General features: G+C 41.6%; 1 protein-coding gene across 4 annotated transcripts; it reads right to left on the bottom strand.

Annotated features, from left to right (window-relative positions):
* Positions 1-38,352: 38,352 nt before the first annotated feature.
* On the bottom strand, positions 38,353-68,907 carry OTP51 (endonuclease). 4 transcript variants are annotated; one of them, XR_015189726.1, is made up of 5 exons: positions 67,058-68,907; positions 65,137-66,970; positions 64,913-65,038; positions 39,003-39,108; positions 38,353-38,881 (listed from the first exon to the last, which is right to left on the bottom strand). XR_015189726.1 is itself a non-coding variant. In XM_086524331.1 (4 exons), exons 1-3 carry the CDS (start codon positions 68,840-68,842, stop codon positions 64,917-64,919), a joined length of 3,741 nt encoding a protein of 1,246 aa, XP_086380457.1. In that variant the 5' UTR covers positions 68,843-68,907; the 3' UTR covers positions 38,353-39,108; positions 64,913-64,916. The 4 variants fall into 4 exon arrangements, 2 of the variants coding, with proteins under 2 accessions (XP_086380457.1, XP_086380465.1); XR_015189727.1 differs by having other exon boundaries at positions 38,353-38,570; XM_086524331.1 differs by having other exon boundaries at positions 38,353-39,108.
* Between the last annotated feature and the right edge of the window lie 3,182 nt (positions 68,908-72,089).

The raw sequence follows: 72,089 nt of genomic DNA, 5'->3' as shown, positions 1-72,089 counted from the left end.
AATCTAGGATACTTGCATTTCGGAAGTAATCTAGGGTACCTCCAGTTTGGGGCGTCGAGTTTGAACCCGGGATTTCACACATGAGAAGCACTCACCCTAACCACTACGCCATGCGTGCGTTGTGAAATGTGAGGGCCGTAATTTACTTAAAACATGTAAATTAGGGACGAGCGCCGAAAGTAAATTAGGGTACCCTAGATTACTTTTTATAATAAAGTAATCTAAGGTACCCTAATTTACTTTCGACGTCGCTACTGGGATCTACGGCCCACAATGCCGTCGTTGTAGATCCCACCCTCCCATGCCCGTGCCACTTAGTCCTGAGGAGCCCCAAGAGAACACTTTATAAGAAAGGAAATCCTCACTTCTTTTCACCAACTGCACTAGCATCTATACACCGCAAACTTGTAGAACCAAACCTATGGTAGAAATTCTTTGGAAAATTGAATCTCTTTTTTTGTCCAACTTTATTAAAGCTAGGTACACTTAAAGAAACAATGGTCAAAAGCTCGATGGGATGAGGTCACGAAGAACATTTGGAATCTAGAGAGAGAGAGACAGAGAGAGAGAGAACATCATTGGGGTATGTTCGTACTCAAACTGAGGTACACTCAAGCTTTGGCCACTCAAGCATAGACGAGGAAGGAGCGGATCTTTTGAGATTCGACTCAATAAGTGTATATTAGAGCCAGCTACTAGGTAGTAGTAGTACGACCCAGTATGCTTGGGAGTATTGTTTTTTTTTTAGTGTTTAAGGGAACCCCTAAGGGCAGCATACGTGAATAGCCTAGTGGTTAAGCTTCAACTTTATACTCTCTACGTGTGTTGAGGTCAAATCCTAGCCATTAGGATTGGTTTTAAATTGTGAGTTGAATGGAGATGCTAATTAGAGATGCTAAAGCATCTTGGAAGATTCTATGTAATGGAAACTGAAAGTGAACCCAGTAGGTAGGACCAATAACGTCGGGCGCTATTGCTTAGAGCCATTAGCAGCAAAACCTTTTTTTTTTTTTAAAGCCATTATTAGGGAAGCCTCATGTTTCTAAAAACTAAAACTCGTTTTAAAACATCTAAAAATGAATAAGCGACGGGTGAGTTCAAGAAATGAAAAGCCCATGAAAATTGAAAATCAAAAAACTTTTCATGTCTACAAAAAAAGCTGGTCGAATAAGCATTTCTTCTTCTTTTTTTTTTTTACCTTTCTTTTTCTTCTAAAGTTTCATCCTATTTAAAATTTGGAGAAATTACCAAAATACCCCTCTAATTTGAGGAAATTCCCAAAATACCCCTCAAATTTCAAAAATTCCCAAAATACCCTTGTATCTATTTTGGTTGGAATGTTCAAGATTTTCTAATCTTTATTCGTTTTTGACAATTGAGATTCGCTTTTGAGTGCTCAGCAGGTAATTTGTCACCAGTTACCATCGCAAAAAAGGCAATTATGTCTAAAAATAATGAAGCAATTCATCTCCAAAGCCTACGTAACCAACTCAAATTGTAGTTTTAGCATCTTGTACGATAGACAATCACTCTTCTTCTGAAGACCTACAAAAAAAATTATTTTTCGAGAAATTTAGTCTCACAACCAGGGGTATTTTGGGAATTTTGGAAAATTTGAAGGGCATTTTGGGAATTTATGACAAAATATCGCGGGCATTTTGGGAATTTTTGAAATTTGAGGGGTATTTTGGGAATTTCCTCAAATTAGAGGGGTATTTTGGTAATTTCCCCTTAAAATTTTGTTTCGGTAGGGAGACACGATTATGGGAGCATTTGTTTCAAGGGAATCTACCAAGATGCTAAGGAAGGTTTGTAACTAAATACAAAAGGGAATGACTACAGTGAAGCGTGGTGCACGTGGCATGTTGCAAGCGACGGTGGGAGTGGATGTGTCGAGAGGATGCATCAAGATGAATGCCGCTTGCAAAGCCAAGCAAGCAAGTTTGGTTACACTGTGTAAGGTAGTGAATTTATTGTTTTTAAGCCATTACAAATTGTATACATTAGTAATTAGTATGTACAGTACCGGTACTGGGTAGTGAATAAGGTGACATGGTTTTGGCTCAAGAGGTATCCTCAACAAGGTTTTGGTTAAATTTCGAGGAAAACAAAGCCGTGAAAGGAAGAGGGAGGGAGTCTCGAGGTGGCGGGGAGATGCAGGAGGCACCATCACCTGACACGCAATGGGTCGCAAGTCGACGCAAAGAGCAAGAAGGGGTTGGGGAACAAGAAGGGCACCTAGCATCCGAGGACATAGGAGGCAGCTCCGTAGATGGCATGAGGCAAGAGGGAGCAGTGACCAAGAACTGACATGGAGATGGAGCAACGTGGAGTATCTGTCCTAAAGACGAGGGGGGCAAGGCTGGTTTTTTTTAATGGACACTAGTGTGGCCAGCGGCCTTCGGCCGCCTCTCTCTCTTTCTCTCTCCCCCCTTGCGTGCGCATTGTCCTCACTGTAGCCGGATAAAGGAAATTGCGACACGTGGCACTGGAAAACCAGTCTCCTTAATATATAGTATAGATGGGGTAGTACTACGAGAACAACAGCTAGAAGATGTATTGATTTAGCTCAATCATCTTGTCCTTGCAATCTCTAGGTTGAGGGTTCGATGGCGTAGTTTGTGAAGGCCGACTTCAAAGATGCCATCTTTATTCTCAAGTAGAATTTCATCGAGATGGAATCCCATAAAGATTCCATCTAAATAAATGAGAAAGAGCCAGTAGTAGGGAGCACGATCACACGATCATGTTAAGCGCAACTCTTTCCCATTTGCACTTGATGTGTGTAAAGAGTGGCAGCTTCAATGTGGTTGAAGGGGTTTGCCTCCCCTTCCTTGCCATGGGCCTCTACATGCACGTGAGGCAGGACCTACAAAATTCTGACAAAGGGCTCCGTTCATGAAAGTTCTCATGGTAGTCATGTGTTGCTATGCAGGGAGTGCAACGCTGGCCGTTGTTTCTAGAGTGGCCGGTGATTATGGAATTATGTTATTGGTTTCGATGGCAGCTTATGGGCTCGAGCCTTTTGGCTCTCATCTCCAAGTGATTATCTCGATTAATTTGAGATTCAAAGTCTTATGCCTAGCTATCGGATGCATGTTGGGCACATGTGGGTGAGGTGGTAGCTCGCCTTCAATGGTGGCATCCCCATGCAGGTCGGATTCATTTGCTCCTTCACCTTTATTTTCTCATGTTTGAACTTTGTTTGCTTTGTAAAGGGTGGTTCCATGGAAAGCCGTGGTCTCTATTAGAGTGGCTCCCCTTGTAGCCAGACTTTTAAATATGATGGCTCTGCTTGAGCCCTCAAGCTATGTGCGCATGGTGTCCGTTTGCCCGTCGCCTCCGTCGCACCTACTCATCCTCTCCTGCTCTCTGCCTGCTTCGACGACTGACACTTGCCATTCCCCTTCGAAAGAGAGGGATCTCACTTGGTTCTCATCTTTTTTCAAATTTACCCCAACTGGTACCTCTTACCCTAATGGGCTGTTGAAATTCTTTTTGGATTTAATCTACTATTACCCAAAAAAAAAGAGCGACCAAGAGGAAAAGGAAGAACGTCACTCGATGTTTTTGATGAAATTAAGTGTAAAACTCTTTCGTGCCAAAAAATCATAAGAAATGTATTAGAAATTTAATATTTCAAAAACTTTGACGAAGATCTCAAGTAGGCTTTCAGGGGAGCCATGCCCTGATCCTCTCCTATCGTAGATGGCCTCCTTACCAGCACGCCAAGCTGATCTAGGCCCTACAGCGGAGCTGCACTTGCAGCTTCCCTTGCACTCACAAGCAGTCCAACACCAAACTCAGGAGCATTTCCACAACCACAAGCGTCAGCAAAAATCCGAACCATGAGGCCGTAGAAACAAGGAGGGAGACATATGTTGCATATGGGAGGACCTTGAGACTCCATCACCAATAGCAAGGAGATCAAACCGAAGCTAGAAATGCACAAACAACAAACTCGGAGGCACCAACAGTCCGTCGTGAAACGCGGACACCACGGGCTAAATAGGGGATCCTCGCCCCTTCCTTCTCAAGATCACTATGTCACTGGCACACAACAGATTTGTCACCTCTGCAGTGCCCCACCTCATCAAGCTAAGAGCAATTCAACTAGATGCCATTCTTCCCCCCTAGAGAGCAGCAGGAGGGCATATATCTCCCGTTGGTAAGAAATGAGGAGGGGGATGTCGGATCTAAAAGCTTAAGATAGCCTTGGGCAGGGCTGCGGGGCCTCTATCTTGAGCTACCCCCAGTCCCTTGGGCCACGCCCTTTCCCCAACTCGTCTCCTCATTTTGTAAGACGGATCCATGCCACCCTTAGCTCATCTACTCATGTGCATCTCACAGGCAGTAAAGGACCTACAAAGCGTGAGCCCCCGCAACCCCTGTAGCTAAATCTGAGTGAATTTTTTAAAATTTTTCTCTCAATGCTCACTGACAAAAGAGCACCTCCACATCTAGATTGAATATGTAAAAGTGTAAAAATGTTTAAATTTTAAACGTGTATATTTGATACTATTTAGTTCTTTGCTTATTGTTGCAAAATATTAAATTTGATTTTTGTATACTGAATGCTTATAACCATGTCTATGTGATAGATTCTAGATTATGATGTTGAAGACGATACGCGTTCCCCTTCTCATGGTGTCATAATAATCAATATCTAATTCTCCTATATGATTTTCTCATGTTAAACTGATCATTTAATATGGGGAAGTGCCAGGGGAGAAAAAGCTAGAATATTGGTTAAGCTAGCAGACCGGCCACAATAGGGATCCAAAGGAGCTTGGTAAGTCTGATGGATCCTCCATATGTTATTTTGCCAGGGGAATCAGTGCAATCTGAGCCCACAATTGGTAGATTTACCTTTCCAAGTCTAGCGCATCTTTCCTTGATGACACCACACCTACCATGCCTACCCCAGTGATGGGCATGCCAAGAAACACACCATGGACCTCTTTTGTTAGTAAAGCACCGCTACATGGTAGCTCAATGCCTGCAAACAGTACCTACAAGTGTGTACCAATCATATACACCTATGGATCCTCGTACTCATGTAGCTCCTACCCCTCCCATTGTTTCAACAACCTATGCTCCACAACCACAACATCCAAGCTCTTATTTCAATGGGACCATACCGGCTAGCATTAGCATGTCACATTCGACATCTGATATGCCTAGGGCCACACGTATGAACTTTGGGCACCACAAGGCACAACATCGTACCATAGTTGGAACCCAAGGGCTTCCTATGCGCCAAGCCCAATGCCAATACATACTCCAAATGTAGTCTCTGGAGCACCTTTACCCACGGTGCCTACTCACTTGGGTGACTTGGCAACATTTGCTCAAGCTATCGGTCAATCTATTGCTAAGAATATGCGTAACACACCTGATAGGGAGCCCAGAAGTAAGGCAGTACAAATAGCCAAGCCCACACAAAAATTTAGTGGAGACGGGGATGTGAGAAATCATATCAAAGTGTTTGAACAAATATGTGATTCCCTAGGAGAACACAATGACCTACATAAGAGTAATGCTTTAAGCCTAACCTTAAGTGGGAAGGCTGGGGATTTGTATAGAACCCTAAGTGTGGAAGAAAGAATGATTTACCCTACTCTAGGAGACTATCCTTAAAAGAATACATACCAGAGGGAGTGCTTTGGGGTTTAGCATCTCAGCTCCAGAAAGCCCAACGAGAGGAAGGAGAGTCGGTGAGAGACTTTATTAGTCGTTTGAAGTATTTGAATTCTTGTTGTAATTCAAATGAGTGCTTCAATGATAACCAATTGCTTGATAGATTCATTAGGGGATTACGACATGAGGATATCTACAATGGCGTTGTCATTAGAGGTTGCACCACTTGGGAAGTAGTCCCCACCAATGCGATCCAATTGGAGGATAATTTAATGATTCAAGGAGAAAGAGTGTCTGTTGAGCCTAAATCTACTAGCTCGCAAGCAACAGGGCATCGGTCCATGACCCTAGAGCCTATTGTTAAAGAGCCAAAGATATCTCAGATGACTTTAGCAGATCTCGCCAAGGCCATTCAAGAGAGTCTTAAAGACAATCGTGCTCCGCAAAACAACCATATGTATCCAAGAAGGGAGCAACAATGGTGCTTAGTTTGCTATGGTCCGCATAGTACCAGTGAATGCCCTACATTTAGAGTAAAATTTAATGGGAATTGCAATGCCTGTGGGAGGTATGGTCATCAAGCTAAGGATTGCATAGTATTTAAGCAGGCGATGGCCAATAGACCAACCTTAGCATGGACAGACACACCTCGAGTGCATGCATTGATGCCAACACCACCTATTGAACAAACGTCACAACACATGGTCCCTAGGGCCCAAAATGTTGTTCAAACAACACCCTTACCACCTCCAGTGCTAGGACCGCAACCACCACATCCGAGAATCACTTCTATGAATCAAGTGAGTTGTTAATCGTCTATTGCTTATTTGGAAGGCTGTGAGGAAGATATAGACCCTAATATTGCCTATGGAATTGATACACTTGAAGAAAATCCACAATATCATATGGAGGACTATTGGGGACAAGTCAAACCTATCTATCAAGTAGCTGCACTTGCTGCAAGAGGCCAAAATATCAATTACACTGCCAAGAGACCACCTCTTCAATGCTATGAGTGTGGAGGTCCACATCGTGTATCCGAATGTCCTATTAGGCTACAAAAGAATGATACATTAATGCAAACCAATCAAGCGAGCACGTCTACAATGCTGATACTCATGTGCAATCGATGTGGCATAGATAATTTGATTGCCCAATGTCTGAATAATCCAAATGCACCGAAGATCACGCCATTAAACTTGATTGAGGTTACCAAGGAGACATCACAAAGTACACATGTGGTACCAGATCGATGCTCCAAAAACAAAATTATATTCTTGAGAAAAGAGACACGGCATCAATTGCCCAATCTCAGAAGAATAAGAAAACACAAAGGAAGAGATCGATAAAAGCAGCGAAGTCAAACCCCAGTTCAAAGACCAACATAGGGACTGGTGACGACCCCGTATATATGAACAACGCTAAAGAGGATTCTGATTCAGGTGAAACCATGGAGACCAAAACGACCACTAGGAAAGAAACCAACAAGGAAGATCGTCATGAGCCACAATGGCTAGGACCCAAGAAGAAGATAGGAACTTACCTAAACCCTACAGAGGACATTGAATGAGTCAAGCAATTAAGGAGTTTGGTAGAAGAGACCCAAAGGGATCTAGAGCTAGCACCTAGGCATATCCAAATTATAGACACAGTGTTCCCTACGCAATAACAACCTCACTAAGTCCATAGACCCCAATCTATCGCAGAATGGCTTAATTATATAGGGGCATGTGATAGTTATTGGAAGTTGGTAGATAATTGGGGTGAATACCTTTAAAGTGTTATGTGGTGTAGTCCACAACCCATTTACATCGCACAACTAGAGGCTACAGAGAAGACAAAGTTGTTTCATACCATAAGGAGACGACAAAGTCAAGAGTAAGCTTAACAACAAAAGGAAACGGAAGAGAAATCACGGTCCATAGAACAACAAGACCCCACAGACTTACGCCCTGCATTTGAACATTTCAAATCCTACACCACGGAGGAGCGTAAGGTTGTGTATACAAAGGCTCAAAGAAAACCTATCAATGGAAGTAATGGAGTCTATGACGATCCAGCAATAGTTAAGGAAATAGAGTTAGCAGACCCAAGAGAAGAGTCCAAACCTGTTTTCATTGCCTAAGATCTGATAGAGACTGAGGAGTATGTACTTAAAGAACTTCTCAAAGAATTCAAGGATATCTTTGCTTGAACATATCATGATTTGAAAGGTGTTCCACCTTCCATGGTGCAACACACAATCCCCATGAATAGCATGGCTAAACCAGTCCATCAACGACCCTACCCAATGAATCCTAAGTATGCAAAGACTGTTCAAGAAGCTTGTCAAATGCGGATTCATATACCCTATTGAGCACTCAAAATGGGTGTCTCCAATCGTTATTGTGCCGAAAAAGAATGGGAAACTCAGAGTGTGCGTGGATGTTAAAAAGGTCAATGTTGCCACTAGGAGGGACCATTACCCCATGCCATATTCAGAACATGTGCTTGAAAGAGTTGCAGAGAAAGAGGCTTATAGCTTTTTAGATGGGTACTCTCGATACAATCAAATCACAATTGCACTAGAGGACCAAGCTAAAATGGCTTTTATAACCAAATTCAGAGTGTTCGCATTTCATGTTATGTCTTTTGGCTTAACCAATGCTCCTGCTACCTTCCGTATATTAATAAACACTGCTTTTGGAGAATATTTGAGGGAGTTTTACGAAGCTTTCTTAGATGACCTTTGTGTTTATTCTTCTTGGAAAGAACATCTATCATGTTTATTGAAAGTGTTTGAGAAGTGCAGATTATATCGCATCTCCTTAAACCCTTTCAAATGGCAATTTTGGGTTGAGCATGGAGTCATTTTAGGGCATATAGTGTCTAAAAATGGAATTTCCACAGATGACACCAAAATTAAAGCCATTGTTGATTTGCCACCACCTACAAACTACAAACGAGTTCAAAGGTTCATGGGCCATGTTGGTTATTACTGACGGTTTATTTTAAACTTTGCCGAGATAGCTCGTCCTTTGTACAAGCTTCTTATTGAGTTCCACTAGACCACGGAGTGTGACCATGCTTATGAGAAAAAGACCTTGACTAGTGCTCCTATTCTATGAGTGCCCGATTGGAATGTAATTTTCCATGTGCATATTGATGCATCAAACTTTGCTATTGGGTGTGTTCTAGCTCAACCAGGAGAACATAAACTGGACTACCCCATTAGCTTTGCGAGTCGTCAATTTAATGATGTTGAGAGAAACTACACCACTACAGAGTGGGAAGGTTTTCCACCCAAGGAGCTTCGTAAGGATATAGCTCAAAAACTATTAAAAGAATGTGAACCTTATTCTCTCATTGCAGGAACTCTCTAAAAGCTAGGGAAGGACCATATTCTTAGATGTTGTGCCCGTGATTTATACATACTACAAGAAGCCCACATGGGTATAGCCGAAGGACATTTCTCAGGGGAACTAACTACTAGAACGGTGTTGCAATCAGGCTATTGGTGGCCTACCTTATTCAAGAATACATCACTTTTTGCAAAAGGATGTGATGAATGCCAACGTTACAAGATCACACAACGAAAGGATAAGATGTTGTTATGTCTTGTTAAAGTGACTCAACCATTTGAAAAATGGGGTTTAGACTTTGTAGGCCCAATTAGTCCGGCAGCTCGTAACACTCAATCTTGATATGTTATCGTTGACTATGTGACAAAGTGGGTGGAAGCCAGGGCAACACGTAAGACTGGTGCAAGGTCAACTGCCAAGTTTCTCTTTGAGAACATTATTACAAGATTTGGTTGTCCCTTTGAGATTGTGAGTGACAATGGTACTCATTTTATAAATGGAGTGATAAAGGAACTCACGACAAACTTCATGATAGCCTACCACAAGTCCACACCTTATTATCCACAAGCAAATGGCCAAGATGAGAGCACTAACAAGACCTTAATTTCTATCTTGACCAAAACAGTCAAACCTCATCGCACAGATTTGGGATTTGAAGCGGACATCAGCTCTATGGGCTACCGTACTTCTTACAAAGTTGCTATTAATTGTACGCCATTCAAAATGGTATATGGCCAAGAAGCAGTTATGCCATGGGAGTTTGTAATTCCTAGTCTGCGTGTAGCTTCACAACAAGGTTGGGATGGTAACCCTTTAGTTGAGCATCTATATATCCTTGAAAGGTTGGACGAGGAAAGGCAATTGGCTGTGCAAAATGCACTTGTGGAGAAAGATAGGAGGAAAAAATGGGTTGATCGTCATCTAAAGAACAAAGATATCAATGTTGGTGATAAAGTCCTTATGTATGGAGTGCAAAACGAGAAGAAAAAGTTAAAATATGCAGAAAAAGGACCAAATAGAGTATGTGAAATCACCCCACAAGGTACCATTCATGTGGAGACTCTTGATGAAGTTGTAACCATTGGATTCCTCAATGGGAGAAAATTTAAAAAATACTACAATCCTTTAAGCCAAGAGGAGCTACGTGCCATCATAAAAAAAAAGGGAACCAAGGCACAAACAGAATTGAAGAAGATACAAGCTCAAGTTGAGGCTAAGGAGCGACAACAACTCATAAGACGCCAACGGGAGGCCAACCTTGGAGTTACACATGCATTCCACATTGAAACAGAGGATGATTGGTTGGACTCTGACACACCTCTAAGATACCCTATTGAACTAAATAGCACCTGTGGGAAAGTGCTATATAACGCCTTGTTAGACACGGGTACTAAATATAATCTGTTGTCATATGGAGTGTGGTTTCAATTGGGAAAGACATCCCTATCTGAGAGTACTATCCAAGTCAAGGGTGTCAAAAAGAAAAAAACTATGATTTTTGGTATCTTGCACACTTCTGTCAGTTATGACAACGGGATTGTAGCTAAATACTTTTTGGTCATGCCTGTTGGAACTATGGAAGGTCATATAAACCTAGGACGCATGTGGATGATAGCGACAAAATGCACTATTGATTGGGGGACTAAGAGTGTCACAACACAAAACCCAACTCTTAGCCCTGCCACACACACCATAGTCCCTAAGCTATTACCTTGCGAGGATATAAAACCCAAAACAGTGTATGTCCAAGAGGTTGAACCATATGTCCCTATAGCCCAACTCCCTACAGCTTCAACTTTTGTAGTTGAAACGAAGCTTGAGACACACAAGACGTGTTCATACTCCCAAGTCAACCAAGAAGAAATGAAAAGCCTTTTAAATTTCAACCATTTAAATGGCACTTTCTTGTTCAAGAGAAGGGTGGACCACCATGTTTGAGCATTTCCCTTGAAGTAAGAGGTAGCCCTCCAAATCTTGGAGTGCTCTGAGTAATGCCCTCCAGAGAAAGCTATGTCAAATTGTTGTATGAAGGCCAAAGCCCTCGAAGTACCTTGAAATCCAAGAAACGTGTCAAATTTAATTGATCGTCCACCTTCTTTAAATTCTCTAACTTTCTTGCTTTTATCCTCTAGAAAGTCATAGTGGTTGGCTTGACAGAAATTCTTCTTCTTTGCATAAAATATGTGATCATCGAAGTCTGAACTATCCAAAGATGAGTCCTCTGTAGAACTGTCAAAAACAGGACGAAACTTAGGCTTCTTTGCCTTTTTCTTGTCCTTGCCAAAGCTTTGCTTTTTGCTTTGCTTTTTCCCTTTTCTATCTTCTTCGCTCGAGTCAGAAGATCTAGAAGAACTATCAGAAGAAGAAGAAGAAGAACAGGAACTGGATACTACCTTCAAATCTGACAAGATTTTTCTACTTTCTAGCCGAGGCAAAAGCAGATTGACGACCCAAGTAACCCAAGAAATCAATTTCTTTGTTTTGCTTTTTGTTGTGATTTTTGGCTTTGTTGGTTGCATCAAAAAGCTATGTAATCCGTGTATCAACCACCTCTTCTAATTCTTGCTCCATAAACATCCTCAAAGCAGGAGGTTTCTTGAGTGCCGGTTTGAGGGGTGGTTCTATGGCCTTCCGCCACTGAGAGTGCACTTCATCGAAGGATGTCTGTATTGAAAATTTTGCAAATTCGGGATCCTTTGCAATGTTGAATATCATCTTTGTCGCATCGTCAGCCAATTGTCGACATTTCAACTCTTCAATCGCCTGAGTAGGCCGAGGCGAGCCATACTCCTCATGAGAATCTTCTTCGTGATCTCTTCTCGCATCCCCAAATGCAGAGGAAGTCGATTGATCTTTGTTTGAATCCATAAGTGTCACGAGATAAAAAGAATCGGATTTCCTGGTAGAAGAGAAATTGGCCGCGCTCTAATACCATTGTAACAAACTTGGACACTCCAAGTCAAGATTCTACCGCAACACAGCAGAGATTCACTTCAAAACAATTCACAATTCACAATTTATTCGACACGGCCTGGCATAGATCCGTGCCTAGAGATATTGGCCCCAAAGATTGGCGCCCCTTTCGGTATTTATTTTTGTATCTAATATGTGCTCAAAGTACAAGGGAGTGGGAGGGTCTCACTCTCAGACTCTGCGTCCAAATGCTCTGTAGAGTGGGAGCCCTACCCAGACTTATAAAGGTTTACAAGAGTTCCGTGCCTAGAGATATTGGCCCCAAAGATTGGCGCCCCTTTCGGTATTTATTTTTGTATTTAATATGTGCTCAAAGTACAAGGGAGTGGGAGGGTCTCCCTCTCAAACTCTGCGTCCAAATGCTCTGTAGAGTGGGAGCCCTGACCACACTTATAAAGGTTTACAAGGGATGCTAAAAGCAAAGCCTCAAAATCAAAAACATTAAAAATAAAGCAGTTTTGACTCACAAGCCTTTCTTAATTAAATAAAGCACTCAAAAACTCCTCAACGTAAGATTTCTCAAGCAGCTTTGCGTAGGCTTTTAGCTACTTCACACAATGCAGAATTCCGTACAGCTACTGCCACGTCAGCACTGCCAGTGCGTTCTACGGTGGAATTTTTGAAAGCCACATGGCACTGCAGCCAGCCGGGGCAAGTGTGTGTGTGTGTGTACAATGGGGCACCACATCACCAGTTTCTGACAATAGGCCCCACTCTATGGGTCTACTGCCTCATATAGTGAGTGTGCTTGGGTTTGGGCAAGAACACACACACAGACATATTAGTCATTGACTAAATATTGTAATAGTTCCTACTGCCACTTATGGCTATGGACTTTGAGCCTAGGAGCTAAAAATACGAACACACACACACACACACACACACACACACACACACACACACATTGTCCTCTAGAAAAATATTTGCTCCCATTACCATACATCGTTATGGACTTTCAGCCTGTGATTAAAAATGGGAAAACACATGCTTTTAAATACCTCTCTTTATTTGATAATATTTAAGCAAGGGAGACAAGGGAAAAAACAACTCACAACAACCACTCTTCTTCGGGCACATAGTTGCATGTACCCACTTGTGGAAACTCCTATTTGGATTAAAAAAAAAATTGTGTCTCAGTCTGTGCCTACCTTTCCCTAGTGGGAACAACACATCAGATAAGAATGATGTCTCTTATGAAATTTTATTCTTACCGTGGATTTTTTTTCAAAAAGAGTTCTATTAAAAAAAAACACCAACAATCGTGTGATATCATGCCGTTTTGGCAGCACTGCAAATGGCGCAGGAAAGGTACCTGAATCCATAACGCCTTCCAAAATTGTCTTTGTTACAAACAGCTTGGAACCATCTTCGGATGACCAAAAAAGATACCTTGGATGCATATTGCGAGAGATTTTGGAGCTCTTTTCTACCCGCTTCTTCATTTAAGAAGATCTCGTTTAAAGAACAGATTGAGCGGTTTACCTTGGGATCTCCTACGTAGATCTGAGATCACTGCTTAGAGCAAAAGTTTGATTCTATTCAAGAACTAATGAGTCATGCGAGACGGGGCTTTGCCATACACTCAGGAAATTTGACTTACCCCACATATGAGATCATGACGCAGAAAACAGAACAGACTTCTAAAAATGAAAGTAGAAAGAAGAAGAGCCCCCAAGATCAGAAAGATAAAGATGCACAACCCCAGTTCACTCCGCGGGAGAGAGCCAACTACATCAAAGAGGGGAAGTGTTTTGGATGCGGGGAACAAGGACACATCTCCGTGAAGTGCCCTAAAAAAGCACAGAAAGATCAAGATGAAGAAAGGCTAGAGAGTTCAAAAGTAGTTGAGGAACATGGACGGAAAGGCAAGATGAAAGTAGAACTGGTTCCAGATTGCATGGGTACTGACCCAAGCACTATTGATGAGAGTACAGAACTTTGTTGAGCTTGGGGCAAAGTGAAAGATCAAGAAGCCTTGATTTTCTTTGATGGAGGAGCCAAGGCCAACTTCATTTCACCTGAATTGGTGGCGCGGCTCGAGATTATACCCGATCGGATGGGACCACTAGCAGAGGCAGTTCTAGCGGCACTCGGCAGGGACGAGCCATTACACCTGATTGGCAAACTTTGGTTGCATTGTCAGGGGTATTTGGGGCACGAGGACTTCTACATAATGCCCTTGGAAGGTTGTGATTGTTAAGTATGGAGCCTGATTTACCCTTGTATTTTTTTGTGGTAAAAGCGCACATTTGTAAGGCCCCCATCATGAGGAGAAGCCATCGTGCATGAAGGAAAATCACTCACTGGAAACCAAAATTTTCACGGACAAGAATCAGGGGCAACTTTAAAGGCCTCGGGGGCGGAGGCCCCCGAGACTTTTTTTTTTCGCCGGAATATTATGGCCGAACGGTGGCCGGAAAGTGGTCGGAAAACAACCGGTCGGTTGGCCGGTGGCCGGTAGTCAATGGCCGATGGCCGGTGGTCGGTAGTCAATGGTCGATGGCCGGTGGTCAGAAGTCAATGGCCGGTGGCCGGTGTCCGAATTCAAAAGCCGACTTGTCTTCTCAAGGGCGGCCACACATGGGCGGATTGGAGGGTCCGATTTGGACTTATTCGCACAAGGGCGGCTACACATGGCTGTCTCTCATAAGAGAGGGCAGCTCTTTTGGCCTATAAAAGGAGGCCATTTCTACACACATTTCATAGTGTGAAGTTGATGCAACAAGGTGAGTGTGAGGTGGTGAGAGTGAAGCAAGGCGGGAGCTCCATTAAGGGTATAATCCCTTTGTAAACTACTTCTTGTTTTGAAGTACTAAAGCCATTGAGTGGCTGCTTTCCCGTGGACGTAGCCCACATTGGGTGAACCACGTATATCGTGTGTACTCTCTCTCTCTCTCTCTCTCTCTCTCTCTCTCTCTCTCTCTCTCTCTCTCTCTCTCTCTCTCTCTCTCTCTCTACTCTATAATCTCGTGTATATAAATCTGTCTCTCTCCATTAAGTAATCTACTCAATTATCTATTTAGCTACGTCTTATTTCCTAACAGTGATGTCCTCCTGGGAATTCCCCGGCACCATAAGAACAATATCGTGGTAGACTATCGAGCGAGAAAAGTGACTTTGACTATAGAAAATGGCCGAACCATTGTACTTGATGTAAAACTTAAGGGCGAGTTTGTCCCTATTGTATCAGCTTCGGCCATTTCAAAATGAATGAAATCCAATTTGTTTGTTTACTCGATCCTTTTAAAAGAGTTGAATGATGATCATAGGACAAATATGTCAGATCTAGAAAAAGAACGCCAAGATTTTCTCCACACTCATGCCGATTGCTTTTTTGAGGGCTTGCCAGGCGAGTTGCCACCACCTCGTCCTGAGGATCATACCATTGATTTGATACCTGGAAGAACACCACCGAACTAGCCACCTTACCGTGTGAGCCGAGCTCAAAATGAAGAAATTATGAACCAGGTGAAAGACCTCTTGGAAAAGGGTCTTATTAAGCCGAGTACTTCACCTTACTGCTCTCCAGTGCTGTTAGTTTTGAAGAAAGACGGATCTTAGAGAATGTGCATTGACTATAGAGCTCTCAACAAAATCACCATCAAGAACAAATTTTCAATTCCTAGGATCGATGATATTCTAGACTGACTACATGGATCCTCTTGTTTCAGCCGGATCGATTTGAAGACCGGATATCATCAGATTCGAGTCACGCCGAGAGATGTCTACATGACAGCTTTTCGGATGACTTTTGGTTTATTTGAGTTTTTGGTGATGCCTTTTGGCCTAACCAATGCTCCACCAACGTTTAACCGACAATATATTTCAAGATTACAGACTATTTGTTGGCACTTTCTTTGAGGCCATCATTGTTTTCTCCAACGATGAGGCAGAACATAGAGAACATCTACTACAGGTTGTTCAGGCATTACGAGATCACAAGTTGGTGATTAATGCAAAGAAAAGTGAATTTTTCTTACCCGAGATACACTTTTTGGGACACATTGTCTCAGCAGAGCAGGAGTGCAAATGGATCCGGCCAAGATAGAGACTATCCGTGATTGGCTTGATTTGAAGAATGTCCACGAAGTTAGAAGCTTCTTGGGCTTATGTTCATACTACCGGAGGTTCATTAGAAAGTTTGTTGAGGTTGCTTCCCCTTTGCATATCTTGACACAGAAAGGAGTCCCTTTCTCGTGGAGACCCGTAGACGTGACTGCCTTTCAGACATTGAAAGAGAAATCGACTACAGGACTTGTTTTGACTTTGCCGGATTTGCAAAAGTCATTCGAAGTATATTGTGATGCTTATGGTCGTAGTCTGGGTGCGGTCTTAATGCAAGAAGGCCATGGCATTGCCTACAAGAGCTAATTGTTCTCAAGGCCAGAATTGACAGCACAGATATATGACAAAGAGATTTTGGTGATTATCCATGCTCTTACTTAGTGGCGACATTACCTACTTGGAGTTGATTTTACTGTCTTCAGAGACCATCAGAGTTTATGCTACTTCTTGTTATAGAAGTAGCTATCAAAAAAGCAAATGTAGTGGGCAAACATCTTGTCACAATTTCACTTCCAGATTGTCCATGTGCAAGGATGAAGAACTTGGTGGAAGATTCTTTGTCCCGAAAGCCATTGGTCCTGGCTATTTCTACGATCCATCATAGGAGCTTCAAGGATATGGTTGATCAGTATGCCAGAGATACAGATTTTGCAAATATTTTCCCTTGGATATGGAATGGGAGGTAGTAGCGGGGTATTCCATTCGGGATGGCTACTTGATGAAGAAAACGATGTTGTGCGTTACACAATATCCGTTAAGGAAAAAGGTTCTAACCGAATGCCAGTGTCCACCATTTACACGTCACTGCGGCATTGCTACCACCTTGAAAGGTGTGGAGAGATACTTCTTTTGGCTGGGACTCAAGAAGGATGTGGATGATTTTATACGCAGTTGCTTGGTATGCCAGAAGGTCAAGTTTGATAGACATAAAGCACGGGGATTGTTACAGCCTTTACCCATACCCACCCGCCCCTGGGAAAGTATTGCAATGGATTTCATTTTTGATCGCCCACGAACACAGAGTGGGCATGATGGTATCTGGACTCTTATTGACAGATTTAGCAAGCAATCTCATTTCATTCCAGTGAAGAAAATGGTGAAGCCAGATCAATTAGCGAGACTGTTTGTGGCCTAGATCTTCAGATTACATGGCATGCCTGAGACGAGTGTCTGCGACAGAGACCCGAGATTCACGAGTTTTTTTTGGAAGGCTATTTGGGAGAACATTGGCACACAGTTCTCGTCATCGTTCCACCGGCAGACTAACGGGCAATCAGAGATTGCTAATTTAGTGGTACTAGATTTATTGAAGTCTTACATCTCATATCAGAAGACTCAATGGGAAAAGTATTTACCTTTGGTGCAATTTGCCTACAATAACACGATACACTCTTCGACCGGGAAGGCGCCATTTGAGATTATTGAAGGTGCTACGAAGGTTTCACCCTTCTTAAGCATGAAAGATAAGATTTTTGAACCCGACAAGTACACGTGAGACTTGGACACGGCTTTTGCCAAGGTCCGGGAGGCTTTGCAGAAATCTCAAGAAAGACACAAAAAGGCAGCAGATCGACTTCGTCACGATTTGAAATTAAAGGAGAATGATTGGGTGCTCTTACGTTTTGAGAAGGAACGCCTAAGAAAGAAAAAGGGAAAGGAGAGACTTTTTCCAAAGCTTAGCATGAGATACTATGGACCTTTCGAGATTTCTGAAAAGATAAATGATGTCTCCTTTTGACTGAAGCTTCCCGATATTTGGAGGATTCACAATGCTTTTCATGTGAGTCTCCTGAAGCCTTTTAAAGGCGATGTGCCCGATGATGGGGAGACTGATGAGCAACCCAAAGTGGAGGAAAACGAGGAGATACTCGTTCTAGAACAGATTTTGGCACATAAAGAAAGAAAGGTAAAAGGTAAAATGATAAGGCGGTTCTTGTTCAAGAACTATTCCACATTGGATATGAAGTGGATGGAGTAAGAGGACCTAGCAGATACTCCTTTAACTTGAAGCATTTGGTTTAGCATAGTCTATTCCAAAATTGAACCCCGAACTCAACCGAGCGGAATTTGGTGCAGTGGGTATGCACAAGATGGGAGTCGCTCCACTCCTTTGTCAACAGATTGCCCTGATTTTGATACTAAATTCACTGATGTCTCTTTTGAATTTCAGGGATACTGTGAGCTGACAGTATTCTGTTGTATGACTTTATGAACTGGAATTCCCAATAATATGGTACTCATTTGTTCTTGACTTGTCTAAGTGCAAGAACTGATAAACGAAATGACTGTAGCATTTCGATCTGAAAGATCTTGATCGACGTGATTGCAATAAGGATTAGTTAATCGAGCATCTATGAGTTCTTGAGTGGATCTAGACACGATTTCTAAATACATTGCCGATTAATCATGGTCTGAGATCCAAATGAATATTTGAATGTGATTTGTCATGTCATGTCCTCTGATGTGGTACATCTACTAGATGTGTGTTCCTAGTGCATCAGTACTAACAGTCAGTGTCTGCTAAGACAATTTATGGCCCCTGTCTGTTTTGTAGGTGTAATTGAGGTCGATTACAATGCTTTCAAGAGGGGGTATATCACAAACTGGTGATGTGGTTGCCTCATTGTACACACACACACCTGCCCCAGCTAGCTGCAGTGCCACGTGGCTATCAGAAATTCTATCGTAGAACGTGTTGGTAGTGTTGATGTGGCAGCAACGTACGGACCCTCGCATTTTACGATGCAAAAAGCGTTGGCATGTTGTACAAAATTTTGCGTTGTGCGCTGGGGAAAAGCAGCTAAAAGCCTACGCAAAGCTGACTGAGAAATCTTACGTTGAGAAGTTTTTGAGTTACTTTATCTAATTAAGCAAGGCTTGTGAGTCAAAACTGCTTTATTTTGAATGCTTTTGATTTTGAAGCTTTTGGGGCTCCGCTTTTAGCATCCCTTGTAAACCTTTATAAGTGTGGGTAGGGCTCCCACTCTGTAGAGCATCTGGACGCAGAGTTTGAGAGTGAGACCCTCCCACTCCCTTGTACTTTGAGTAGAGATTTAATACAAAAAGAAATACCAAAAGGGGCATCTTTGGGGCCAATATCTCTAGGCACGGAACTCCGGGCTGTGTCGAATAAATTGTGAACTGTGAATTGTTTTGAAGTGAATCTCTGCTGTGTTGCGATAGAATCTTAGCTTGGAGTGTCCAAGTTTGTTACACCTCTACTACCTCATCAGAGTGATGATAGTATTTGTGTTGGTTTAGTTCTGGGCCACTTTTCTTTATTAAGAGATTGAATAATGGTATTTATTATTTTAGGTTTTAGAAACACATTGTGTATAAACTTGTTTATCAGTTTAGAGATTTCTTCAAATGTTATGAAGGAATCACTAGAAGAGTACATAATGAGATAGAGAATTCCTAAGCAAATATTAATCGCATTTTATACCGGCGATTACTTTTTTCTTTGATAGATTCAATAGTGATAGATTTAAATTTATCTCTTTTCCAACTATATCTTGTTGTAAAGTCCCCTGTATATGGTTCACGTAACGTGATTTTTAGCGTAAGATAAGTTGTACTAGTCATAAAGGGTTCTCCCTTTAATGAAATACTTGTGTCATAATTAAGTATCTTCTATTTTAAGCACATCTAATGGGTAAACGTTGATAAGTTGTTCTTTCACAAATTTATTGTTTAAGCTAAGAATATCATCCATATATCTTGTAGTATGTATAAATTGTGTGAGTTTATTCTATGTATAAAAGTTGTGTAATTGTTTGATATACCATTTGTATTCAAAGTAAGCCAAGTAAAGATTACAAAGTACTCGTGAACATGAGAATCCTGTAGAAATCCATTTTTTATGTTTAAAACAGTTTTTCCCTAGTTGGATAAAGCTATTTTTGAGTAGCCAATGGAGGTGAATTATTAATGCCATTTGGTTAAAGTGACAAGGTGCGGTGTGTGTATATTTTCTAACCCATGTTGGTTCCTTGATGAGGGAAATAGTAGAGTAATGGTTTTTTGCTCTATTTTTAAAGGCAATATCAATTAGTTCTTCTAAGACAGAGAGTAAACCATTAGGTCCAAAAATGAGAATGTTTTTGTAGCATTGTGTAATGTCTACCATATAGACTTGTGTAATATGTTCTAGGAGGTTTAAAAATAGTTCGGTACTATTCTTAATTATCCAAAATGGATTGTAATTGATCTCGAGAAACTCGCGGGTGGTTTTTTGTTTAGTTGCAGAATGGAGTTCTAGTTCTATTATGATTAAATTAAGACATTTGGTCATGCAGTTTGTAATTTCTGTACAGATGCCATTGGAGGCATCCAAGATCTATCTAAATTATGTTTATGTGCTTTCTAAGTGGAAAAAATTAAATGTAGTTTTTTGTTATCATGATTGTAACCTATTTCTTGAAGTTGAGATGTAAGTAGACTCCTGGTATCACTTGGGTTAAGGGAAAAAATGGAGAATTCATCACCATTCAATCCTTCAAGTGCAACCAAATGCACCATTTAATTGCAAATAATTGAAGTTGTCCAGTCTCACAATGAATAACTCAAATGCTAGATTTTTTATTTTTGTGAGCATATCAAGAGTAAACCAAGTAGTGTCCGTACTAAGCCACCGTGGGTTCACGTTTACTACTTTGTTCAAAAAGTTGTGAAAAAGTAGTTGAGAAAGGTTGTCGATCACCTCTGACTCCAGCTGGAGTTTATTAAGCAAGTCGGTTAGAAGGGCAGCAAAAGCTAAGTGAGGGTTAAGTGGAGGGAGGGGAATATAATTTAATCCTTTGTTTAGTAATGCATGAATCTCACGATCCTTGCAAATGTCTAAGTTTGAAGTACAAATATGTAAGAAATTTTTATCGAATTGTGATGTGAACTCTATATGATCAGTGCAATTGCAGGTAGGAGTGATGTGTAATTTTAAAAAGTCAGTAGTGTAAAACCAATTTTTTAGTGGATATAGGTATTTCCAGCCAAACATAACAGAATTAAGTACCGAAGTATTACCAAAATATTGATGAAAATTTTCCATAAAATTAGATTTAGGTGGGTACAATTGTAGAATTTTGTTAACAAAAAGACAATGCACAAAAATCTGGTTCTGAGCCTCCTTCTTTTATTCAAGATCTTCTTGCCCGCCAGATTGGTAATAACCTGAAAATATTACAATAACATATTAAGAAGATGTTTTGCAAGAGCTTTTATTTTTACCTCTGCCAAAGTTAGAGCTAGAAGTAATAGAGGGAGTCAAAAAAGAAGTAAGTGAATTAGGAGTTTAGTTAAAGAAATAGGACATTTTAGGGATGGGGTAGATTCTTCCTCTGTATTGGGCTTAAGAAGACTAAGAAGAGCCTTCACTCCTTTGTAATTTCCATAAGATGTCAAAAAAGTTCCAGGTTCATCTTCTTTAAGATCTTTGAGAACTTCAAGCATCAGTTGCGGAAGTGAATGAACGCAATCTATGCTAAAACCAAGTTACGAGCTTGTCTACCCAGCCACGAACCTATTAATGATAAGTAATACTCTACAGCTTTGTATGGGAATAATAATTCCAGGTGATTAAGAATGTACCAGGCTACATGATAAAATCAAATGATGCTTGACTTGCATGCTGCTTTGTTACCAAGGAACTTACAGGCACATTTGATATAAGGCCTATAAATATTCCAAATAGAATCTGAATAATAGTCTACATTTGGTTTAGAGAAAGCCATAATACCATTTGTGCGTCCATAAATCCCAGTATTAGTGGAGCATGCGGCAGGATCCAAAAAATTCATGGCAAAGGGAGCATTGATTAACTCTCCTTTATCCAAGAATTGAGTGTCTTTAAGAATATGAACCCTACATTCATCCATGCAGGTAGCAAGTAATTTGGCTAAAAAACTTCAAGATTCAAGTGAGATAGGTGCCAAAAAACCTTTGTTGGGAAGGGTCCCCAAAGTTGATTGTCCACACTTGCCCTTTCTACCTCAACTTATTTTGGAGGAAGAAATGGGAAACATTTTGATACTTTAGGAACCATTTCGAAAAGAGTGGACTCACTAAGTGAGCATAACTCATGTTGAAAATTCTTAATTGCTTCAAGCACCGCTAGATTGCGACTAAAGATACTGCTTGTCACATTGATAGAAAGAGCAGTCGGTGTAGTAATAAAGACCGGGTTAAGTCCACATAAGTTTTTCAAAAAATTGGTTAACTTTGTACCCGAGTAGGAAAAGGTAGTCAGTGACTGTGTATAAATTTTCTAAAGCAGAGAAAGTTGTTTTCATTCCTCTTCTAAGAATTTAAGTCCTTCTTTATGTTTTTTTACCAGAGCTGCACCAAGAGCTTGATCCAATCGTTAAAAGATAGAAATTGCAGTAAAGAACCATGAGGATAATTCTCTAAATTTGTTGAGCCAATAATAAGTTTAGATGCAGTTGCATCCTCAATGCAACATAAAACATAGATCCTCGCTTTAGAAGAAGTGAGCTCGACAAGAGATTCCATCTCGAGGGTAAAGGAGTCAGTCTGAAAATAGAGAGATCAACATAAATTAAAGAAAAAGAAGGAAATACAACTGAAATTTATTTATTTTTGGCAGCTCTAGCTAGGAAAGGTTTTTATCTATATGTAGGGTACATCAAAGGATTCCTAAGGGTATGTTTGTACAATTTGGCACGGGCCATTCTCAATTTTTTATTGATAGCTTCTATATTTTTTGGGGTATTAAGGATCCGTATTCGAACAGTGTATTTGTACTGTTGAGATACTTAACAAAAGGTGAACAAAAAAATTTAAGATGGTAATACATACAACCTTTAAACCAGTCAATTCGAGGATATTATGACTATGTGTATGTATCCCAATTAGACAACTAGGTCAAAAACCTAATAATCTAATTTTTATGTATCTTTGTCAATCTCTTGGTCATAAATTGATAGATCAATTTACTCCCTTGTGCTTATGTGTATGTGTTGGAGTATTAATCTATAATATACCTTTTTCACAATATGAACCATACATTCAAAAAGAAAATTGACAAAGATGAATAAAAGAGAGTACATACATATTTTTCTTAAACATATGTACAATTGAAATAAAATTTTGATGTTTTTATTACATCTAAGAAGTAAAAATGAAATAGCGGCAATAGATATTTCCGTGCAAAAATTGGTCAAATAGTATTTGAATTCAAAGATAAAAAAAGGCAAAAATCCTTACCTGCGGCCATCGTGCAAACAAAAAAATCATTAGCATTTTTGTTTAGACATGGAATGCAAGTATAGGACGCAACCGACAATTGTCATCCATGTCCCTTTTTATCCATACATTCAAAATTGTTCATTGAAAACAATTTATGCAAGAGTAATCACTCTAGACAATTTAGAAAGTGAGAGTCAGGATTTTATAAGTACCAAAAAATAAGCTTGGTTATGGCAGGAATAGATTCTAAAACCATGCAATTTAACAAAAAGAGTAGGGATAGACTTAAGCTCTTCCAAAAAAAACATCCAAGCAAAGATTTCACTCAAGTACGCATATGGTATAAGCTACATTCAAACCATAAATTTAAGATAAAAATTTACAAACTAGTATCGAAAAGGTTTTTAGACATGTTACCCCTTTTGTTGTAAATTTGTGTCTATCTTGAAAGCACAATCTTTTTTAACCACTTAGGTATAGTCTTATTTGTTTGAAAGAGTCATTTTAATAGCCGAGCAAAAATTGTCAGAGAGGATACCAAGCCATTAAATAATTGAAAAAAACCTTTAATCTTGCCATGGTTATGTATGTCTGTGAATAAAAATTAGGTAAGGATAACTTACTTTTCATATTAAGATGTATTTATTAATTGATTTAACAATCTTTATTTTGAAACTCCAAGTAGAGATTAAAACCAAGTTAGCTAAATACGGTTCCCTAAGAAGGAAATAACAAAAAAAGCGGAAATAATCCACATGAGAAGCGGAGGACGAATTCAATATTTCGTTATCCATTCTTTTCTCCGCCATAAGCATAGCCGTATTTGCAAGATTTGCGAATAGATAGCTCCCAAAAAGTGTTTATAATCTTGATTATGTCTTTTGGCTTGATTTTTTTTAAGGTTTCGAAATGGCGTAGCTCTCGTTCAAGGGAAAATGGCTAAGAGCTATAGGATTGCAGACAATCAAATCGCAGAGATTGGGAGAGATTGTAGGCAATCCTCAAATAGTCAAGCATTGAGATGGAGCCATGAGGTAGCTTAAGCAATGGCTATAGTCTGAGAGTATGCAGAACTGCACTAGAGTGGGTGAGGGAGAATGGTAGAGATTGTAGACAATCTTAAATAGCCCGGTAATGAGATTATGTTTGTTGATAGTGTGAGGGTGTGTGAGAGGGAGAGAGTAAAGAACCAAGACAAAAGTTGTTCATTCTGTTATGTCAGAGAACTGCCATGTAAAGACCAGTGATTTTGTGAGTATGCATGCATGTGTGTGTGTAAGTAACGACGAAAGACAGTTTTGGAAGACGTTATGGATTCAAGCACCTTTCCTGTGTCATTTGCAGTGCTGCCAAAACAGCATGATATCACACAATTTTGGGGGTTTTTTAAATAAAGAGCTTTTTTTAATTAAAAAATTCCACATTAAGAATAAAATTTCATAAGAGGCATTATTCTTATCTAATGTGTTGTTCCCACTAGGAAAAGGTAGGCACAACAGACTGAGACACTAAATTCATTTTTATCCAAATAGGAGCTTTACATGCAATGTGCTCTCTATTGGACTGTTATGAAAGCCTCATTTGAGTGTCAGCCTTCTCATACCAAGCACGAGGAGATTGCTTCAACCCATTCAAAGCTTTGTTACATTTGCACACCTTATCCTCTTGTCCTTTCTTGACAAAACCGCGAGGCTGCGTTACATAAACTTCCTCAAATATGTCACCATTCAAGAAAGCAGTAACAATGTCTGACTGATGCACATCCCAACCAAAATGAGCTGCCAATGCACATAGAAAACACATATAACGTTCAAAAGACAACCGGGTTTTGTCATCCAAGTTGAATCGATAGGGCTCATCAAAGTGCCAAAAAACTTTTAAGTAAAGATTAGTATTCTCACCTGCCTCCATATAAACAAGACAACAGATTTGTAGCCTTGAATACGTATTACATGTGTCAAAGAACCTATCATTTGTTATCATTGTCCTACTTAGAAATATTTTAACCTAAACTATTGTCTGAAATATATTTTTTACTATTATGTGGATCAGATGGCCATCACCCCCTTTTGATTCAAGTGTCATAACAATAGTTATCAATAGTTTTTTTTTTTAATTTAATCGAGTTGGGTTACTTGTTAAAGTTTTTTTTGAATAATCTTTGATTATGTTATCATTGTCCTACTTAGAAATATTTTAACATAAACTATTGTCTGAAATATATTTTTACTATTATGATGGCCATCACCCCCTTTTGATTCAAGTGTCATAACCATAGTTATCAATAGTTTTTTTTTAATTTAATCGAGTTGGGTTACTTGTTAAAGTTTTTTTTGAATAATCTTTGATTATGTTCTTGGAATATCTAGATAAGTTATGCCCTTGTCTTACAGCAAAAAAAAAAAATTATTGTTATGTGGATCAGAAGGGCATCACCCCTTTCTAATTCACGTGGCATAACAAGAGTTTTTTCTTTCAAATCTAATCAAGTTGGGGTACCTATTAAAGCTTTTTTTAATAATCTTTCATTATGATCATAGAATATGTAGATAAGTTATTTACATCATCCTCTTAAATCCATATGTTACTTTGTCATGAGAAAAAACCATGCTCCAAAAGTCGGTGTATAATAGTCAAACAGATTTTAGTTTTTCCAAAGCAAAGCATCGTTAGTAGTTTATAAGAGCTCAAACAGGTATTTATATGCCTTGAAGTAATAACATCAATGCCTCAGCACTAACAAAATTATAGGCAAAAGTAACAAAAATATCAAAAATGAGTACTGTTAAAAGGGGCATAAGTATAGTTTTTATGTCAAATCTTCACAGCTTATTCTAGAAGGAGCTAGCCAAATTCAAAGAGAACTAATCCAGCTCAATATCATAGTTAACTTTAGAAGATGTGATCATTTCCACACTGGGTAATAACTACAGAGTCCGATCAGTTCTATATGAATGGTATGATCCAAGGTGCTTATTGATTACACATTACAAGTGAGCAGGAAAATCCCATAGGAATTCCCTGGCTTTGATTAAACACTATCCTTCGAAGAGAATGGTACAATTATCAAGTACCCAAGATATGTTATTGAATAGTTTTACATCATCTAAGTGAAGGGGATGAGAACATTGTGTCTTTTTAATCCATCTAGGTTGTCTGGAAAGTGATATGTAAGAGTAACCATTCACTCTAGCATTCTTGAAGGCCAGCTTAATCATCTGAGATAGAACATCTTTCAGTCCTAATTCCCCTTCTAAAGGTATGTTCTCATAGTATTGAGTAATATCAGCTGTGAAGAGATGAAAGATTTATTTTGGTAGGTTAAGAGTAACCTCAATGGCATTTTTCACTAACCAAAAAGGTTTGTAGTGAATTTGAAGAAAGTTATAGCAGATTTTCTGTTTATTCCCTGGCTTTGATTAAACACTATCCTTCGAAGAGAATGGTACAGTTATCAAGTACCCAAGATATGTTATTGAATAGTTTTACATCATCTAAGTGAAGGGGATGAGAAGATTGTGTCTTTTTAATCCATCTAGGTTGTCTAGAAAGTGATATGTAAGAGTAACCATTCACTCTAGCATTCTTGAAGGCAAGCTTAATCATGTGAGATAGAACATCTTTCAGTCCTAATTCCCCTTCTAAAGGTATGTTCTCATAGTATTGAGTAATATCAGCTATGAAGAGATGAAAGATTTATTTTGGTAGGTTAAGAGTAACCTCAATGGAATTTTTCACTAACCAAAAAGGGTTGTAGTGAATTTGAAGAAAGTTAGAGCAGATTTTCTGCTTAGAGGCACATATATTTTCAAATTCAGAAAGAATAAAGTCAAGGCAAAGGGTATTATCTTTGGTAATATTAGAAAAAATACTATTCGAAGCATCAGATATCCATGTAAACTTATGTTTTTGTAACTTTAGGTGGGAAAAAGTACATGAAGTTTAGTATTTTGATCAAAATACCCTTTACTTTCAAGATGTTTTGAAATATCACAAGTGACTTCATAGGGGAAAGCTTTAAGTGGTGTGAATTCCTTCACAGAAATCCTAGAGTGTGTTGTATTCCAGGCCAAGTTTTTTCATATAAGAGTGGGACAATTAGCGCTTTTATCAAGTCCAATAATAAACCAGTTATGTGAAAGTCTTTGAAAATCTCAGCTAGTTGTGGTGTGATCCAAGAGTTGTTTAGTAGATAGCCATTGAAAAGCTATATGTGAGATCTTTTGAGAGAAGCATTTTTCAACCAATTTTATTAAGTCCAGTAGGACTGTCTTCTCCAGTCGGAGAGTACTGACAAGGTCAGTTAAACAGCTAAGTAAAGCTGTTAGAGCAAGATATGGGTTTTTAAGAAAAGTGGGTATGTGATTAAGTCCTTTAGCAAGGATTTTCTTGATTGTGGTATTTTCAATGAGATCCAGATTACAAGTGCAGATGTAAAACATAAGTGTCAAAATCTTTGCAGAGTACGAGATAAATTTATTACAATCACAAATAGGCATAGTGTTGTGTCTTAAGAAATCATTATTGTAGACCACATTCTTAATAGGTTGTTGATACCTCCAACCAATAAGAACATTATCAAGTATCTCATGGTTTCCAAATAATAAAACATTCACAAAAAAGTGTTTTAGGGTGTACCCAATCCAAAAGTACATTTTAAAAAAGACAATGTTCGTAGATAAACTTTTTGTCAGAGACGCCTTTTTGGTGAGAAATAACCTTCCACAAGGGCCAACAGTAACCTGCACAATCATAAGTGATCATAAGTCAAGAAGATGCCTCATGGGGGTATTCCTTCCTCTTCCCCTAGTGAAGCTACGAGATTTTCCTCTGATAAAATTAGAGGAGGAGCTGGGAGTCAGGAATGAAGGGAAAGAATTGGGAGTGGTAAGAGAGTTGGGTATTTTCAGTGAGGGAGAATCATCATCATCAATACAAGGTTATAGACTGACTGGTGATAATCTTAACACCTTTGTAATTTGCATAGGTAGTTAGATAGGTCCCAAGTTCATCAGCTTTCAATTCTTTGAGGATATCAAGTATAAGCCCACAAAAAATGTTGATAGCAATTTGAGAAATAACCAATTGTTTGGCCTGGCCACCAAGCCAAGAGCATATGAGAGACAAATGGAAGTCCACCGGTTTTTCAAGAAAGAGCTGGTCAAAATGATTGAGGATAAACCAGATAGCATGGTCAAACCACATAATGCTGGATTCACATGGGGCTTTAGGATTTATAAATTTACAAGCACATTCAAAATAAGGTCGAAAGACATTCCAAAATGGATTCTGTGTAGAAATTAGGATTACTTTTAGTAAACTCCATGTTCCCTTTTGTCTGTATGTATAGACCTGTATTAGATGAGCACTTGGAGTGGTCTATCAGGTTGAGGTTGAAGGAGGCTTTTATGAGTTCTCCTTTGTCTAACAACTGGCCTCCTTTCATAATTTTTACTCTAATGTCCTCAATAGTGGTAGCTGGAAGGTTAGCCAGATATACCAAAGTCTCGCGAAGAATAGGTGTCAAAATCTTTGTTAGGAAGAACCCAAAGTTGATGATCCACACCAAAGGATTCAATTTCAATTTGTCTAAGAAGGAGGAAAGGAAAAACCTTGGATACCTTGGGAACAATTTCTAAAAGGCTAGAGTCACTTAAGGAGCAAATATTTTTTTGGAATTCCTTGATAGCCTCAAGTGCTGCGCTATCTCTGCAAAATATTCCACCGGTTTGAGGAAAAAAAGGGGCATCAAGGGCACTAATAAAAGATGGATTGAGCCCACACAACTTTTTCAAAAAGTTAGATAGATATGCTTTAGAAGAGAAAAATAAGGCAAGCTCTTGTTGATACTGTAAAGAGAGAATAAGCAATTGGGCTATGTATTGAGAAATCATATTCACCCCATCTTTGGAGTCCTTGTCCAAGGTAGCTAGAATTTTGACCCAATCATTAAAGGACAGCATGTGTAAGATAGACATTTTTTTGTCAGAAGATAGAGCCAAATCATATAATAATTAAGAAGCATCCAGACTGCCAAAACATTTGAGGACATGAGAGGTGGCCATAGAAAGGGGTTCGGAAGATAGTTCCAAGCCTTGCGAGAGAGCAAGGGTCTGCAATAGAAAAAATTAGTTAGTAAGTCATGGATTACTTGTGGTAGTACCTAATACAATGTTTGGCTCATCTAGCCAAAAAAGGTCTAGTTCTAATAGCTAGGGCATTTTTAGGAGTCTGGTCCTTTAAGTAGAATCTATTTGTTCTAAAATCCTTGTATGTTTCTTCGTGTCGTGGTTTTCCCTCATGCGAGCTGTCAACTTAAAATGTTTGTGATCCTAAAAGAGAGTATATAGTGGTTTGGGCCTGCAATCCTTAAACCGGCAAGGTTAGAGACCATGAAAGCCATGAGCAGGAAACCAAAATATTAGCCTATGTAGGATCACCTAACAGTATCCAACCAATCAAGGAATTAAAGGCAGTGGGTCCAAGCATAGAACCAAGATTCAAGATAGTCTCTAAAGCCAGCATCCCGGTTTTCCCAAAAAATGAAAAAACCTTATGTATAGGACGTGTGTGTAGCTCGCTTCGGAGAAAAGGCAAAACTTTTACATTCAAAAGACAGCTCGCTTCGGAGAAAAGGCAAAAATTAGTGCAAAAGCAACTCATTCTTAGAATTATCTTTGTATATGACATATGAGAATGAAGCCTCATTCTAGTATACAATGATAGTGATCCAATAAAGAATTTACTATGTGATAGACAATAGCTTTAAGCCAAAAAAAAAAATCCAAGAAAGGTTAGAGTCCTCACTTGCATTCATCCAAATAAGACAACAGATTCGTTAGCCTTGGATGTGTATTACAGGTGTCAATGGACTATATCAATTATTATCCATGACCAACTTACAACCCTTTTTAACTTAAAACCACTATCCAAAATGTTCATGTCTTTTAGTTCTTTTTAGTAAAAAATAGTTTATTTATCTCATTTAATGTCAGTGATTGTATGTTTTCTTTATAGCCCAATGTTTTGAAAGACCTTTAGATATTTAACATATATCATTTTATCAAAACTCCATTACCCCTTTTGGATCCAAGTGTCCTATTTTAACCCATAGGTTAGTTTTTTAGATATGGTTTTGCCAATTTTTCAGGCCCAGATTCCTAAGTACCATAAAGCATAAAGTAACCTAATTAACAGCTTGAGATATGTATCAATACCATATTAACTTTGCCAATTTTTTCAAGCTCCAATTTCACTAGCTTTACTAAGTACCATGAAGCCATAAAGTGTCCTCAATACCAACTATCGATACCTTCCATTTTTTTGAAAAAAAACTCTCGGCTTTTGTCAAGCCAAATCAACAATCTTATATTCATTTACGAATATCAACCTACTAGAGTTTGTAAGTTTAATGAGTAAAAACACTAAAAGAGCCTAAGTTAAGAAGATTAGTAAGAGAAAAACCCATATATGTTACCAGTTCTGTCAACGTCATGCGATATAACCTAATACGCGGGATCCTTTGTAAATGTAACAATCCCAAAAGTGGCATGAGGGAGGACAAAACCCCTTTACACTACACAATAGTATGCAAAAATTTCCATGCGTCTGATACAGAGTTACAACGGCCCCGACTCTAGGCCATAAAAACGACAGTATCAAGTATAAGGTCCCCCAAATTTCATTATCCGAGTATTGCCACATTTAAGCACCACTATACTAGTTGTGCATTGGTTACCAAAACATCAAAAATGAGTTACAAGCATTGTACAAGCTAAAAAAACCAACCTTTTGTTCACAAGAACTAAACCCCTTTACACTACACAGTAGTATTCAGATAATTCCATGCATTTGATATAGTGGAAAACAGCCCCGACTCTAGGCCAGACAAATGACAATATCACGTATAAGATCCCCCAATTTTTTGTCCGAGTATTGCCACATCAAGCACCACTTGTATGTGTTATCAAAATATCTTTATCAAAAATGATTTACAAGCGATGTACAAGCTAAAAAGCCAGAAACTAATTACCCTAAATAGCCAAAAAAACCCCAACAGTAATCAGTATGATCATCAAGCAATTATGTACTATAAGTCGTCTTCAATTGCCTAGTTATGCAGTCGCAGAAAAAATATCAAAGGAAAAAACCAGGTACTGTCAGTTGGCAACTGCACGTTTTAGCAGAAAAAACCATTAATGTATGTCATCAAGATATCAAGGTCAGTACCGACCTGAGATGGTAGCTCAACAACTTCCATAGCTACTTAGTATCAAAAAAGCCCTTACACCTCTCCTTAAAATACACACGCAGAGGAGAATAAACCCATAGATTAAGTGAGGGGCTAGAGCACCCTCACCTTATATATCACCTCTTGGCATGTTCAAGGTGAAGACGCCCACGATCAAGTACTCACTAGCTATTGCCTCCCAAGACGCCTCTATGGCCACTCTTGCTTACATATGGGGAGTTGAGAGGGAGAGAGACCCCCGTGTAGGGGGTATCATATGCATTGCAGTGTAGTTAAGTGAGACAGACTGAGCCAGCGGGCGTGAGGTTTAATGTAATGAAAGCAACTACCTCAAAAAATCCCCCAAGGGGTGGGTTCTCATGTGGTGTTTGGGAGGAGGAGGGTTACCCCCTATTTTTTATTTAAAAACCACACCAACTAATTCCTTTTTCAAAAAAATTATTTCCACAAGGGATCTGTGTATGAAAAAACTATATGTTTTTTTGTTCTATATATATAATCAAACTATTGTATAGGTAAACATGTGTGTGTGTGTGTGTGTGTGTGTGTGTGTGTGTGTGTGTCTGTCATATTCTCTCTCTCTCTCTCTTTCTCTGTGTGTGTGTGTGTATGTGTGTGTGTCTGTCATATTCTCTCTCTCTCTCTCTTTCTCTGTGTGTGTGTGTGTGTGTGTGTGTGTGTGTGTGTGTGTGTGTGTGTGTGTGTGTGTGTGTGTGTGTGTGTGTGTGTGTGTGTGCGCGCGCGCGCGCAAGTAAAGTTATCTTCGTGGTTGTGCTTTTAAAGCGGCTTCCCAATTATTTACATATCTTTGTTTAAATCTATTTTCATCCTCTCTTATCTCTCATGTCATCTATCAATCACTTGTACCCCTTCTTCCTATACCCTCTCTTGCTCCTCCTTGGACCTACATCCATGGTCATCATTTTGCTCTCCCACTTAACTCTTCTTCAGCGTCAATAAGCCTTGAGGAGATACTTTTGCCACTTGCCGACAAAGTAATTTTCAAAACTAATGAAAATAAAACTCTGTCGAGTCTAATTTTGATGCTAGCGGTTGGGTATGTAGCAAGCAGATTTATCATCTGGGAGCTCTCAGCTGAGCATGCGCCAGGTAATAGCTCAATGTGCCAACAGGTCGAGCACTTCCTACTAGGCGCTGCTTTCGATGAGCAAGAATAGTGGTGTGCAGGCGATGGCTAGCGGTTGGGTATGTAGCAAGCAGATCTATCATCTGGGAGCTCTCAGATGATAGAGCTAGCGGTTGGGTATGTAGCAAGCAGATCTATCATCTGGGAGCTCTCAGCTGAGCATGCGCCAGGTAATAGCTCAATGTGCCAACAGGTCGAGCACTTCCTACTAGGCGCTGCTTTCGATGAGCAAGAATAGTGGTGTGCAGGCGATGGCGGGACTGAGTGAGCTGAACATAAGCTTGTTATTGATAGGGTTAGACTGAAGCGCGTTGGCAACTGCAGGCGATGATTTGGCAAATCGTAGAAAATGGTTATGTGTTTATATCAAGAGGTGGCACTCACTAGTCCACAAACACAATTCGGTAGCTTTGAAAGCTTTTAATATCTCTTGAGATGGGCTGCACACACACAAAACATATACACATCTAATAATAGGTAGATGACAATGTCAAACAAGGTGTTCCAGATATTAAATTGCAATGTTTGAGAGCACATCAGAAAAACCTTGAAGAAAGCTTTCAACACACACTATCAATGCATCCAAATGGGTGTTGGGGTATGGCTAATTTGAGGAGCGAAGTTGTAATCAATGTAGCTAAGTGGGATTGATTGAATGCAAAACACCAAGGGCAAAATACAAATAAAGCTTAAACTATGCTCAATTAGGGAGCTTATTAGAGATGCGAATACAAAATTCTAACACTAATTAAGCTCTAATCAATTAGGAAGATAATGGCTCAAGAGATAAACTCAAGAACATGCCCACACTAGTTAGTTGGACATTAATTAGAAATTAAGAATAGGTAATATAGATTAGGCTCAATTGCACCTTAATAACCATGCGCTCTAATACCAATTGTTAGGATAATTGGTGGGTGCATTGAACCCAAGGGGGCTTGAAGCTGAAAGTAGCCACAGCTACACAGTTAGAGAGGGAGGGAGAGAAAGAAAGGTACACACTCTCTAATAAAGTAAGTTCAATGTACGAAAGCAAAAATACATTTAGCATAGGGTGGGATGTGTACAATATTTTTTTACAAAATATGGTTTGCTAGATAGGTTGCATATATAAATTTGTACATGGTTGCTCTAGATAGTGTGCCACACATGCTAATAGGGCTAAGAGGTGGTGCATACACCATAGCTAAGAATGAATCGAGAAATAGGACATGCCCACCCAACAATCCTCCCCTTAGGCATGGACAACAAATGAACAATATCCATTCAAGATGACTTCAAGATTACCTATCCACATGACAATGCAGTATCCACACAAGATGACCAAATTGTATCCACTCGGGATGACATTGGACAGAGCAGTACCCACACACGATGACAAAACTCCCTTTAAAGCAGTTAAAAAAGTCTTCAAAGTATGTCATCGCAAAACACAAGGTTGTTGTCTCCGTTCTCGTAAGATTCTTCATTGCTTACAAAGAATGTACAAAGTAGATCGCTGAATTGTAAGAGTTAAAAGTCACATCATTCAATGTATGTACAAGTTAATATACAATTGAACTCCATCAATGATATGAACAAGAATAATTGTAAGACTCAAAAGTCCCATCATTCATTGTATGAACAAGTTAATATACAATTGAACTCCATTGAACATGTCAATCAGTTTACATAGGAGTCCTTTTAAAGATAAAAGGACCTTGTTGGAGGAGTGCTAGAAAGACTCCAAGTTATGAAGGAAATGGGAATGATCTTAGGAGACAGAACTTGGAGAGGGATCTCAACAATGTTTGAATTTGATGGCCATCCACCAATCCAGGGGCCTTGAAAGTGTCACATGACACGCAAGGAAACACCAAGGATGTCAGTGAAATGGCAAAGTAAAAAATGGCCGTTCATAGGGACACTTCCGATTTAGCATAAAATCTCAACAAATGGGCATTCTCCTAATCTACTCGTCCAAAACAAATTAGTAATATATTGCATAAAAGTGATAATGCATAGCCAAGTTGCAACCTTAGCATGCATTGCCAAAGCCCCATTGCTCGATGTCAACATGTGCAATCTTCTTACTCGCTCAAAGTAATTATATGTATGTTTTGATTCATGCATTTAGAGTAGATTATCTTTGTAGCATGTACTCCATTTTGATGGCCTACTTTTGTAAGTTTTGAATCTTGATCACTGGAAGTTGGGAATGGCTAGAAAAATTGGACATTGTAACTGGAATGCCTATGGGAATTTTTGCCATTCCATGTGGATTGGAAATCCTCAAATATGAGTATCCATTGAAATTCTAGGTGCATGTCAAATCCTAACAATGGATCTCACCCAAAGACTACCTATCATATGTATGTTTTGATTCATGCATTTAGAGTAGATTATCTTTGTAGCATGTACTCCATTTTGATGGCCTACTTTTGTAAGTTTTGAATCTTGATCACTGGAAGTTGGGAATGGCTAGAAAAATTGGACATTGTAACTGGAATGCCTATGGGAATTTTTGCCATTCCATGTGGATTGGAAATCCTCAAATATGAGTATCCATTGAAATTCTAGGTGCATGTCAAATCCTAACAATGGATCTCACCCAAAGACTACCTATCATTGTACACTGAAACATAAACTAGTCTTGGTTGGTTAGCCTAATTGAAAGCATACCTAGTGTTAATAGAAACACATTGTGAAGATGAGGCACTAGAGTGCAGTAGAAAGCATTAGTGAGAAAGCACATTGGCAACTATACCAACCTCCCTTTTCAGTATAGTTTCTTCAAAGCGTGCAACAGAAAGCAGACCTACTCTGCAAAGCATCAAAATAGCATTTGGCAAATTAGAATTCTCATCGAGTTTTTAGCAAACAAGGGAAAGCAAGAGCAAGAAGTGTGTGTCATGCAAACGTGCCATATAGCAGTATGGTGGAGAGTAGGCACTGTGTCTCTCTAGAAATAATAAGAAACGCAAGCCATGCCCTGCCCCCTAGATGGTATGTGTCGTCCAAGCAGATACATAGACATGGAGATTGGGTACTGGATGACAAACCTTTCTAAAAGCATCGTGCGATACTCTTTGGCACTATCTTGTTGCCGATGACCTTATCAATGGATGTAGATATACGCAGTCTGTATCACCTGCTGAAGCTGAAAACATGCAACAAAAAGAAGACCTGCTCTGCAAAGCATCAAAAAGCATTTGGCAAACTAGAGTTCTCATCATGTTTTTAGCCAAAGAGGGAAAGCAAGAGCAAAAAGTGTGTCATGCAAACGTGCCATACCACAATATGGTGGAGAATCAGCATTGTGTCTCCCTAGAAATAATAAGAAACGAAAGTCGTGCCCTGTCCCGTAGATTGTATGTGTCATTCAAGCAGACACATAGACATGTAGATTAGGAAATGGATAACAAACCTTTCTGAAAGCGTCGTGCGGTACTCTTTGGCACTATCATATTGTTGATGACCTTATTGATGGTTGTAGATATTAGAGTTCTCATCATGTTTTTAGCAAACGAGGGAAAGCAAGAGCAAAAAGTGCGCTCGTGCAAACGTGCCATACAGTAGTATGGTGGAGAGTCGGCACTGTCTCCCCCCAAAAATAATAAGAAACGGAAGTCGTGCCTTGCCCCATAAATTGTATGTGCCGTCCAAACAAACACATAGACATGGAGATTGGGAACTGGATGACAAACCTTTCTGAAAGCGTCCTACGGTACTCTTTGGCACTACCTTGTTGCTGATGACCTTATTGATGGTTGTAGATATACGCACTTTGTATCGCCTACTGAAGCTGAAACGTGATAAATATCGTTAACCTAAACCTATTAAACATCTCATCATTGCCATATCCTGATGTCATAACATAGTTGTTAATCAATGTTGCATAAGAGATAGAAAAAGAACAAGGATAAGAGAATTTTAACGTCGTGTGAAAGTAAGGTTATACCCCCTGGTGTTGTGCTGATCGGTGTTGCACGTTTGTTGTTGTTCTAGCAACCACGTCAACAGGGAGCTTTTCTGTTGCACATCAACAAAGAGTTTTTTTAACAATGGTATTGAAAAGCAAAGTTCGTTGTAGCAGAGCGACTCTGAAGCAGAAAGCTTTCACTTGTAGGTAGAAGACCAAACATCGTAGGTTCGCGACTTGTAGAGTTTTTTAACAATGGTACTGAAAAGCAAAGTTCGTTGTAGCAAAGCAACTTTGAAGCGGAAAGCTTCCACTTGTAGGTAGGGGACAATAGGGCAGGTTCATGACTTGTAGAGTTTTTTAACAATGGTACTCAAAAGCATAGTTCATTGTAGCAAAGCGACTCTGAAGCGGAAAGCTTCCACTTGTAGGTAGGGGACAACAGGGCAAGTTTGTGACTTGTAGGTCTATAGGTCCGTACTGGCAATGATAAGCTCCAAGTGAATTTTATAGGCTTTGACAAACACCAACGATGATAAGCGAACACAGTAGCACTGAGTTGAAAACGCAAGTGATGAAAAACACCAAGTGATCATGATCCCCTTCATCTAGTTCTGCTACATGTCAAAGATCATTATCAAGAAGCTTCAATATCTCATTAATTGGCATCAACAATGCAAATTCTATAGCATTGGCATAAGAGTCTACTAGCTTTCATCAAAACCACCAATAGCTTGGGTGAAGCTAGACCAAGGGAGCTATCTTTTTCTTCATTGCTTCAACTCTACTTGTCGGTGTTGAATGATAACGCTACAAGTATACTAGCCATTGCAAATGTGTGTGACTATTTGATTGCAAGAGCCTCGCAAGTAATTGCCGCAACCTTATCATAGGTGCTAGCTTTTGGCGAAGCCTCGACTATAAATTGTATGCAAAAAGCTACAGAGTTGGAAGAGCGTGCAACGTAATCGTAAAGCAAGCAAATAGTGGCATATGAAAAGCCTCTAAGATGCTTATTATGAGGTTCAATATCTGACGTAAGATATGTGGGCAACGTGGAGGAGTGTGAGGCTTTATTGGACAAAATTGGCTTAGGCCAACCAAGTAATGAGAGAATCAACTAATAGTATACATCTGCTACTTTCCATTAATAGTAGTATGTAGAGCATTATTAACCAAACAAATTCAAGCTCTAACCAAAATCTGCTTACTAACTTGTATAATCAATTTTCATTCAGCTTCATAAAGCCCTCTTTTTTGCTTAGTGGGGCTACATTACAAGAATTGATCCTCCTAAAACTATGAATAGTACTAATCATAAGGGGCTCATAGCCATGAAATGGAAGTTTCTCGCTACAGAAATTAGTTTAGTGGTATGTAGAAGACAAGCTCCAAAACAGCATGAAGCTACTAATAGCCCATCCCTTGTTTCCATTGAATTTATTTTTTCAATCAGTCATAGGCTTCTACGTGTTTAGCCGATGGAATGCCATGAGTTCAAATTTCTAGCAATGAAGTTTGTAAGGTCCTGCTTCGAAGCAATATTTAAGTTTTGAAACGTTTTGGTAAATAAAACTCAAATAGAGGCAAGGAGTGCTAGAAAAGCAATATTAGCATAGGTAAGCATTCTACTTCAGTCAGTTTTTGAAAATCCTAGTTTAGTTCCACCAGGCTGTTTACTAGAACATATCAAGACCATGGAATCACTTTAGTAAGAAAACTTCAAGGAAAACCATTGCCCATAATGACAGAGACCAGAAATACAAATAATAAGCTAATGCAGAGCCTACAAGAGAAATGATCCTTTGCTAAACACGGAAATGCAGAGCCAAATCTGGAAGATTTAGGGGAATTTTATAATACAAGAGAAATCAGCATCTGGTTTATACATCGCAACTTGAAGCTCAAGCTCGAGTGTGTCCCCACGAGTTAAAAAATACTCACCCACATATCTTTCTGCACAATTTGTTGCAACACTAGCTGTGTGTTGATGTTTGCCTGTGAAGGCACTCAAAAGCCCATTGTGTGTGTCTGCTTGCAACACCACTCCTGCAATACGGGTAAAATCGTGGATAGTCATCTTCTGGACAGGCTTCACAAAAGTTAATGCAACTGCTTTCAGCTCCTTCAGGCATGAGAACTTTCAATTTCTACAGAAATATCCTTCTAGCACATTTCCTTTCAAGTTAGACGATTGCTTATAATGCTGAAGCGCATTTGTGGGTCTGCCACTAGTTGCAACACAAAAGAAACAGATCCGGTATGTCACTGCCGGAAGCTCAAGCCTGTGAAGGTCGGTGCTACATCTTTTGAGTCCTCCACGAGGTTCTAGTTGCAACAGCCACTTGGAATGCTTCAAACTACAAGGACAGAAATAAACTGTCCTATAATACGAGGTCCTCCAGCTAGTGTAGACATTCAGCTCATTAAATGACCTCAATGTTGATGAGAGAGGCACACAAGATGCGCACTGTTGCTCACCTTCTGCATAAGGCACCGTTTCTTCACAGGAATATTTCGTTTATACGCCATTGATCTCATGAGCAATCATGCTATTTGTCTTCCCATAGCAGCCTCCCCCGTAACTCTACATGAAAAACAAAAGAATCATACTGTTCGTCTGTTGCACAAAATCCATGTATCAAAGCACCAAAAAGACAAAATGTATCTATACAACAGCCTGCACTCTTTAACAAAAGAAAGAGTTTTCTTTTCCAGCCACCCTTGAAACAGGTTCAGTGTCACACATGATAGATAGTAAACACACACCAAACCTAGACATATTGGCCGACAGCAAAACAAATTGCTCCCTACATGACAAAACATGATGCTAATAGAATCCAGCATGCATGTTGGAGAAAAAACGAGGTAAGGGACTATCGGGCACTCTTACATCATTGCCTATCAAGGCTAAACCTCTCTTTCTATGTGGCTCAACAAGGCGAACAACATGAAACTTACCCTTGCATTGCATGTCTTCAGACATACTACTGTGCAAGCAACATGAAAGAATATCTGAGAGGGATGAAAATAACCATCCAAGACACTGGGGCGTAAATTCCTAAAAACAGGTTTTGTTTAGGAGACGTACATTCCTTCTGTGAAATCTGCCACAAGGCTATCAAAATCTTAACAGTTTTGGGGCTGAATGATGCTGTATACATCTGAAAATGTGGCTGCAAAATTTGTACCATGTAAATGTATGTAAAGAATCCAGTTAAGGTTTAAATGATTTCGTTTTAAGCTCTTCTCAAGTTTAGAAGTATGCATGTCATCACAGAGACAAGGTTTTGTGGTGAAGAAGCATTGCTTTCTGCTGCCCATGATAGCAGGTTAAGAAGCCTGCATTGACTGAAAATCCCATTTTAGGTTTGGGAGATCTACCTTGTCTTTTGACAAGCCCTCAAGATACTGCCACAAATGTCACGAGGACGTGGCAACTGCTAACCTTAGTTGTTGGTTTCTTTCCAATGATTTTTGTTTAATTTTTGAGACCCTCTTTTTGAAGTTGCAAATGGTCAGACATTGTATGGCCAATGTGAACGGTAGTTTCACCCGCAGATAGGAAGTTGATCGGCACTGGAACTCGTAAAGTAAAAGGATGTCTAGGCTCACTTCAAGATCATGTAGGTCCCCCCGTCGCACTTAGCAAGTTGGTGGATACTAGGAAGTGAACTCAATAAAGGCATAAAGTCAAGGTGGGATCACCAACAAAAAGTATCCGACAGTTGGGCCACATTGCACTTTTGGATGCGGTCCCAATGAGAATAGATGGTCAGATGACCAATGGGAGCAGGAGCGCAACGGAATCATTCCCTAAAATTTAGGGAATTGCTATTTTGGGCCGTGAAATGTGTTCGCGTCATTACCTTCGGAATGACAAGGGGAACATTTTATCACTCTGCTACAAAGCCAACTGATGCACCAGTTGATAGATTTTTAAGCAGGAAGCCCAATGCAGGGAAATTGATGTATGAGTGCCAAGTGACACATTTTGGTCAATTTACCAAGTTTGGGAGAACAGAACTCGTAACTGACTTTTTTGGAGCAGTTTTGGAGGCTGTTAACACTGATTTTCAGCCATTTATCTCCATTTTTGAGCTTCCCATGACTTTGCCTAGGACCAAGGAGCTCATTTTCAGCATTGGAAGGCATCAGATGCGTGTTTATAGGGCTGTTTTGCTGCGTTTTCAGCGATACGCAGGTTTTGGCAACCATGGAAATCTTCCCCTTTTTGCATCTATTTGTTCATAGATGCATTACAGGTCAAGGGCAAAAGAGGGGGCGCTCGATTTATGCTGGGAGGATGCTTCATTGAGAACATGTCACAGGTTAAGAGCTATGGAGTGCTTACTTTCCCTCTCATGTACAGTGTGGTGCTAGGAGTGATGTCCTGCACGCTACACACTGCTCTCTCTCCCCTACGTGTAGTTATGTGATGCCCCACAAGAGGGCTCTTCATTTGACTGATGTACAGTTGTGTGAGTTCATGCTTTTGTGCTGAGGCAAGAGCCTCCTTGAGCAGGAACAGGGGTAGCTAGCTGCTACTCCAAAGCCGGCACCGGTGAGGGTCATAACCTCACCGTACAGGTGCAAATTCAGCGCTGTGTAGCGCAGAAGATTGACTGTTTTTCAGCCATACGGACGCCAGAACCATTGAGAATAGTTCTCCACTGGCAAAGGATAGTTAGGGGACTGTTTGAGGCTGAAAACATGGCAAAAACCAATAAATACAGCGAGCTGAATTTACTGTTTTTGGGCAGGAATCAGAGGGTTTACGCCAGTGCAAGTGAGATCCAACAGGGGAATTGATTTCGCGCAAGTTTTGGGGCTGTTATGCTGCCGAAATGTGGCCAAATCAGGTAGTATCTAGTGTGATACAGGTAAAGGATTCCCAAGACCTTACTTTGTAAATTTACCCTCTCAAAGTACAAAGAAATACCAAAAGGGGCGCCAATTTTGTCGGTGTCTGCTCGGGGCATTCTAGCTTCCGAGGCGTGTGTGTATTCAAGTGTTAATTCCCGTCGCAGGTTCTTTTTGCAAAGTGCTCTGTGTGTATATCTAAAGTAAAGAATTTCGGGTGAAAGTCAAAGCCTACCGCCCCACCATGGGCCGGTTCCATGGTTTCGATGCCGGGACATCAATCACTTTTTCCTTAAAGAGTGAGCCTCGGTTGTTTTGGGTAAAGACACAGAGTGCAGGACGCGGGATTATACTATGGCCGACAAAGGGAAGGGCATTATGGAAGAAGGTTCCTCTTCACAGGACAGACAGGAAATTCCGCATGTTCGCCTTGCGAAAAAGTGGTCAAATTAGGACTGATTTTCTGCTGCGTTTTTAGGGTTTGCAAGTATGAACCAAGATGAGATAAGGAGAGGTCTCACGGTGGTAGATTGGCCACTAGATCTCCTGCAAGAGTGATGTGGGTTTGCCAGGTGACACGCTGCTTGCCGATTCTCTGAGGCGATTGCTTGGATTCTATGACGCATTGGTAAATCATCTTGAAATTTGAGCTTGCTTGGTCGTGGGTGGTACATCAGTGTTGTGGAATTATGCTCGTTTGCAACGGCAAGAGCCTCTTGCACAGGTAAAAAGCTAAGGGACAGGTTGCAAGATGCTATGTGGTGAAGTTCGAGAACTATCCACCTATGGATGCAAAGTGGATGGAAGAGCATGAACTGTCAGAGTAACCAAATGTATTGCAGCTTTACCTTGAGGCCTTTGGGTTACAACCTATGTATGTCCCAACCCAACGTGTGCAAAGGAGGGGTAATGATAGAGCTAGCACATCAAATGTACTCATGGATGCAAAGTGGATGGAAGAGCATGAACTGTCAGAGTCACCAAATGTATTGCAGCTTTACCTTGAGGCCTTTGGGTTACAACCTATGTATGTCCCAACCCAACGTGTGCAAAGGAGGGGTAATGATAGAGCTAGCACATCAAATGTACTCATGGATTCAGTGCAACAGCACTGTACAGTTTGACAAAAGTATGAAGGTCTCATTAAGTCATTTGTACATATGTTTTGACAGTCTTTCTTGCGGATACATGCGATGATAAAAGGGTGCTTACCACACAAGATCATCTATGGCATGTATTTATGATATGCAATCGAGGACGTTTGCGATTTCAAGAGGGGGGTATGTCACGAGGACGTGGCAACTACTAACCTTAGTTGTTGGTTTCTTTCCAATGATTTTTGTTTAATTTTTGAGACCCTCTTTTTGAAGTTGCAAATGGTCGGACATTGTATGGCCAATGTGAACGGTAGTTTCACCCGCAGACAGGAAGTTGATCGGCACTGAAACTCGTAAAGTAAAAGGATGTCTAGGCTCGGTTCAAGATCATGTAGGTCCCCCCGTCGCACTTAGCAAGTTGGTGGATACTAGGAAGTGAACTCAATAAAGGCATAAAGTCAAGGTGGGATCACCAACAGAAAGTATCCGACAATTGGGCCACATTGCACTTTTGGATGCGGTCCCAATGAGGATATATGGTCAAATGACCAGTGGGAGCGCAACGGAATCATTCCCTAAAATTTAGGGAATTGCTATTTTGGGCCGTGAAATGGGTTCGCGTCATTACCTTCGGAATGACAAGGGGAACATTTTATCACTCTGCTGCAAAGTCAACTGATGCACCAGTTGAGAGATTTTTAAGCAGGAAGCCCAATGCAGGGAAATTGCATGTATGAGTGCCAAGTGGCACTTTTTGGTCAATTTACCAAGTTTGGGAGAACAGACCTCGTAATTGACTTTTTGGGGCAGTTTTGGAAGCTATTAACACTGATTTTCAGCCATTTATCTCCATTTTTGAGCTTCCCATGACTTTGCCTAGGACCAAGGAGCTCATTTTCAGCATTGGAAGGCATCAGATGTGTCACAAAACGGGAGCGTACATGAGCACTTAGAAAATCTGAAAATTATAATTCTTTGCAAAAGAGAAGGGAGAAGATCGACGCAGTATTGGGGACCAAAAGATAGGCTGGTCCCCCCCCGTAAAGAGTATTCTTTTATTCAGGGAGAATTCTTATACAAGCACGAGAACCCGAGGAAACCCCTCCGTTCTGTAATCTTAGACCCGAAGGTCGTGCTTTCCCGTAAAGGGCTTGAGCACAAGGTTGTTCCTTCCCGTAAGGGACTTAGGCGTGAAGCCGTACTTTCCCGTAAGGGACTTAGACGTGAAGCCGTACTTTCCCGTAAGTGACTTACGCGTGCAGCCGTACTTCCTGTGAAGGGCCTTCCCGTAAGACGGGAGATTCCTGCAAAACAAACCACACAAACACGCGACAACAATTCGTATGGCGAATCCACAATAGATACCTGTCGCTCTTGCGCGGGAAAAAGCGACTTCCGTGCTTCGTAGTCTCGTGATCTCTTGCGGCAGAGTCTTCTCTTGCTGACGTTGGTACCCGCGTGAGTGAGGGCATGTGGTGCTTTTATAGCTCCCTGGCCACGGCACGAATAGCTGCTCGCGTAGAGATCGCGGCCGGGTTTTTTTTTTTTTTTTTTTTGGGTTCTACCCGAAATAGGGAGAGAGAATTCGCTGGCTGGTTTTGTTGCTTTATCTTCTAAGTGGCTGCCCACTTATTAAGTGGGCGGTCGGCATATTTTAAAATTGGTCTGAACCTGCACAAAAACTCAATAAAACCTTATAAGTTAAAACCAATGCATTTCACAACACTTCCCAGGCGTCCCTGGATGCAACCACATGCACGAATGTAATGCAAACATAGATTCCTCGCGTCTGCCTTCCCGCGATTGTTCCTGCTTTTCGTAAAAAGCTTCATTGAACCCATCTTTATTCTTGTGCTTGCGTTCTTACGCGTATTTTCTTACTCAGTTCGGATTTCCTCCTTAGCCTACGGAATGCCCCCTTTCTGATGCACCCGTCACCCATCATGTGACGCATCAGGGGCACCCGTAACCCGGCCCTTTCCACCGAACTTACGGAAACTCCTTCGCGATGTTTACCATCACCCATCAAATGACACATCAGAGTTGTCCGTTCCTGATGGCATTTCCTGTAGCTACAATCTTTTAACAGTTCTTAGTGTACACATTAAAATATCCTAATTTCATAAAAAGAAATTAATCATTAAAAATAAGAAATAGTCCAATTAGCAACAAGATGCGTGTTTATAGGGCTGTTTTGCTGCGTTTTCAGCGATACACAGGTTTTGGCAGCCATGGAAATCTTCCCCTTTTTGCATCTATTTGTTCATAGATGCATTACAGGTCAAGGGCAAAAGAGGGGGCGCTCGATTTATGCTGGGAGGATGCTTCATTGAGAACGTGTCACAGGTTAAGAGCTATGGAGTGCTTTCTTTCCCTCTCATGTACAGTGTGGTGCTAGGAGTGATGTCTTGCACGCTACACACTGCTCTCTCTCCCCTACATGCAGTTATGTGATGCCCCACAAGAGGGCTCTTCATTTGACTGATGTACAGTTGTGTGAGTTCATGCTTTTGTGCTGAGGCAAGAGCCTCCTTGAGCAGGAACAGGGGTAGCTAGTTGCTACTCCAAAGCCGGCACCGATAAGGGTCATAACCTCACCGTACAGGTGCAAATTCAGCGCTATGTATGCGCAGAAGATTGATTGTTTTTCAGCCATACGGATGCCAGAACCATTGAGAATAGTTCTCCACTGGCAGAGGACAGTTAGGGGACTGTTTGGGGCTGAAAACATGGCAAAAACCAGTAAATACAACGAGCTGAATTTACTGTTTTTGGGCAGGAATCAGAGGGTTTATGCTAGTGTAAGTGAGATCCAACAGAGGAATTGATTTCGCGCAAGTTTTGGGGCTGTTATGCTGCCGAAATTGGCCAAATCAGGTAGTATCTAGTGTGATACAGGTAAAGGATTCCCAAGACCTTACTTTGTAAATTTACCCTCTCAAAGTATAAAGAAATACCGAAAGGGGCGCCAATTTTGGGACCTACAGGTTGTCGGCGTCTGCTCAGGGCATTCTAGCTTCCGAGCCGTGTGTGTATTCAAGTGTTAATTCCCGTCGCAGGTTCTTTTTGCAAAGTGATCTGTGTGTATGTCTAAAGTAAAGAATTTCGGGTGAAAGCCAAAGCCTACCGCCCCACCACGGGCCGCGGTTCCAACAAATGGGAGCGCACAACAATATCAAATTATCAACATGCTTAAATAGATGTATCACGCACTTATTTTGAAGTCACATTGGAGCGCGCGCGCGTGTGTGTGTGTGTGTGTGTGTGTGTGTGTGTGTGTGTGTGTGTGTGTGTGTGTGTGTGTGTGTGTGTGTGTGTGAGAGAGAGAGAGAGAGAGAGAGAGAGAGAGAGAGAGAGAGCTTTATTAACATTTTCTAGAGGCCGAAGTCAACCTACGAGACAAAACGTTGTACATGTGTTCTCTGGGTATCCAGAAGGACAGGAGTGCTAAAAATAAACCTACTGCAAAATAAACACACTAACACGGTGGAAGCTATAACTTTAATGGATATGGAATTATATGCATAGGGAGTAACAGACTAGCTATCTCCAACAGATGTTACAAGTTTCAGATTCCTGTCCAGTGGTGGCTCCAGTATCTCCCACAAGCAGACTAGAAAGTTAGGGCTGTTTTGTGGTTGTACCCGGACAAGGATCAGATAAAAAGTTATTCTCAACTTATAGGGGTTCCGTCTGTCAAGAGATTGTGACAACCACTATATATATTTGTTGGTTTCTTTACCTTGTTTTTTACTTAATTTTTGGGACCCTCTTGTTAAAATCACAAATGCCCGGACATTGCATGGTCAATGTGAAATGGCCGTTGGCCGAGAGTTTCACCCGCAAGAGTCAATGCCAGGCAACCACGAGATGGTTGGGGCGATCGGCACTGGAAACCGATTGGTAAAGAAGTGGCTAGGCTCAATTAAAGTCATCTAGGCCCCTCGCCATGACTTTATAAGTTGTGGTACTAGGAATTAAACCAAAAGGAGCAAACTAGACACGTGGCAGTAGGAGACCAACCTGCAGGTCAACACATGGTCCAAAATTTCTCATCCCAAGAGAAGAGGGGGTGCCCAAAATGGAGGTTGGGGCTGATTTTTTATCATAAGTGAAAAAAGTGTGTGTGAGTAGTGGGTGCAAGTGATCACAACTTTAATGGAAAGCTTACCTTCTCCTTTGTCCGATGATTTGCATCTCTCTCTCCCCTTTGCACATAAGGTAATGCCCCACTAGTTGGGCTTCTCATATGACCATGTACAGTTCTGGGGGTTTAACGCCTATTGGCCAAGGCAAGAGCCTTCTGTACAGGAACCGGATTAGCTAATTGCTAATCCCCTTCAAGTACGCACAGCTCCATCGCAAAGGAATGCGAAAACGGAGAGTCTAGACGTGTTTGCTCCGCTCAATAAGATGCGAAACAGGGAAATACAACCTGCTGTGTTTTTCTACAGGTTTAGGGTTTCGCACATAAATGGCAAGAAATTGCTAGGGGAGCCTCGGGAAAGCCGTGGGTGCTTGTACAAGGCAATTTAGAGAGATTTCCCACGAGGAATCTCGTCTAACTCAAAGGGCAAGTGACCCTACAAATGCGGGAGCTCGAGGGCTACCCATTGGCGTGATCGGCACACGGATCGGAGCGCAAAACAGACAGCTTGCTGTTATTTTTTGCAGGTTTAAGGTTTTGGCTAGTTTTGATGCCTATAGGTTTCAGGAGCTTTCGGGAAGCTAGGGAATCACCGAACATGTGTTTTGGTGCAAATTCGGGGCCAAAAACAGAGCGTGCTGTAATTTCTCCCCAAGTTTTGTAAAGTGCTCTAGAGTGGAAAGTCACTGTTTACTTGGCGTCATGCTGCCGAAATCGGGTTAGAGTAGGGGAATTTCAACCCGATAAAAGTGGGACAGCCTGTAGAAGTTTATACGTTTTTCTCAAGTGCAATAAGAATAAAGAAATACCGAAAGGGGCACCAGTGTTTGGGGCATATAGGGAGTCACTGTCAGCTTGGAAGCACTCTAGCTGCCAAGCTGTGGTTTGTTTCACGTGTAATTCCTAGTCATAGACTTATTCGTGAAGTTCCTTTGTGTCGTAAAGTTTATCTAGTAAAGATTCGGGTGAAATCTAAAGTCCACCGCCCTACGGGCCGGTTTCACCGTCCGATGGGCCCATGGGACACAAAGACAATAAAAATAAAGATTGCGAAGGATGTTGATGTGGCAGGCAGTATAAACCTCCGCAATTAGCGCGCTGGCTGCTGACGTGGTAGCATTGTACGGACAGCCCGCAAATTGTGCCAACTGCTGACATGGAACCTATACGGATTTCCGCGATTCGCGCTACAGCTTTTGGCACCATGGGATCATATGCTTTTGGGCCAGATGCTTTTGAGACTGAAGATCTTCATATGAATGCTTTTGGGGCTCTGCTTTTGAGCATCCCTTGTAAGAATAAAAGAGCCCCAGAGTCTAAGAGCAAAGGTCCCTCCAAAGTTGTACTTTGAAATGATTAATGATAAAGAAATACCTAAGGGGCGCCAGACTTGAGGCCAATACCTTTGGGCACGGAACCACGCCGGGCCGTGTCGTCTCTCTCTCTCTCTCTCTCTCTCTCTCTCTCTCTCTCTCTCTCTCTCTCTCTCTCTCTCTCTCTCTCTCTCTCTCTCTCTATATATATATATATATATATATATATATATATATATATTAACGTTCAGTGATTTTGAAGTTTTTGTTTGTGTGTTGCTATTCATTTCTCGCTTGCAGTGTCCAAGCCTGTTACATTCACTATATTGCTCACCAGGTAGGCATGAGGCAAGACCACTGATTCTAGGGTTTTCCGAGGTCAGAGTCTCTAGCGTTCTACATTTTCCCTCCGAGGAAGGTGTGCCCCTTTCTTTCAATTGGGCCGACTTCCAAGACAAGCTCAAGAAGCGGTTTATGCCACCTCAGTATGTAGCACGGTTGAAAGAAGATTGGCGCAATCTCAAGCAAAATGGTATGCCAGTTATGTCTTTCAAGTTTCTCTAACCGTGTTTTGCAGCTCGGCACCCACTTACGCAAATCGGATGATGAACGCAAAGAGGCGTTCCTTTTCGGGTTGCACGAGTATATCAAGTTTGATGTCGAAGTCCTCGACCCAATAGATCTCAACAAGGCGGTAGCGATTTCTCTCGCACAAGAGATGAAGCACAACAAAGGAAAGCCTAAGGAGAACAAGTCTTCTCATAGCACCTCTAAGAATTCTCAGAACCTGCAGATATACTCCCATTGCCCTCGCTCGGTGCGAAAGGCCGTCTTGAAAATTTCGCCTTTGAATACCCGTACCTGATGGTATCCACTTTTGAGATCGACCTTGCTGAAAACCTTTGCCCCATTGAGCCTATCGAGGATATACTCAATGCAAGGCATCGGAAACTTATTCTTGACAGTCATCTTGTTTAATGCCCTGTAATCAACACACAAACGAGACGAACCATCCTTCTTACGAACAAACAAAATAGGGGCAGCAAAAGGACTTACACTAGGACGTATGAATCCTCTAGCCACCAACTCTGTGAGTTGTCGCTCTAACTCTTCCTCCTGTGACTTGTTCAAACGGTAGGGAGCCTTACTGACAGGCTGTGCTCCGTCCATAAGCTTGATGCGATGGTCCTCCGGCCGCTCGGGTGGGAGACGAGGTGGAAGATCATCCTGCAAAAAGAGATGTTTAAACTTCGTAAACAACTCCGAATACTTACCTGGAGCCTGAATGCTCTGGGAAATTGGAGCAGCATAGATTAATGCCGCTTGTGCTCCTCGTCGTAATTCACGCTTGTGCTCCTCGTCGTAATTCACTCTTTACCTGCACATGCGAGATGAGAGGCAAAGAATGCAAGCCCTCCTCAGCACGTTGATGAGGGGGGAATCAGTTTTGGCATGTAAAGTGAGAGTGTTAGCCTCAAAATCAATGAGAGGGTTGAGTTCACGAAACCATTTAATGCCTAAAATCATATCACATCCTACGAGAGGAGACACAAAAAATTTCCTACGAAAAGAAGCTTGTTGAACGGTAAATATCACATCAAGGCACTCCTTCGTGATAAGAGAGTCCATACCAAGAGCGAAGCCAGAAATTTCGAGAGGAGATTTCGGGCTAACCTCTAGACGAGCTCGAGGGGGACTAATCACATCAACATACTGCCTGGATCAAACAATATGATAAAATGCTGCCCTTTTACATGACCATAACACTTCATGAGAGATTCATCAATGTGTGTGTCAGAGTCATGAGAAGATGCAGGTTGTGTTGTGACAGTGCTTGTGGTAGCTGTGGGTGCCTTTGGTTCTTTAGGTGGGACTGTCTTAGCACAGGCCTTCTTAATATGACCCTTGACGTGACATTGAAAACATCTACCTTCTTTAGCATAAATCACTTGTTCTTCAGCCGTGATGTATTCTCCTATAATTCCTTGTGAAGCTTTTTCATCAGGGGTTAGCTTAGGTTTTGCAGGTGCTTTAGCTTTACCCTTAGAGTCATTGTTAGAATTCTTTTCCGAGGAATTAGAGGAAGAAGGGCTAGAAGAATTACCATTCTTTCCGTTCTTACCATTCTGTGTGTTCTGAGAATTCTGCGGGGTTCCTTGAGAAGTCTTGTTCTCCTTAGGCTTTCCTTTGTTGTGCTTCATCTCGTGGGCGAGAGCAATTGCTACCGCTTTGTTGAGATCGATTGGATCAAGTACCTCGACATCATACTTGATATACTCGTCCAATCCGTAAAGAAATGCCTCCTTGCGCTCCGCATCCGATTTGCGTAATTGAGTGCCGAGCTGCAAAACATGATTAGAGAAAGACATAACCGGCATACCGTTTTGCTTGAGAGCGCGCCAATTGTCCTTCAATCGTGCAAGGTACTGAGGTGGCATAAACCGCGCCTTGAGCTTGTCTTGGAAATCAGCCCAATTGAAGGAAAGGGACGTGAATCAGTCGGCTTCCTCTAGGTACGCGGCTAGCTATGCCTCTTGCCATGCATGGTATCAGTTAATGGCATCACCAGCAAGGTGCATAGCTGCCGTCAAAACTTTGCTATTGCCTATTTTCTTAGTTGTCGCAAAATAAGCATTAAATTGATGCAACCAAGAATGAATAACCGTAGCATCCATCTTACCGTCATACTTACTGAAAGTCAACTTTTCGGTTGACTGGGTTGTTGGAATCCGCATTGTGGCTTGCACCACTTGAGGAACTCCCACGATCTTTGGGTGGTTCGGTTTTCGAGGCTAGCGCTTGTCGAAGCAATTCTTGAGTGCGTAGCTCTCTTTGAGCTTCACGCTCGGTCTTCAAAGCCAATCTTTGAGCTGTACAATCGGCCTCCAAAGCCGCGTTTCTTGCCGCCTCGTCCGCCTTTCTTTGTTGTTTCCGTTCTTTGCGTTCGTTGCGCTCGCGTTCTAAAGCAAGGCGATTGTCTTCTTGTTGTGCGGCAAGTTTTGCGTTTCTTTCGTCGCGCTCACGGTCCTGAGCAAGGAGATTTGCTTCTTGTCTATCCATCATGGCCATCATCTGCTTAACCATTGTCTCCATAGGGTTTGGTGCACTTGGTGGCGTAGATGGCGAAGGGGGAGGGTTGAAGAAATCATCTCCTGGTGGGGAAGAGTCTTCGTCGCCTCTCATGCTCATCACCTGTATGCGAAGTATCCATTTCGCTTCGGGTGACGACCGTGCACTATGATCTTGGGTTCTTAAGTTCTCGAGGAACTTGGGTTCTTGAGGTTCTTGAGGTTCTTGATTCGTGAGAATCTTTGGTTCTTGAGGTTTTCTTTCGCTTGCAAATCGCGTTGGAGAAGGATCTTCTCTTCACCCGAGTTCTACTCCTTTTTGCGGGCGCACCCCTTGGCGGCCTTGCGCTCACACCAGGGTTGCTTTTTCCCACCTCACGTCGATTGGCCGGCCGCTAAGTGCACATTCCGCTCTCAATGAGTGAAAAGATACACAAGGGGAGGCTGGATACGCCCTTCTTTCTTGGGATTCCTCTCACTCTTCAACAAAACACGATTAGGAATCGACACGCCAAAGCGAACTTGGGTTCGTGCGACCGCAACAAGCAAAAAAAAAAATATTGTGGTTCTTGTGGTTCTTCCCTTGAGTAGTACAGAACACTTCCAAAGCTCTGATACCAATGTAAGGTGCAGCGGAATGAATGTTGTATTTTCTCAAGATTAGTGATCTATATTTGCTCAAGGTTCCTTTTAATTCTTAGGGAAGGAGAGAGCCTTCCGTCTTTATGGAGAGTGCTATGATCACGAACAAAGTGAGTGGATATTGTGCGTGCAAGTGTATGAGACTGAAAGAAAGAGAGAAGAGAGATACGACACCCGAGAGTTTGTAAAACCCTCCTCCGAAGGCCCCACTCTCGTCGGCGAGAGTGGTCTACTTTTGATTGCACAAAGGTGTACAATGATGATGCATGGGTTGATGCAAACGGGGACTATGCCGATGACGACGATGATGACTTCAGGGCTGAACTCGATGCTCTTCTATCTGCTGTCCACAAAGGGGTAATGGCTGAGAATCTGGACCACTTTGGGGGGCTGAAAATGACTGGTTTACTGCTGTTTTTATGGCTGAAAATGACTGGTTTGGTCGAGGCTCCTATGATGATGAAAAACGCTGAGGTTCTTGCTCTATCTGGCTGCGTTTTTAAGATTGCTTGTACCTGCTACTGTACCTGCTGCAAATGCTGTCATGGCTGCGTTTCCCATGCTGAAAACGCTGTCATAAAACGCTGAAGTTTGCTATGGGGCTGGCGATCAAAAACGCTAATGGCTGGGAGTGTTGGTCGCGAGGAAAAACGCCAAGCAGGGGAACTTGATGGCGATAGCTTGCTGGGGAAGGAAACGCCAAGGGAGAGGGAGTGTATGGCGATCCCAAAACGCTAGGGCTGAAGGGGGTTGGCCTCACCAAGCGGGCTTGAAGAGGTTCTTGTTGAGAGAGGGAGGGAGTACCTGTTGCTTGGAAAGCCTGCTGTGCCCCTTGCTCATCTGCCCAATTGTGCTAACTTGGGTTTGCTTATATATTAACTTACCCAATTTGCCCTACTGAGTTCCCAACAAAAGTCACTTAATAAATAAGTGAAAAATGTTAAAAATAGGGAAAAATAGGATAAAGTCACTTGAAAAATCCCCAAACTGACTCTGATGGAATCTGATGGAAATGCTTATGCTTATGCGGTGTGCAACCAGAGGATATGCATCTACACTAAGTGACCGGGTATGCACGGTCTACGAATAGACTCACAAAAGTGCCAGATCACTTCTAATCTAGACTGACTGGACTGACGGGAACCCTGTTATAGTGTAGCTTGGCCACGGACACATAGGGTTGGATGTGTCATGTGACATCATTGTTATGCCGTTTGGTCTAACGGGCGCACCAGGTACGTTTAATCGCATGATGATGCGTGTCTTCATCGATTTGGTCGGTAAGTGTGTGTTTATCTTTTTGGATGACATTCTCATTTTCTCCTCTACTTGGGAGCAACATGCTATTGATGTGGAGAAAGTTTTAGCCCGCTTGGATGCTAACCGTCTTTATATTGCATCAAAGAAGTCGGCTATTGTGTGCTATTTGGGCTACATTATCTCTCTTGAGGGCATTCGACTTGATCCCGCGAAGGTGAGTGAGGTAAGAGAGTGGCCTATGCTTGAGACAACATATGATGTTCGCTCATTTTTGGGGTTGTGTCAAGCATACAGTCCTCACATTAGGAATTTTGCACATATTGCCGCACCATTATCTGACCTGTTAAAGGGTGTCAAGACACGCCGTCAGCACGTTGTCATCACCGATGCCGCTAAGAGTGCTTTTGAAGCGCTCAAAGTAGCAATAACCGAGGCGCCATGCCTCGCCCTCGCCTCTTGGGATGAGCCTTTTGAGGTGTGGACTAACCCTAGTAACATTGCCCTTGGCGGAGTGTTACTGCAAAACAACCATCCAGTGACATTTCTCTCTCGTAAACTCAATAGTGCTGAGAAGAATTATTATGTTTATGATAAGGAACTTCTCTCTGTCATTCATGCATTAAAGCATTGGAAGCATTTCATTTATAGGCGTGAGTTTGTTGTTCGCACAGATCACCAGGCACTTAAATGGCTTCAATCTATGCCTAGTGCACATTGGAGTGATAGGCAAGAACGATGGTCTCGGTTTTTTGAACAGTTTGGTGGTATGATTGAGTATGTCCCTGGAAAAGCTAATCTTGTTTTGCAGATGCACTTAGTAGGAAAGGACAAGTTCTCTCTCTCGAGTCTCATTCTTTTCTTTCTATTCAAGGTGTTAGCTTTGATGATCTTAAAGACAATTACATGGGTTCTGAGTTTGAAAAGCATTGGTTACAAGCATTGAATGCACAAGGTCTGTGCAATTATCTCATTCGTGATGGGTGGTTTTTCTTCAGGAACCGCTTGTGTGTATTGTCTTCTCACCGAGCACCCATTTTGCATGATGCACATGATGCTTTGACGAGTGGACATAGGGGTATGAACGCAACATTAGAAAAGGTTGAACGTTTTTTCTATTGGCCAAAGATGCGTAAGGATGTGTATGCTTATGTTACTAAGTGTGTTGTGTGTCAAAAGGTTCAAGTCCCTCATGGTAAGCAACAAGGGCACTCATGCCGTTGCCTATCCCTGACGGACCATTTGAGGACATTAGTATGAACTTCGTAATAATTTGTCTCCTTCTACGTCTGCACGGAACACGCAATGTCTAACTGTTGTTGATCGGTTTAGCAAATTTTGCATGTTAATCCCTTGCAAGGCTAACATTACTGCACAAGATGTTGCACGGTTGTTCATCAAGCATTAGTATCCATTGTGTGGTCTACCCAAGTCTATCGTGTCAGATAGTAATACTAAGTTCACATCCCATTTTTGGCGTGCTTTGTTTGAAAATTTTAGCACTCGGTTGAATTTTTCGCCTGCATTTCATCCACAGTCTGATGGACAAATTGATATTTACAATAAATTGGCATTTAATGTTCTCAAATCGTATGTGCATGATAAGCAATCTAAGTGGGAGCAATATTTGCCATTGGTTCAGGCTGTCCTCAATGATTCTTTTTCTAGTGCTATTGGTCGTACACCATATGAGGCTGCATTTGGCCGACCTTTTCAATCATTGTTGACTAGGTCAATTTCCAAGGTTAATGATGCTAATTGTGTTAGTCAAACCTACGCGGAGATACTCAAGAGTGTTAAGCTTCGGCTTAACAAGGCTCAAGAGTCCTATTCTAGGCATGCTAATAAGCATCGACAGGATGTCTCATTTAAGAAAGGTGACTCGGCGTATTTACGGATCATGAAGCAACATCTCAAGCAAGTTGGTAAGAGGTGTCCTAAACTCGCTTTTTGTATGTATGGTCCGTTTCCAATCGTCAAAAAGGTAAATGATGTTTCCATGCAATTACAGTTGCTATCTTCTTGGACAATGCATAATGTTTTCCATGTTTCTTGGCTTAAATTGTTTCAAGGTGATCCTCCAAGGAGCATCCCTGACGAAGACCAACCGGAGATTGTTGATGAAGCCAAGGTGAAGGAGCCCGAGCAGATCCTTTTTACATCGATTCAAGCACGGAACAAAGAAGCAAGCACGACAATATTTCCTCAAATTCAAGGATCGAGGGACACATGAAGCGGCGTGGGTGGACGAGGAATTCTTCACCGATTACCAGGATTTGCTAGCCTCATTCAAGGAGGCCATGCAGATCGGTACCCGTACCTCATCTTAAGCAGGAGGGGATGTCACGTGCACATGGCTCTGTGTGCCACGTGGACATACTTCATCAACTTCCGGAGCCAGTTTTTCCCTTCTTCCTAGATAGGGATGTCTAAAATCCTAGGAGGATTAGTACCGGCAATTTTGTGAGCCTGTTTGCAGGACCTGCATGTCCGAACAAGTCCATTAGATTAGGTTTTCCAGTTTAGAACCCTCTTGCATAAATGGTTTGCATACGCGTTTTGACAGATGTTATTACACTACAGTGGCCATCTAGCATGACGAGCATGTAGTTCTAGGTTAGAGGAATCCGACGTGCCAATCGTCGATTGGATTCCCGGTTGGGCGGATGTGCGAGAGTTGCACCCAAATTTGGACCCTTGGACCTATTTTTAAAATAAATCATTTTATAATTTATTTGTTGGAAAAGCTGGTGGACAGTTTCTCTACTTGAACCCTAATAAGTATTTAACCAGTGATATGCACCCATGAAAAAGCCATCTGAAGACAAGTGCAGGAGATCACCTTAGCCAGCGTTTTCTGCAAATCAGATCCAACGTTTTCAAAATTCAGCCGTTGGCGTTTTCAGCCCTGCACAGCAGCTAGCGTTTTGGGACAACAGTAGATCAGCCAGCGTTTTCAGCAGCCAGCCCTAGCGCTCAGTTCTGCAGCAAATGCGTTTTCAGTTTTCAGCCCTTCCCCTCCACGGAAAGTGGCCTGACACTGCCTGCGCAAGTTTCCCGTTGCGGTGCGGTACTTCGGCAGCCCATCGAGCCTCCCCTCGGAGATTCCCTCGCCGGCATCGAGTGCTCCATTGTTGTCCATCATCGGCCTCGTCGAGATCTGCGTTTTCAGCTCATCATACTTCTCACATCGGGAATGCAAATCAGCCCGTGGTGGTCATCCACAATTCCCACATCGAAAAGGATCCAAGGTGCATCAAATCAGCCCCGGAGGTGCCTCTTCCCGAGGAGTTACCGCGGTGATTTGTTGTCATAAGTCAGTAGAGTTTGCATTGAGGTATTGCACTGTGTATACATTCCATTTACGCAATCTAAAGCAAATAAATACCACATCGGTAACGGTGTGGGGGGCCCTTGAGAGGGTTGGTTGGGACCCCATCGGGTGTCGCTCTCTTCTTCTCTCTCTTTCTCTCTCCCTCTACACATCTCTATTACATTCTCTCAACCCCTCTCTTCAAGGGAACATAAAAGGAACATTCATTGAAGCACAAAGTATCCACTAACGCAAGGAAAGAAGGAAAGGATTTTGTGGAAGTGTAAAACTAGATCTTCACCATTTCAATTCTGTTGCACCTGACAATTTTGAATGACTCTTTTTCCTCTGCCATTGGTCGAACTCCATATGAGGCAGCTTTTGGCCGTCCGTTCCAGTTACTTTTGACTCGCTCAGTCAGTCAAAATGCTTGATGCCAATGCTGGAAGTCAGTCATTGAATGAGATTTCTGAGAGTGTGAAGCTTAAGCTTAGCAAGTGTCACTTGACACATCCAACCCTATGTGTCCGTGGACAAGCTACATCACGACCAGGGTTCAGTCCAGTCAAGTCAGTCTAGAATAGGAAGTGATTTGGCACTTTTGTGAGTCTGTTCGCAGACCGTGCATGTCCAGACACTTAGATTAGATGCATATCCTTTGGTTGCACACAGCATGACCATCTGATTCTAGTCAGATCCCATCGAGAGAATTTTTACAGTGCATAGACCTATTTTCCCTATTTTTGACATTTTTCACTTATTATTTTTAAGTGACTTTTGTTGGAAAGTGGGTAGGGCATATTGAGTAAGTTTGCATATAAGCAAACCTAGGCTAGCACTATTTGCCAGAAGAGGCAGCAGGAGCACTCGCTCAACAGGCATCTTCTCAGCAGAACCCAAGAAGCCTAGCGTTTACTGCATCAGCAGGACAACCCTAGCGTTTTTCATCTACAAGACCAGCCTTTGCGATTTGTGCACAGCAGATCAGCCCGGCGTCAACACGACACAGCAGATCAGCCTAGCGTTTTGCATTTGCAGGACATCCGGCGACAGCAAACCATTTTCAGCCTAGCGTTTTGCATCTGCATCATAACCCAGCGTTTTGCAGATTCACCGCGACGGAACATCAAGAAACCTCAGCGTTTTCAGTTTTCAGCCCTTAGACACCGCAAATCAAGCCTCGAACCTCGCAGATCTCACCTTCCCGCAGCAGTTCCTCGTCGCACGGTCAGTTTCCGCAAGGTCTACAATTTCAGCCCAGAAAACGCAGATTTCAGCATCTGCATTTTCAGCGCTTCGTCGTCGTCATCGACATCATCACCGACATAGCATCAGAATTCAGCAGATAAAGATTTGCAGATTTCCGCCATTAGAGGTTTCACTTTTCAGCGCGTCGTCGTCGTACCGTCATCATCGACATCGTCACCGACATAGCATCAAAATTCAGCAGATAAAGATTTGCAAATTTCAGCCATTAGAGTTTTCATATTTCAGCCCGTCTCGTCGTTGTCCTCATCATCGTCGACATCGTCGGCAAGTCCAAGCATTGTAGAGATTTGTGCAATCATAAGTAGAATAGAGAGTGGGGCCCGTGGAGAAGGGTTTGACAACATCTCTGGTATCGTATTCTCTTCTCTCTCTATCTCTCAGTCTCACACACTTTCATTCAATGTCCATTCACTTTGTTTGTGTCCATTGCACTCTCTCACTAAAGGAACGGAAGGCTCTCCTTCCGTAAGTAAAAGGAACCCTTGAGCACAGTTCGGAGCACTCATCTTGAGCAAAGTTCAACATTCATTCCGCTGCACCTTACAGCAAGGCTCAAGAGTCTTACTCACGACGGGCCAACAAGCATCGTCAGGATGTTTCGATCAAGGGGATTGGGTGTATTTAAGAATCATGAAGCAACGTCTGAAGCAAGTTGGAAAGAAGTGTCCAAAGTTGACTTTCAGAATGTATGGTCCATTTCCTGTCATTAAAAAGATAAATGAGGTTTCAATGAAAATGCAATTGCCTAACTCATGGTCAATGCATAACTCATGGTCAATGCACAACGTTTTCCATGTTTCTTGGTTGAAAGTCTTTCAGGGAACACCTCCAAAGGACATTTCAGAAGACGAAGAACCGGAGATCATCGATGAAGCTGAAATCATGGAGCCGGAGCAAGTGTTGTTGCATCGGTTTCGCCATGGTTCAAAGAAACAAGTGAGACAGTACTTTTTGAAGTTCAAGGATCGGGGAACCCACGAGCCAGTGTGGGTTGATGAAGAGTTTTTCAAAGATTATCCCGAATTGTTGGCAGCCTACAAGGAAGCCATGCAGATCGGTACCAGTACCTCAATTTAAAAAGGAGGGGATGTCACGTGCACATCTAACCCTATGTGCATGTGGACAAGCTACTTCATGACAAGGGTTCAATTAGCTTAGGAAGTGTTCTGGCACTTTTGTGAGTCTGTTTGCAGACCGTGCATGTCCAGGCACTTAGAGTAGATGCATATCCTCTGGTTGCACACAGCATGATCACCAGATTACCATCAGAACCCATCAGGAGCATTTGTACAGTGCACATACCTATTTTCCCTCTTTTAGCCATTTTTCACTTATTATTAATAAGTGACTTCGTTGGGAAATTGGGTAGGGCAGTTTGACTCGGGCAATATATAAGAAAAGCTAACGCTAGCAATATCTGGCAGAAGAGGCAGCAGATACCACCTGAAGTGCACCTTCTCAGTAAGAGGACCTAGCGTTTTCAAAGCCTTAGTGTTTCCAGTTTTGGGATCTGCTACGGGAAGGTGAGATCAGTGAGGTTTGGGGGACTGCGGTACGGAGGCTAACTGCTGAAAATGCAAAACGCTGGTGCAAATCTACTGAGCTGTCTCGTCGGAAACTGCAAAATGCTAAGGTTGATCTGCTGTTCCCAAAACACTAGGCTGAAAATGGTATCTGCTGCAAAAACGCTAGGGGATGCAAACGCCAGGCTGATCTACAACTTGCAAAAATATTGGGGCTGATCTGTAGTTGAGGAAAACGCCAGGCTGTTCTTTATGGCTGAAAACCCTAGGTGTTCCGCCCGGGAGGGGTCTTGCTGAGAAGGTGCACTGTCAGACTTGTGGTCTCTGCTGCCTCTTCTGCCAGAAAGTGCTATTGCTAGGTTTCTTATATAGTGACTTACCAGAATTGCCCTACCCAGTTTCCCAACAAAGTCACTTATTAATAATAAGTGAAAAATGGCAAATATAGGGAAAATAGGTTCTGTGCACTGTAAATTGCTCCTGATGGAATCTGATGGTAATGTTGATGATCATGCTGTGTGCAACCAGAGGATATGCATCTACTCTAAGTGCCTGGACATGCACGGTCTGCGAACAGATTCACAAAAGTGCCAGAACACTTCCTAAGCTAACTGAACCCTTGTCATGAAGTAGCTTGTCTACATGCACATAGGGTTAGATGTGCACGTGACATCCCCTCCTTTTTAGTGAGGTACTGGTACCGAACTGTATGGCGTCGAGGAAGATCGCCGACAGTGTCTGGAATCTTGGGAAGAACTCTTCGCCGGCCCACTCTGATGCGCGGGTCATGCGATACTTGAACTTCATAAAGGTCTGCAACGCTTGCTTCTTTGGGCCGCGCCGAAAGCGACAAGTCATTTGTGGCTCCTTCAATGCTTCAACTTCGTCTATAGTCATGCGTCTACCTTCTTCAAGAATCTCCAAGGATGAAAATTCTTGAAACCACTTCCAACACAAAAACATGAGCATACCCATTCCATGTAATTTTGTAAAGTGACTAGAAAAATTCTAGTCTTCTTTAAAGACTGTGCATGCAATGTAGATGAACATATAGACAGAGTGCCAAACAGTTCATCAAACACAAGCAAACAACGGAATCGAAACTTGTCTTTCTGATCTAAATCTATCAATTGTGGCAAATCACAATGGAAATGCCCATGCTTGATGCTCAATCTTGCTTGTGCTCTTTCGGATATTGTGTCATGCCAAGGAAGAGACATGAAATGTGAATTCCTTGAATGCAAACATTTCTTCTTTTCATGAGTAATCCGCATACATCCGTGCTCATCCATGAGTGAATCGTGTTCATCGTTCAATATGGCATGCCTATGAAAAGTGAACACATAAAGACGGTGACTAAAATACAGGAAACCGTCACGAATGAAACACTCGAACAATGCGTACTGACTAATCATGCGCATACACAATACTTCCTGTGGGGGTTCTTTGGACCTCGTCTCGAGAGCCAAGATCGGTTCTTCGTGATTGATTGAATCTACAATGAGGTTAGCTTCACTAGAAAAAGCATCACTAAATCATCATCCTTGTGAACAATCACATCTTTATCCTACAAATCATCTTGATTGTGAATAATCACATCTATATCATGTAAATTATGTGTGTCGTGCTTTGGAGAAAAGACTGAGAGAGTCTCCATCTCCTTTTTCTTTTCAAGCTTCGCCTGCACATTAGAAATGAGAGATGAAGAATGAACAACTTCCTCCCCACGAATGACAATGGGAGAGTCAGTTTTGGCATTGAAAGTGAAAGTATTTTCCGCCCAATCAATGAGAGAGTTATGCTCACGAAACCATCGAATGCCTAAAAGCGTATCACATCTTGAAAGAGGAGATACTACAACTTTCCTACGGAAGGACGTTTGTTGAACAGTGAACACACCAAGGCATTCTCTTGTAATGAGAGAGTCCATACCGGAAGCGCGAAGAAATGTAAGGTTTCAAGATGAGTGCTCCGAACTATGCTCAAGGGTTCCTTTTTAATTATGGAAGGGAGAGCCTTCCGTTCCTTTAGTGAGAGAGTGCAATGATCACAAACAATGGTGTTCCAAACTGCCAACGCGATTCACGAAATTCTATACGCTGCCACTCAACAGCCGTACAACGATTGCCACATCAACAGTCAGCGATCTCTCTTTTGATTTTCTCTAGGTGTCACCAAGAGCCCCATCGAACGAGTACCCGATAAGTTAGAACAACTTATAAGTGAACATGCCACGCCATCATTTTGTGACACATGAAGGTCTCTTTTCCTACTGTTCTCCCTTCTTTTTGTTATTGTTGTTCGTATCTTGTCCAGTCCGAGCTATGACCAATCTATCTGTAGGGTACATTATAGTGCCCCCATGCATTGCAAACCCTTGCTTTGTGTGTCCCATCGGTTGTTGCATGGACTCGGACTTTTGCAACAGCCAATAATCTCGTATCTCTTTAGGTAGACCACAGAAAAATCCCTCTATTTGTTGCTTGAAAGTAGTTTTCTGTAATGAAGAGGCCAGTAAAAAAGTGTATGAAAATCTCTGACAGTAAGTATTTAAGGTGTCCTCCTTGGTCATCCTCACATTCCAAGCTAGAATCACCTCACGTTTATATTCTTGAGTGAGCCATGAAGAAGTAAAGACTCTCTTGAATTGAAGCCACTTTGTTGGTGCCTCCCTCCGTAGAAGTAGGGTAGACCACCAAGTCAGTGCGTTCCCCTTGAGGTAGGATACCGCCCTCCGGACTTTGGAATGCTCTGAATAGCATCCTCCGGAGTACGCAATGTCAAACTATTGAATAAAAGCGAAGGCCTTGTGGATACCCTTAAAGCCTTAAAAAGTATCAAACTTTATTGCTTGCCCGCCCTCCTTAAAATCCTTGGATTTTTTCTTCAAGTCCTCGAGAAAATCTTACTGATTGGCTCTAAAAAAGTGCTTCCTCTTTGTAAACATCAACTCATCAAACTTTGAATTGTCCAAAAAAGAAGAATCTTTGTCTAAACCGTCAAAATAGTTCCAAGATCCTCTAATCGACTCTTCTTTGCCTTCTTCTTGCCTCTGATGTGTCTCTTAATCTTTCTCCTCTTCTTGCTCTTTCTTCCCTCGTCACTGGACTCGGAGGTCAAAGAACTCTCAGAGCTATCAGAAGAAGATGAGGACAAATTGGGAACATCCTCAAAACCTCACTTGTTTCTTTGCCTTCTTGGCACATCAAAGGTAGATCTCGGACCCAAGCAGTCTGGATAATCTCCTGCTCGACTCGGCTTTCCTGGCGACTTCTTGGTCTTCATGAGTCTATTGACTCGCCGTTCTATTGTTTCCTCCCTCAAACTCAGTCTCTGAGTACACCTTCTCAGCAAGAGTCCTAGTGTTGTCGGCTTCTTCAATGCTTACTTCAGAGGTGATCTGATGGCAAAGCGCCATCTACAATGCATCTCGTCAAGTGGGTGCTTGACGAGATGCAAGCGGGTGCTTGGCCAAAAATTTCTCATACTGAGGATCCTTGGAGTACTAAAGCATCTGTGGGGCACAAGAGTCAACCTGCTTTTTACCGCAGCATCTCCATCCTTTCGTACTCAATAGGTCGAGACGGCCCGTATTGTTCCGAATCTTTCAAAGATGGACGATGTCCGTTGGAATCTTCAGTATTTTCTCCCAAACTGGAGTCGTCAAGTGTCATTCCTCCTGGCTGAATTTGTCGATTGAATTCATGTGTGTTGTGAGTAAAGGGATCAGATCCTTCGTAGAATAAGAATCGATTGATCTCTGATACTATTGTAGCAGGCTTGGAGACTCCAAGTCGAGAATCTACCACTACACACGAAAGCACTGAAGAACTGAACAAAACAGAGAGAGAGAGAGAGAGAGAGAGAGAGAGACGACACGGCAAGGTGTAGTTCCACGCCCAAAGAGATCGGCGACTTTATGTTTCTATGTCTTGTAGCATGCATTATTGGATGGGATTTTTTTGGGAAACCAACGACCCAAGATATCAAGAGCTCCAATTTGGAATGAGACTCCTTTTTGGATGAGATTTTTCTAGGAAACCAACGACCCAAGATATCAAGAGCTCCAATCTAGATTGAGAAAACTGATTGTCCCTTAGAATGTCCCTCGGAACTTTTGAGCTAACTTGAGTTGTTTTGCAGATATGTGTAATCGCAGACGATTACTTTCTTTCAAGGAGGGATGTCACAAACTATTGACGTGTCAAGCCACTAAAGAACGGAGCCAATTTGCAGATCCCCGCCGAGGGGCCTAGACCCTAGAGGAGGCAACAGAATAAGTTTAACCAACTTGCAAAGTCTTGCCGAGTGGTCTATTTCCAAAGAGGAGTTCCCACCAACTTATGGGACCCCGTCCAATGGGGCCCAAGTGACCTAAACGGATTAAATAAAGCAAGACCGACACACACACACAGATTTGCGTGGATCCTGATAACATGGTAGCTGTATATATGTCCGCGTTTTGCATTGCAATGCCACATGGAAGACGGACTACCACAATTTGCACAACTAACATGGCAGGTGTACGGATTTTCGTGAAACGCGCTGGTAGCTTTTAGCGCTAGTGCTTTTGGACCAGATGCTTTTAGGTTGATAGCTTTTCATGTAATTGCTTTTGAGAGGCCAAGGGCCTTTAAAGCCAAGGGCTCATTCTTTGACATGCTTCTACATGAAGGATGGAGTACCGACGATGTACTGAGTTCAGGCAATATAAAGAAATACCGAAGGGACGCCAGCATTTGGGGCCAATGCTCTCTTGGGGTGGAACTCCACCACTCCCCGTCTCGTGTGTCGTGACTCATGCACTCTCTCTCTCTCTCTCTCTCTCTCTTTCAGTTCAGTTGTTATTTGAAGTGCTTAGAGTTGTTCGGTTCTTTTCCATTGGCACGTGGTGCCCGTTCCCATGACAGTACAAGTATTTTCTCTTCGTCTTGCACATCGACTCATCGGAATCTGAACTCTTAGAGGATGAGGATTCCTCATCCGAACTGTCTCAATGCTTTCGAGACTTCTTGCAGAATCTGTTCTTCTTTGCCTTTCTTGCTTTTCTGAGTCTTTCTCCGCTTTCAATCTTTTCTGTTCCCGTCACTGGAGTCAAAGGAAGAAGAACTCTCTGGATTGTCAAAAGAGGACGATGATGAACTAGGATCATCCTCGAAGCAAACACGCTGCTTCAGTTTACTGGCAGCCTCAAAGGTAGATTTGCGACCTAAGTAACTGGGAAAGTTTGCTGCTCGAACTCTTTTTCCACGACTATCTGCTAACTTGTAATGTGCAACGGAAGTGAATGATGGAGTAAGCTCAAGATGAGTGGACAGTGAGTGCTCAAGGTTCCTTTTACTTTAGAGGAAGGGAGAGCCTTCCTTGCTTAGAGAGAGAATGTGCAATGACCAAAACAAAGGGAGTGGAAACTGTGAGTGCAAAGTGCATGAGTGCTAGAGAGAGAGAGAAGAGACGACACCAAATGAGATTGCTTGAAGCTTTCAACAACGAGAGATAGAGAGAGGCATAGTTTAAAAGCCATAAATTGCAACATTTGCAACTCATTAATGTTCCAAGAAGAATTGAAGATAAAGAAGCGGCAAGAGACCCTTGTAGCATCCCTTGTCCAGGAAGAGGATTGTGTTCTTGATTATTTTCGTATTGCCATGCTTTGTTTCCCTCAAGTTCGTGGAGAAAGCCATTCATAAATCGAGTTCTCCCTTACTAAAATTGAGCCATACTTGCGGCTCAATAATCAAAGGTGACAAAACTTTATGTTCTTCCTATAAAAGCTCGCTTTCAACTGTGAGCCCTAAAGCAGTCAATAAGAGCTTGTTCTTATGCACTAAGTAGCTACCACTCAATCTCTCTATTGTGCATAAAACCAAGCATTAATATTCAAAGTAAAAAGACATACCTGGTCAGTCCTCCAAAATTTGCATGGGCTCTTCACGCTTGTCTGCTTCCAACTCATCCCAATCACCTTCGTCACTACTCGCTTCATCTACATTATAATCTTGAGCGTCCCAGGACTTCGTTCCTGCTTTAGAATAAGACATCACACGTATATATATCTACACGTTGAACATAATTTACATACAGAAACGAAACCTTATACAAGCAAGGAGTTTTTCAGCACACCTTTTGCCAAAGCTAGATCAACAGGGATTGCTTCAGGCTTCAGCTGCTCCTTGACATTTTTCAAGATATGAGGCTCCATAAGTTTCCATAGCCACATTGCTGACCTCCCCTCGAAGCGTATGACGTCCCCGTTTCTCCTCTTCTTCCTACGACAATCCATAGTCCTTGCCTTTAAGGCTTTCACCACAAGTTGAATTTGTTTCCCTGAGTATTTGGAGGCATTCAAAATAATCCCACCAGTCCTCTGACATTTTCGACCTCCATACATGTACCAATAGGCAAGCGTACGAGGTTTCAGCCATCGATGGATGAGCTTTGGAATAATAGGCTCACCGTTTGGTCTATACTGATGGGCATAAAATCTAAATGAACCGTGATTCACGGTTTCTAGTCGAATGAAAGATTCTGTAGCACTACCTTCCATATGTGCTTCCTCACATTCATCAGATGCCGTTAACACAACTGACTGGCTTGGCTTCCACCAGGCTTGAAAGAGAAAAGAAAGACGATCTTTAATTGCTCTCTTAACTACATGTTCACAATTGAATTCCAGGTGAAGCTCAAAGGTGCGATTTCTATCTGGGCTTTCCATCTTTGCACCACCCAAGAGTAACCCCGGTATGATCTCTCGCTGTTCATCGGTTAAGATCAGCTTTTTCTTTTCTAATTCGGTAATCTTCTTCACACTTATCATACCTAGAATTTTCTCTCTTACATCAGGATCCAATTGGCATCCCTTGGCCGACATTTCCTCAAACAGTTCCCGCACTCTGGCTTTGAAGCAAGCGATACCATATCCTTCTAGCAATATATTATATGTATGAGTATTAGGGCCCATTCCTTCTGTCACCTTCATTTTTTGGAAAAGAGCTTCAGCCTTATCAAGTTGTCCAGTAGCTGTGTATGCTTTCATGAGCATATTATAGGCAGCATGGGCAGGTCGAGACTTGGCAGCCTTTCCCCGATTAAATATCGATTCCACTTCATCATACTTTTTCAATCTTAAATACATGTTCATCACAGTATTATAGCAAGGCTGCAGAGGCTTGATCCCACTTTCCTCTACCTCTGTAAGCACTTGCATGACTCGTTCCTCATGCTGGCCATCTGCTGCCATTGCCTCAATAATTGCATGGTAGGTTACAAAATTGATAGGAATACTGATTCCTTTCATCTTCTCGAAAGTCTCCCATGACTGCATTGGCATGTTTGCTTTACCGTAAACCTGAATTAAGTTCGCAAACGATCGCCAATCTGGCTTCAAGCCCATCTCAACCATTTCTCTCAGTGTACCTTCTGCCCTAACTGTATCACCATCACTGACACAGGCTTCCAACTTTGCATTTAAAATACCTACAGTCAGTTTGAGGTGATTACTTGTTAACTCATTCATCATGGCATCAATTTTCTTGTGATCTCCCCGCTTTCCATAAATATCCATAACCCTATTGTACATGTCTTCATTTATATACATCCCTGAAGCTTTCATCTTCTGAAACAATTCTTCTGATTGTCGTATCCATCTGCCAGTTGGGCATGTTAAGCTCTTTAGCAAAGTCTCCGACAAGCTGTCACTGACTGTCAGGCCTAGCTGCAGCATTTGGTTGTACAACTTCCAGGCATCATTTATATCTCCCTTATCACCTTTATCCAAATATGCTTTGATGAGAGCTGTAAACACAGCAGTATCTGGAAATTTCCCATTCCTAACAATCTCATCAAAAACATCCTGACACCTTGAAAGCTTATTGTTGCGACCTAAAATGAAAGCCATATTGTTGTGTAGCTCATATTCGAATTCATATAATGGTTGCTGTTGCATCCACTTGAGTACCTGCAAAAATGGAGAAGAAAACATGAGCATGCATGGCTGCACAAAAAACCAGGGGCAAACCTAGCCAAGTGATTGCAACTTACATACCCGGTGGGCCCTATTTAGTTCCATGTATCTCACAAGATGTTCGATTAGCTCCTTCACATGTTCCTGTTTTATCCATTTTCTTTGGTTGTTTAACATCTTCACAATCCCTGATGCTTTTAAGACAGGTATCTCCTTGCATAGCCATCCCAACCTCTTTCTCATCCAGTCATCCCCCACATGCTCATAGTCATCCACATCATCTACAAGAGCCTTTTGCGCCTCAGCCCTCACCTGTTTGCGTCTAATCAGGTATTCATAATGAGGCTCCCCAGCATTGGGCTTCACTGAAAGATCCTTCTCTTTCAGCTCATTTTTCTTTCTTTTTCTTGGTCTGTTTCTGTCAAATGGCTTTTCTGCAGCAGCTGGTGTGCTTTCTTCTGGCAGAGGGTCCTTTGATAGCCACCTGTCAAATGCCTTACTTGCTCTGTGCAGACCAACGCCCTTGTCATGCTGGCTAATACCCTCAGACATTTTTTGGAATGGTGTGCTACTAGACAACTGAATGTTGATTTGTTTGCCAGCAATGTCACTACTCTTTTCCACTGAATTGCTGCTCAATTGATGCAAAGGAGGCTGAATTTCTGACGAGTTTGGACTAGTTGCACTAGGCCAAGTTTGAATTCTCTCAGAAATTCTCTCTATGGGCTTTCCTTGCTCGCTACCATCATGCATCTCTCCTTGTGTTTTGCTTTCAAAGCTTGGTTTGCCAACAGGCTGACAACCTTCTCTAGCCAATGCAGCACCCTCACAAAAGCCTTCGGTCTGCTTTCTCAAACCTTCAGAATCTCTTGTAACAGATTGCTTCTCATTCGACACATCCACATGCTCTCCATGTTTTCTGACCTGCCTCACAGCTAAATTTGATGCAGATGCTTTTCTAGCAGTTGGATCTGTATCAAAAGCAACACCAACCAAGTCCCAATGTTTTACAGAACCTATTGTGACTGCTTTCTTTCCTCTACTTGCTCTTTCTGAAATTTGAGGGGCAAGCTGTTGAGCTGAGAGTGTTTGCTGATTTCCTTGATTGGCACCTATTTCGGCATTTGGTCCTGAATATTCATCAGCTACATCATTCCTTACACTTTCCAAATGCAAAACTGGAATCCTATGCTTCTGGTTCGAAACCCTATGCTCGGTCCCTTGGAAAACTTCAGTAGAACCTCTTTGCTGGTCCTGATTCTTGGAAAAGCTCTCCTTCTTTGCAAAACCCATGTCCACCACATGTTGAGGAATGAGCATTGACAACGGCTTCTTGATTGTGCCTACATCTGGCTGACGGTCTTCTTCCAAGTTGTCGGAAGACAGACTTGAATTCAGACCCTGTCTCATAATTTCATGGACCTTCCCCCCTTCCACAGAGCAGTCATCGGTTACAAGAGCTTTATTGGATGTAGGAGCCTTTGAACCACCACGCTTAGCAAGCTGCAGGCTTTTGATCAATTCAGAGGTGGTGAGCTTCTTTCTAGTAGAGGTATGGAGGCCTTTGGTTGTAAGCCGCGTCGCATGCTCAAAGTGACGGCTTTTGCTCTCAAAGCTCCAAAGAGCAAGTATGCTACTATGCTTTGAGCCATTCCTTGAGCAGCCATGTAAGCTTCTGCATGCAGAGTCATGGTTTTCTCCGTCGCAAATGGGAAAAAAACCTCGAAAAACTCTGCTTGCGAGGAGAATCTTAAGAGACGAGTGCGGAGCAGAGTGCGGGAGAGATCGTGGGCTGTCCTGACGCTGCAGAAGAGCTCCACCAGCAGAGTGGGCGTGGGAGAGGAGGCCCCCCCGAGCCTTTATCATCTCCCGCAGCACTCCTCGGCTACTGCAAGCTCGCGAGCATCTAAAACCCCTCCCTAAACCCCCTGCAACGTACTTTGATAAAAAAGTGACCTTCGGGCGCTCTCAGCTCTCATATAAAAACAAGGGAAAATTACCAAAATACCCCTCTAATTTGTGAAAATTCCCAAAATACCCCTCAAATTTCAAAAGTTACCAAAATACCCTTGCATCTATTTTGGTTCGGCTGTTCAAGATTTCATAATCTTTATTTCATTTTTACAATTAAGATCTGTTTTTGAGTGCTTAGCATGTAATTTGTCACAAATTACCTCACAAAAAGGGCAATTATGTCTAAAAATAATGAAGAAATTTATCTCCAAAGCCTATGTAACATATCCAAATTCTAGTTTTAGCATCTTGTATTGATAGACAATTGGTCTTCTTATGAAAAGATACAAAAATTTTCGTCTTTCAAGAAATTTAATCTCATGACCAGGGGTACTTTGGGAAAAAATTTGGAAAAATTGAAGGGCATTTTGGGAATTTGTGACAAAATATTGGGGGTGTTTTGGGAATTTGTGAAATTTAAGGGGTATTTTGGGAATTTCGGCAAATTAAAGGGGTATTTTGGTAATTTTCCCTGAAAACAAGGTAAAGTTTTTACAGTGGCCTCAAGAAGTCAATATGTTTACTTGGAATAAATTGTGTGTGTGTGTGTGTGTGACATCAAAGTTTGAGAAAAATCATTTTTAAAAACATACAAAATTTTCTCTGGGTAGATTCAAAGAAAAAAATTTATAAAACAATCGGTATTTTTTGTAATTTTACTCTATTTTTATTAAAAAAATCGAACATTGGTGTGTGTGCATGCGTGCATGTGTGTGTGTGTGTGTGTGAGAGAGAGAGAGAGAGAGAGTGTGTGTGAGTGAGTGAGAGAGAGAGGGGGGGAGGTAGTATTGGAAAAAAATCGGGGTCCAATGTATTTTAATGGGCTAAAATTGTAAAATCTCAGTTATATTTTGAGCTTGCTTTTAAAAAAATCGAGAAATTTACACAAGTTTTAGTGTTATTACCGGCAAAAGCTTCAAATTTTGACCTAAAAATCAAAAGGATTTCAAGTTTATCCTTATTTTCATCAGTTAGAGAGAGGAAAGGGATCTTCTTTATACATTTTTAATGCCTCACATCAACACAAATATAGAGACACCTTTTAAAAACACTAAAAAGAAGGAAAAATCATATTGTATGTAATCAAATGGTGATGAAAAGACTAAAGTGCAAAAGGTACATTACATTTAATGTGATAATGAAACTTTTGATGGTGAGAGATTTGCACGTTTTCTCTACCAACTCCTCTATATGGCCTTCTTAGGCCAACTAGTATGCCTTAATTGATTCGCTATGGAAATGGTGTGAATTAAACAAGATGGGCAATGTTGCACCTTTCACATTGTCTCTTATTTTGAAGGCTCCATAGCATCTCTCCTTGAAGCTTTTGCCAAAAACTCTATGACCTCGCATCACAATAAGATTTTGCATTAAAAGATGTATAGATATAAAAATTTACATATTATAATAAAGACGGAGGCAGATGCATTTCGTGCATTTGCAATGCTTGTGCCTATAAAAAAAGAGAAAACCATACGTATGTATGGTGTGGAGTTGGCACCGTTCTCCACATTTATAATAATACCGTAGGGAACGTGCCCTTCCCCGCCACTTTTATCCTCTTTAGTGTTAAAAGGGGACTTATGCTTCTCCTCCAGTGTTGGAGGGACTTTCTTATTGTAAAAATACTACAATTGTACAAGGAAGAACTCATTACCGATGTTTATGAAGACATGTATCATTTCAAGTTGCCATGCCGCCGTGGTGTTCTCTGTGTGTCTCTTTGATGGGCATCAAAAAAATTATTCAATCGTTGTCAGCTTCATCTACAATCTTTTTTTAAAAATGATGTAAATTCATTGCTTTAATGTGTACATGATGTAATCTAAGTACTTTTGAGATTACATGAAGAAAATCAAAGCACGGAATATAAGTGTACCTTTGGTATCGATCGTGTGGATTAACACAAAATCTCGGATGGATCTGCTTCTAGACCTTCCTTACATTGTCCTATCACCTTCCCATCTTTCCATCAGTCTACGTTCTACCATAGTCATCCATTATGTGACTTCTACAAACATGTCGACTCTAGCATTCAATTTTGTTATCATGCCTACCATTGCCTACAGCACTTCTAATGTTCTTGGTTTCAGGGTATATGAAATTTGTCGTTTTGTCCGTCTGTAGGCTCAAATGCACACACATACACAAAGTCACAATCTTTGAGGCACCCCATCTGGCATACATATCAATCAAAGGACGGCCAAGCATAACATCTACCGTTGACCAAGGATATCAACATGAATTTTTATGCCATATCAGCATCCTGCACAGAGCCACATGCCTTCAAGATGCACACGTATGTGATTGCATCAGGAGAGAGGCTCTGGCTTCGCATACCAAAAAACAGCCTTGAGATTTTTGGCCCTGCTCCTGTTGCGCATATCCTGCAAAAATCAATGCACTTTAAGAGACGAAATTCCGGACAGGAAGCTCCTCAAGCACTTTCTGTGCTCTCTAAAGTACACCACAATTGGCATACATATCGACCAAGGCATTGCCAAACACGACATTTTTTTGCAACAACCCCAAACTAAAAAAATATCGAAGTGAATTTTTATGCCCATATCAGCATCCTGCATAGAGCCACATGTATTCAAGATGCACACCCACATGATTTCATATGGACAAAGGCCCTCATTTTGCACACGCAGGTGATTGCATCAGGAGAGAAGCCCTCACTTTGCACACGCAGGTGATTGCATCAGGAGAGAAGCCCTCACTTTGCATCTGCTGAAAACAACCTGGAGCTTTCTAGCCCTGCTCCTGTTGCATGCCCCACAATCAATGCATTCCAAGAGATGACATTCCGGACAGGAATCTCCTCAAGCACTTTATGTGCTTCTGAAGTGCACCTCATTAGGCGCACATATTGATCGAGGCATTGCCAAGCATGACAACATCCCTTGACTAACAATATCAAAATGAATTTTTAAGCCCATATCAACATCTTGCATAGAGTCACATACCTTCAAGATGCATGCATAGGTGATTGCATCTTGATAGAGTCCCTTACCTTGCATTTGCTGGAATCAGCCTATAGCTTTTTGGCTCTGATCCTCTTGTGTGTATCATGCAATCTCTGCACGCCGTTCGAAAA

Source organism: Adiantum capillus-veneris, chromosome 1, assembly GCF_014529385.1.
Source record: "Adiantum capillus-veneris isolate H3 chromosome 1, ASM1452938v2, whole genome shotgun sequence".
Lineage (NCBI taxonomy): Eukaryota > Viridiplantae > Streptophyta > Polypodiopsida > Polypodiales > Pteridaceae > Adiantum > Adiantum capillus-veneris.
This window is presented reverse-complemented; position numbering and strand designations above follow the sequence as displayed.

What these genes read in the sequence shown, in the direction of transcription:
- OTP51 (XM_086524331.1), bottom strand. Translation starts at nt 68,842, where the DNA reads ATGATAAAGGCTCGGGGGGGCCTCCTCTCCCACGCCCACTCTGCTGGT. An exon ending in AACTAAATAGGGCCCACCGG is followed by an intron (nt 66,971 to 67,057) that starts GTATGTAAGTTG and finishes CCATTTTTGCAG; the next exon opens with GTACTCAAGTGGATGCAACA. An exon ending in TGATCTAGCTTTGGCAAAAG is followed by an intron (nt 65,039 to 65,136) that starts GTGTGCTGAAAA and finishes CTTATTCTAAAG; the next exon opens with CAGGAACGAAGTCCTGGGAC.